This window comes from Dermacentor silvarum, chromosome 3 (genome assembly GCF_013339745.2).
Source record: "Dermacentor silvarum isolate Dsil-2018 chromosome 3, BIME_Dsil_1.4, whole genome shotgun sequence".
In the NCBI taxonomy this organism is placed as follows: Eukaryota; Metazoa; Arthropoda; class Arachnida; order Ixodida; family Ixodidae; genus Dermacentor; species Dermacentor silvarum.
Genome location: NC_051156.1, coordinates 160,561,577 through 160,633,665, shown reverse-complemented (window position 1 = coordinate 160,633,665; position 72,089 = coordinate 160,561,577). Strand labels below are relative to the sequence as shown.

Sequence of the window (72,089 nt, the reverse complement as noted above, 5' to 3'; positions counted from 1 at the left end):
ACCCACGCTGCTGCTTTCCCCTGCTTAGAGGATAGAGCAGTGTACTAGAATAGGGTTCTAGTACACTACACCCGCGCGCTGGCTCTCGCGACCTCCAGATTAGCGAGGCCGTCGCTCCACACTTAGCTCCGTTTGCAGCGTACCGCACGAAACGGATTTTCCGCGCCAGCCAATACATCGCGAAATAAAAACACATATACAGCTGCGCTCAAATGTCGCATTAGGGAGTATTCTAAACGTCGGTGAATTTTTTTTTAATAAAAGCACTACAACCTGTTTGCAAGAAGTCTAGTATATTTACTTGGGAAACCCCTGAGACCCTAACATTTCTGTATACGAAAAATCTGCGAAACTATGCGCTTCTGCAGCTTTCGAGAGGCCGAGAAGGCTAGGAATTTCATTTTATTTTATTTTTTGCAATTAAACGCAGCGTAACGACTTCGCATCCATCCTACGCCGGATGGCACATCCATCGACTTCGCATCCATCCTACGCATCCATGACCGGCCCAGCTCCATTTTTTCCTCTTAGTGTCAACTGGAATATCAGCTATCCCAGTTTGCTCAATGATCCACACCACTCTCTTCCTGTCTCTTAACGTTCCATCGCTCTTTGCGCGGTCCTTGTTCTCAAGCTTCTTTGTTACCTCCAAGTTTCTGCCCCATATGTTAGCACTGGTAGAATGCAATATTTGTACACTTTTCTTTTCAACGACAGTGGTAAGCTCCCAGTCAGGATTTGGCAATGCCTGTCGTATGCACTCCAACCCAATTTTATTATTCTGTACACTTCTTTCTCATGACACCTTATCACGTACTAAAAGCAAAAGCATTCTCCTAGGTGAACTTGTCTGTGGCGCGAAATGCATTTTGTGAAAAGGGGACAGAAGAGAAGAGACAGTGGAGCGCCAAAGAGCGCCAAAAGCGCCGAAGAGACAGTGTTGGCGCTTCACTGTCTCTTCTCTTCTGTCCCCTTTTCACAAAATGCATTTCGCGCCACAGACAAGTTCACCTAGGAAATATCAGCACCAACTTGCCCAAGAAGAAGTTCTTTTTCAAAAGCATTCTGTTGGGTCATCAGAACTTATCTTGGGTGGCACGAAGCATTTTAGTTCGTGATAATTTTGTGCCTGTATAAAAAGGCACTGCAATCCCTTAAGTTGGCGCTTCCCTGCGTTTAGCAGCTTGCAGGGTCCCCTGTGAGTCTCCTGTTACTTGCAGGGTCCCCTGTGAGTAATTGACCTAAATAAACGTACTCATTTGCTGTCTCTAGAGGCTGACTGGTGTTCCTGAATTCCTGTTCCCTTACCAGGCTATTGAACAATATGTTTGTCTTCTGCATATTAATCTTCAACCTCACTCTTACACTTTCTCGGGTAAGCTCCTCAATCATTTGACGCATTTCGTCCCCATTGTTGCTGAGTAGAACAATGTCAGCTGCAAACCGAAGGGTGCCGAGATATTCGCCGTCGATCCTCATTCCTAAGCCTTCCCAGTCTAAGAGCTTGAACACTTCTTCTTAACATGTAGTGAGTGGCATTGGAGAGATTGTGTCTCCTTGCCTGACCCCTTTCTTGATAGGTATGTTTCTACTCGTCTTGTAGAGAATCAAGGTTGCTGTCCAATCCTTGTAGATACTTACTTGCCAAGATATTCACGTATGCCTCCTGTACTCCTTGATTACGCAATGCCTCTATGACTGCTGTGCTGGTATCTCTACTGAATCAAATGCTTTTTCATAAACTATGAAAGCCATATAGGGAGGTTGATTGTACTCCGCAGATTTCACCATTACCTGATTGATGACATGGATTATGATCCATTGTAGAACATTAGAGTTACAGAATGAATACCAAGACAAGGAAAACGCAGTTGAGTACGGCAGAAAACTACGTGATGTGATGAAGTTAGGAAATTTGCAGGCGCAAGTTCGAATCAGCTAGCGCAAGACAGGGGTAATTGAAGATCACAGGGAGAGGCCTTCGTCCTGCAGTGGACATAAATATAGGCTGATGATGATGATGATGATAAATAACTTCGCAGCAAAATAACTACGAGGCGTGAACATCAAGCTTGAGAGTCCGCCAGATTGACTCTGGTGAACTCTCAGGCTTGACGTTCATGCTGGAAAATCTGCAGAATTATGCACTTTTGAAGCGTTCGAGACGCTGAGAAGCCAGGAAGTCCTTACCATGAAAGTGCGGCACTTTCTCGATACCCTGTCGCCGGGCTGCAATAATATGAAATCCGACATTAAACACTGCACAAGTGGAAGAGAAATTTCGCGCATGAAATATTTCACTCTAGATAATATTCCAGCCGGTTTCGCTGGCCAGGTAATAGTCTATCCTTAGGCGTAATTTAAATCTTACGGCAAGTTGCCTGTCATGGGTTATTGATCAGCGAGCCAGCAATCATTTCTTCTAGAATATATTCCTCGTCAGCAACACTGAACAAATCGAGTAACTGCGCCAAAAAGATAATGCACACGAATTAGGGCGAAAAACATTTACGGGCAGCAATAGAGGGTATCGTATGATTAGTAGTGTCATAAGTCCACAAGGTCCCCTCTGCAGTCATTAAGAGATGTCCCAGGACATACTTTTTTTCAGCCACATGGATCTTGTAAAGTTCCACTTTCACATATTAGATAAGGCATTTTTGCATAATCTCACCATTGAAATCAAGGTCTTAGTGCGCTGTGAACAAAATTATGCCTAAATATTCAGGCAATAGGTTCGGGTGCCCCACGCAAGAAATGAGGGGGTAACCGAGCACCATATCAAATGACCACTGAATGGCTTTTTGCATTGTGCATCTGCTGGTACGTGCCATTGGTCAATCGTGGCGTTCACTATACAAAGAAAAGCAAGCTTCAAGGGCACTAAGAACCCTTCATTAAGAAAAAGATCACAGCAGGCAGCATGAAATAAGCCGTAGTATCTTTAGCAGAAGACTTTCCTTCAACAGGTATAGTCTCATGCATCTCATCGAATATTGACAATTGTTATTGAAGGACGCCGAATAGATTTCTCCAGGCAGAGAACTGTTGAAACGAAATTAAATTCTGGGATGTTGCGTGCCGATACCACGATCTGATTATGAGGCACGCCGTATTGAGGGGACTCCGGATTAATTTGAACCACCTACGGTTCTTCAACGCACGCCTAATGCACGGTAAACGGGCGTTTTTTGCATCTCGCCCCCATCAAAATGCTGCCGCCGTGGCCGGGATTTGATACCCCGATGTCGTGACTAGGAGCGCAACACCACAGCGTCTATAGGCCACCGTGGACTAGGCCACCGTAGACCACCGTGGGCAGCGATCCCAGCAACTGTGCTGTGCTCGCTGCGGACGCAATCGTCGCACAAAGGTGACCATTGACGTCGGCAAGCTTACGCATTGTTCAAAAGCAGATGCTGCAAGATTTGCGTCAATATTTTCTGCATACAAAACAGACATACTTTATACAGTCAAAGGGAAAAAAGTGTATTGGACTGCAAGTTGTCTATAGAATATTATAGATTGTTGAAATTCTTTTTTGAAGAACCGTCAACCATTTATTCAGCCGTGGCTCTCGCTTCAAACGCCCAGCATGTGCCTCGTTTTTAGCCTCCAATTGCAGTGTAGTGTGAATGTCCCAAGAATAAGTTTATTTAAAAAGCTGTTTCCCCATACAACATAGCAGTCCGCTATTTACGCTATCATTATCAGGAGTTCATTGCTTATATAAAGTTGGTATTATGCAACATAAAATCCTTCTCTTCATTTTTTCCTTCATTCTGTGCAGGCATCACCATTAGAACCGCTCTCTCTCTCTGCAGCAGTCAATGAAATTTCATGCTTCATTACCGCCATTCGTATTTTGAAGCCTGCTAGTTTTCTCGTTTACGGTTGTCTTGCTATTTTCGGTCTTTGTATTTTGCATACATGTACACCCGTGAGCAAAAGTATACGGACCACGGGGTCGCCGAAAAAACTGAATTTCTTCGTAATTAACAGGCATAGACTGGAATTAATGGTAACACTGGAAAGTTCGCAATGCCAAGTTTGGTCTGCAGTCCTCAATTTCAAGTTGCATTCACAGGCAGAGGAAAGAATCGGCTTGATCGCGCATCCCCTGGTCCGTATACTTTTGCTCACGGGTGTACACTTCAACTCTACTTTTTTTATTGTAAAATATGTTACGGGCTGACACATCACACTCTGTAATGTTGCTATTCCGAGGCTACAAACGGATGTAGAAATACATAATACTTACAAATGTCCTAAAATAAATAAAGAAACAATTACACACGAAGATTATAATCACCAGCTATCTTTTATCCGGAAGACAGAACTATAAACTCTGCTTTTTCTACCATTACAAAGTCGGCACAATTTTGGGCAGCATACAAGGCGATCTTGGCAGTTCGTAACGTTCTTGTAAACAGCAATTTGTACTTATGTACAATATTGTTGGAGTTATTCTGATAATCTCTGTCGCGCCGATGCAATCAGGCGGATGGAAGTCATATTATGCATCATATAGTCAGCCAATATCTCTAATCCCGGTCTTGAAGTATCGTAGGATCGCTGATATCGAACTGACACGGACAATGAGCGTCCATGACGTCAATCTCGCCAACGGTAGCTGTTTTATTACGACAGGAATTATATGGACACTCCACGCGGATTTCTGCCGTTGTCGTCGCCGCCACCATGATGTTCTGTATAAAGTACAAACACGATCACATTGTCGATGAGCGCCGTACGCTGTATGTGCGAGTGAAAGCATGCAAGTGTCGGCTGACGATCACGGCTGAACCTCGGCTGCTGCTTACGGTGCGGCTGAGCGGGCGCCGCATCTTTACACAAATCTGCAACGTGCCCAAAGCGCGCGCCCATTGTGGACAAAGTACGCCCAGTGCCGGTAGCTTCGTATGCGCTGTGCATTGGACGTTTACTTCGCCTTGAAGTGAGACACAGCGCGAATGTCAATTCGCTAGCTGCATCTGCAGCGTATCCTGACTGCAGCGTTTCAACAGCGAGTTTCCGCGGTCATCGAGCAAGATGTGTTCATGTTTACCTGTGCGCGCATGACACCATGCTTGTCAATTTGTTTAGTAAGCGAATGCTTGCAAGTTTACACGGCCGATAAAATTACTATCCTTGCTTCGTATAGCTGTCTACTAATTTTCTATCGCTATCGATGCTTCGCCTTTCGGGCGAAACTGCGACTATTTTGTTGCAGTGGTCACGAATGGTCAGCAACATATCCATAGGACTTGCTGTTTGATTTGAAAGATTTGAAAAGAAATAATTAAGACTTCGCAAATACTAAAAGCCTGAACACCTACAAGGTTCACTGCATTGTCGTCAGCGGTTGCTGCCTTGGTTGTGTGTGTGTGTGTGCACGTGCGTGCGTGCGCAACGCGAAGTTTTTTCAATACATTTTCATTTCCGCTAAGTTTACAAGCAAGACTAGTTTCATTTCTACTCATACTACTGTTGTACATGTGCGAATAAGTTGCACTACTCAAGTTCATAGGAAACAGGACCAAAAAGCTGTCAGCCCTTCCACTGGGGTGGAAATGGAAGACCAGCGAAGCTGTACTTTGGTGGGAATTATGTATTTCCAATTATTACTATTAAGATGTGATGGTGTAATTGGTTATTTGAACTATTAAGGAATGAGAAATATATATGATCCAGTGGTTTTCATTTATTCAGTGACCACAGGGAGCCATGGCCTTATGGTCGCTACGGTACACCGCGATAGGGTGTATGGCAAAGGCTGGCACGTTGTTCATAAACACGTCACGAACGCCGTGCGCGTTCGGTGCGAACGCGGGCAAAACGCCGCCAGCGTCGCCTGCAGTTCTGTGCAATCAAGGGCCCGCTACATGTCCAGGTTTATACAGCTCCTCAGAATTTTGACAACGACAGCCCATTAACAAATGGCACGAAACGAAACACCGGCAGCGCATGCTTTATGTTAAATATTCTCAGAGTGAAATATTAAAAGTGCGAAACAAAAAATGCTCGAGCCAATGAGAGTTTTTTTCTACACGCGGACACGACCATCGGAGACTGAGCCCTTAACAGCTTCGCTGTAAGAAAGGACTGCAGAAAAACGCGAGACTATTTCACACATCGTCTTGTGTGTTGCACCAATCCCTTTTGTTTCTTATTCACGAGTAACTTGTATAGCGCAACTCACTCGCATGGATGAGAAAGTAGTCTCTTTACAAAGATTTATTAACTTGGACATGTGCACCCTCGAGCTTTAGAGAATACTTTTAGTTTTCACGTACTTTTGTAATAAGGCAGGCATAGATGCTCATTATCAATCGTTGGCGTGGTAAAGCGGCGCAAGCACAAATTTTGCCTCTCACCTTCTCGTGGTAGGACATCCGTTGTCGCTTTCGTGGCCGTGGGGGAAGAGCGCCCTGCATGGGTACGGGTTTCGTATTTGCAACGAAAAAAAAAACAAGTTCCTCTTGAGGCGCTAACAAACGTGAAATTCCGTGCGAGTACATTCTCTTTTGGATGCAAACGATTTATAGTCGCGATTGCCGAAAAGATCCGATATTTCGTCGTACACGTTCGTGGCATGAAACCAGAAGAACGCCCGGTAGGCTCATGGCGGGACTGAATTTGAGTGTTTGTGAAAATACTGGCTGCTCGAAAAAAAAATTATGGGAAAACGTAACGCGAATACTATATATTGTGACAACGGAGCTGTGGGTCTGAATAGAAGTGATCGCGTACGTTATATGCGTGTCTTCACGTTATCCTGTGAAGGCAATATCCTTCACGGAGTTCATATTTATAGAAAATGGAGGTCCGATTAGAGATTATGCGCAGGCAAATTTTGAGCTTTATAGGTCAATTAGCCGCTAATTGAAAATTGCTAGGGCCTCGTTCTTGGACGTTTAGAGGCGTTACATGAAACTCTAGTGAGGTTTCCCCGTTGCCCTTGGAGCATCAAAAAAGGCAATAATTTTATAGTTAATGATAATAGAGATCATGCAACGTGGTATGTGTATCGGAAGTGTTAACGAGCATTGGGACTACGAGCATTGACTACGAGCATTGAGATTATTACTGAGTTGTGTTTTCAAGTGAAAGGTGTTCAAAAATGGTCAGAGAATTAGCTTCTTAAGTCCGCATGTAACGAAAACATGTTATAGTATTATCTCTTATGTCTTTGGACCTGTCCTATATTTCACGCGCCTAAGTTTGGTATTGTTGCACTACGAATGATGCAATAGCATCTAAATTTTAACAACCACAGCAGTGCTGAAATCTTAGAGCGACCGCATCGTATGCGTGAGGTACGGGGTTTTGAATCAGGAAGCCGCCCAAAAACCCACGGTTTTGTTTTCTAACGGGTAGAGATGTACCACGGCCTGGCACTCGGTTGGTTATATGGGCTCTTATCTGGAAAGGGGGCGCTATTAAGATTTTCGAGGACAACTGAGCGCTGCTTCTCACCCCCAGAGCTTTGGTGAAATAGTCGCGCGTCCGCCGCTGTTGTGGGAGGCAGACGAGTGCTGCCACCGGGTACCTGCCGGTAAAATAGATGCAAGCGCGTCCCCCCCCCCCCCCCCCCTGGTGCTCGGCAATTGCGGGAGTTCCATACGCTTGGAAGGACACCCACCTATTGGGAAGTTGGCGGTATGGGACCGTCAGACTACTTTTCTGCGAGTTATTCGGTGTTCTTTTTGTCTGTGTTCTTGCAAGCACGCACAGCGGTCTGAACGAACCCTCCTAAGCAACGTACCCCTGGAAACCCGGACGCCTGTCTGGGGGGCTGCTTCTACCCATCTTAAAAACCGGTGAGCCTCCGGCGTTGGGGATCAAGCCGCGCACCTCTGGCAGCCGAGCCAGGCGTTCTGCCCATATACTGGGCCTCACCGTTCTCATAGACATAGCTCGGCAGCACATTTTAGATGCGAAGCAGCTTATGGTCGGGGTTATGTCACTCCCTCCCTCCGCCGTGTGGCGTCCACACCCCTACTGCGCATGCGCATCCCGCTCCGCCTCCTCTCCTCTCCTTGTCTCATCTCCTCTCCTCTCGGCATTCCTCCTCTCCTCTCTAACGCTCCTCTCCTCTCCGGATTGCGCAACGAATGGCAACACGTGCGGCTCCGCGCGCGATAATGCGAAGCAGCTTAGGTTAGAGGCGCGACGGTAGGCGCTGCATACTCCGCTGAGGGGCGCCACTGTAGCTCGCGGTATAATGACGCACGCGCGCGCTCCGCTCCTCTCATTCTCCTCCCGCAACGCACGGTAAATATAACGGTAGCTACGCACCTCAACCTAACGGAAACGACGAACTGAAAACTAATGGGAACTTGAGTCGACCCCATGGCTGCTTCGCATATTACTCAGGATTCCCCTACGGGAAGATGGTGTAATTTTTTTTTTCAATATAAACGGGAGTGGTCGCGTTTGAGAGAGCTCACTCCGTCATAATAGGCGTAATCCATAAAACTGAAGCCTGGTCCCATACGCATAAGGTCTACAAGTGTGCATTTTTTTCCAAAAATGTTCACGCTTGCACGGTTATGGCACCCCCACGTTCCACACGCCGAGTCTAGTAATGAAATGGAGTCTCGTAATCGAAGCTGAATTCACCCTCTGGCTCGGCGTTCAGAGAGGCGTAAATCGCCAATACGTTTGTACACCCAAGCACGAATGGCGGCGTTTGAGCGTACTACGCTATAGTAGGTATCATTTTCCGAACTCACACTGGCGCTCATGAGTACCTATAAGGCCTACAAGTGTGTGGTAGTTGTTGCTGAAATTGCATGCTTGCTCAGCTATGGCTTCACTGAGTTCGACACATAGAGTCCAGCAATCATGTCAAGATACTCAGGCAGCAGGATAGAGTGATGCACCACCCCTTTGACCACGGCAGAACTTGTCCGCCTGCATAGGGGGCGCAAGCACTGGAGCACCAACCATCGACTAGTGCGGCGGCCTCGAGCGGTGCAGGGCAGTACAGGGCGCTACTACTAGGCAGGTAATCTCTTTATCCTGAGGCCCAAACATCCTCTTCAAAGCAAACGGGCCCATAACGAATACGAAGCAAGCCCGATTGCAAAATTAGTAATGCCCCCACTATGGCTGTAACATAAGTTAGGCATTCAAACTTTATAATGCACAAAATTAAGACATTTTACGTACCCTACTGTAGCTGCGTCCATGATACAGCCTACACCCAATTTCTTCTTGTTGAGGTTCACGCGTATACAAGTTGCGTACTTGGTCTTCGCGGTCCTATTGGGGAACTAAACAACCCACGTTGTTTATATGTATGTGGTTGAAATAGGGAGCACGTTTTGGGTAATGTGCGACGAAAGTGTAAACTGTTTAGTCAAATTATAGCCATTGTAGAAAAAACTACTTATATAAGCGTTGAAAAGCCTTAGAAGCATATTTCATGAACCATGAGTTTTCGTAATGTTCTAAAACAACACTCAATGTACTGCAAAGTTCACACTTCGATGGTGTACGTGGCATGTCATGGGAAAGATGTAGGCGCAATTTCTCGAGATTCAGGCACTCATACGTTTTGCTAGAAATACCTTAAAAAAGTGCTCAAAAGTGTTGCACGAGCGTTACCAGCAATGTTCCTCAGTAACCGTACGCGACACCGAGTTATATTGGGTGCGAATTGGGGCCAGGCGATGTGTAGCGAAATATTAACGTTTGTAATTTATTTACGTTATGTGTAGCGGAATATTAAAGTTTCTAATTTATTTACGAGTTTTGCGAATAATTACTGAATACTCGTTATTTTTGGTTATTATTGAATTGAATTTGGTGGTGTTACGTGCCAAAATCAAGATTTTATTATGAGCGAGGCCGCAGTAGGGGACTACGGAATAATTTTGACCATCAGGGGACCGTTAACGTGCCCCAATGCACGGGACACTCCTTACTTTTTTGTGTCTATGCCATGTTGCACGTAGTCGAATTTCTCGTTGACTTCGGTGAACTATGCTAGGCGTCTTGTTTAAATGAAGTGAAAAAGGGAAGGTTGCTGGTGATGTGTAGACAAACTTCTAAGTGTGTGAGTTAATTATGGTATTTGTAGTAAATAACGTATTAAAGCTCTCGGAGCTTCACAATTGCTGTTTACAAACGGCACCAAATTTAGTCCGCTGTCCTCGGTGTAAACTTCCACCTAAATTGAATTTGGCGGAAAAAAGAACACCACGGTTTTTGTCTATGCTAAGAACTTTGTGCAGGTGAATTAAAGGCTTTGCGAAAGTTCCTTCATAAAGTAGTCGAAAACGTCGTATGGTGGTTATTCGTTATGCTTGCCACTGTCTCGAGGAAACACCGAGTTCATGCTTGGCGGAAATAGGAACTAGTACAGGATTGCAACGCACGACTCATGGACAATTAACGCGCTGCAGAGGTGGCAATACAGTGTGTTGGTACAGCGCTTTAGTGCTAATCGCTTTAACGCCTACAGCCGTCCAGAGATCAGTTCTGCAGATTTTTTTTAATGCGAAAGCATTATACTGTATACCCCATTACGCCAAAATCTGTTGGAGTCGGCTTCGTGACCGATCGATGGCACGGCGCAAAAAGTAAAAACATGTAAAAAAAACACCGCATATCCACGGGGTGAATGATGATGAGTGGGCGAAGCTCCGGAGGGAATCATCGGTAAACCGTGAATATTCCGTGTAATTCGCCCAGTTTCGCCGCACTAAATCGAACGATTGACTTCCACCAATGACACGCGCCATATGTGACGTCATTCCTATTTTATAACAGCGCCCTTCATTATAATTGCACCATCTCCCGCTTAAGGGGACGCTAGCACAAACGCGTTAGAAACGTGCAGTACTCTCTAGTAAGGGGGAGAGGCCACAACGTCTTACGCAGCCGTTTACACATGCCGGAACGTGCACCGCGTCTGCCGACGCCATCACATGACTGCTGAGAGAGTATAACCTCCATATTCATAAACGCTCCTCGACTTGAACTTGTGAATACGGGGATAAGGCGGAGAGGCCACAGCGTCTTACACCAGCTTCTTACACGGGCCGTAACGCGCTAGCACAAACGCGTTAGAAACGCGCAGTCTTTCGTTAATGTTGGGTATTTATTGTCATCGTGGTGCGTGTGTCCATGTGCGCTTCGTGGCGTAGTGGTTAGCGCCGCGCGTTCGGAAGCGAGGGGTCCCTGGTTCGATTCCGCGCTACGGACACCACTTTCAGCAATTTTTTTTTCATAAAAGTAGACGTGGCTACCTACTACGACGACGACTACTACAACTACTACTACATACTACGGAAGAGGGACAGACCCACACCCTAAGGAGCTTCGCCCCTAAAATCCTCTGATTGACGTCACATTTCTCAGAGGTTCCTGTAAACAAAGTAAGTTGATGGCTTGGAAAAAAATGTTCCCTTGGGCCTCGTTGGGAATCGAGCCCGCGCCTCCGAGGTGCGAGGCGAGCACACGTGCGCGACGCCACGGCGGCTCCACGGTTCTGTCTGACTAAAGGTGTGCCTAGTGCGTGCGTGATTGCACGCGTCACGTACGACCCATCTGGCTGACAAAAGGTGTGCCCTAGTGCGCCATTGGGCACGTGACGGCGCCGCCAATGGGGAGGAGGTGGCGCCACGTCATGAGTTTATATAAAAAGAGCACTGCATCCCGCGCGTCACTAGCTCGTCGGATTGTATCGTAGCCCAAAGAGCAGAAAGAACATTAATGCTTGTCTAAAACATTAATCGAAAACATTTCACCAAAGGGACTATAATGCTTTCGCGTGCTCACACGAAAGCAGTCTGAAATGTCTCTGCTGAATATTTCATTTAATGTTTTGCTTTAATTTGAACAAATTGAGCCCCAGTTTTAACTTTTTGATAACGGCGTAGAATTGAAGCAGCTGTATTGAAACAATTAAAACTGTATTGGAAGAACTAAAGCAGCCACCCTGATATCAAGGCTGGAGTTGACCGGGTGGACACGGCGTGTGGCTGATGTGCATGCGAACTCAGACGTGTGTTGGTGAACTCTGGTCTTCGGATAAAATTCAATGTTGTCAACAGCATCACAATGCGAGCAACAATTTAAATCGATGATTGAGCAGGTGAGTCATACGTGGGCAAGGTTTTCATATATATGTGACTTGATCAGAGGCAACCGAAATTCGTAATCCAACATACTGCATAGAAACCGCTTCGCTTGTTATTGGTCTGCAATTTGCAAGGTCACGCATGTTTACTGCTTATTTTTATTTTTGAGAAAACATAACGTGTTCACCAGTGTTTTACCTTGATCCCGTCTCCTTCCCGTTCTTTCTAGCTCTACTTTTCCTTTATCTCTAAATCAGCGACTCACGTGAGGCCTGATGGCGCCGTGGCACATTGGCATCGCCACTCGTATTTGGACTCGCGGTCGATGTCGTTGTTAGCGCTGTAGAAGACGTGGCTGTCGCCAGATGTGTTGCGTCCGCTGCGAGGTGTAGAAACGCCGACATATCATGTTAATGAAGTTTTTTCTTTTTCTCTTTTTTTTTTCTTTTTTTACGCACATGCACCAGTAGCGCACCGCAGTGTTACAATTGGAGCAGAAATAAGCACTTAGAAAGTGTTCTGTAGCTGTAATTGTTAAGCCGCCCGACATTTTCTGCGGCCCCACTCAGTCTATCACTACTTGTTGCTGGGCTACTCGGTTCCTACTGATTACGATGCAATTCGGGAAACAACGCGAAACAATGACATGTAAGAGCATGGCAGAAGAGAGCGCCGATTTCATTTCTGTCTTGATAACTTCTTCCTGCCGCGGTGTACACATTATTTCGCGTCCTATTACCCCGTAATAATCACAGAGGCTTGACTGAGTACTCACCAGAACGCTTGGATAGCCGTCCTGGGTAAACGTCTCCCGCTCAAAAGCTTCGTAATTAAGCAAAATGAACAGAATTGAGTGTCAGGCGTGCCTCAATTTTTGCTGTGTGCAAGTACAGCCGTGAACATTTGACTTCTTTAGGGGCCCTATTACGTTATTGCCACGGATGCACTGAAGATAGAAGTGAAGATAGACCTTCATTGTTTAGCTAGCAACTCAATAGTAGACAGTTTTAGTATAGCGTAAAGGCAGCAAACGCAAAGAGTTAGCGTTACCGTTAGCGTTGCGTGCACCACACTGCGCATGCTCTGTACGTAAAGGGTGCTGAAGCTCTTACGTACGTACGCTATTTTCGGGATTTAGCGGTGAATTCTAACGCACGCAAGGGGAGCCTTACGTTCGGCAACATGGCGGCTCCAGTCGAAGTGATAGCTGCCCGCTTCGGATCTATCCGGTCGTCGGCCTGCACTGTTCGGCTCATTCGTTCCCACTAATGCTCATGTTTGCTTTAGATTTGTATGGTAATGCCTCGACAGCAGCGTACAGGTGACAAATGGACGTTGTTTTGGATATACGTTCTCGATTAGCGGCGCAGTAGGCTAAACGAAAGGGTTTGCTCATGTTTGCTCATGTTTGCTGTATCCGCCAAGTGTATTTGCGTTAGCGTTAGCGTTTTGCCCCATTCCGCTATTCTAAAACACTATTGGTGTCACCAGCGCCCACATAGTTCCGGCAGTCACACGCTCCGAGTATCACGTTTCAATCGCTCAACGCTTACATCACCTAGCCCAGCTTAGAGTCCTGACGCGATATATAGTTACAACTGCGGTCTAAATTACTACAGAAGTACACAGTCGAAATTTAAGCTTGAAATGGAATGTCTTTTAACAAATACCCGAGGTTGTACATGGCGTTCAAACAGGCTCAAAAAGTTTCAGGATAATGAGACCAGACTATTCTCGAAGTCTTGACGTTCCCCTTCATCACATTCGCGTTATATTGATATCCGAATGTCTCACAGCTAACACAGCAGCACAGAGGCTGCCAAAATTCACAGCCGGACATGATTGACAATCTCTATAGCGTTAAAACAAGCATCCTATGGGTGTGCACGACTGCGGCTATTCCGGAAACTGACAAGAAGCACAGCATTCTTCATGCCATCAGACAATATTGAATAGCAAATTCTTCTTACGCAGAAGAATTTGCGAATGAAGCAGCAACATTACGTTACTTGCACTATCGTTCCCTTTAACTTTGAATTGATTTGTTTAAAGACTTTATTCTAGAGGAGTTACTTGCATTGATAACTTTCGCGAGCACTTTTTACGTAGTCCTAGACAAACTGCTTTGATTGATGTAGGGTGGAGTTGGAGTAGAAGCAAGCCGTAGCAAGTTCGCCTCCTTGATCTCAGCATCGCACAATAGGCAACTTGATTTGCATGGACAGTTTCGCATTCTTCTTTCTACTTTCTGTGGTTTAACGTGCCAAAACCAGGTTTGATTATGAGGCACGCCGTAGTGGAGCGCTCCAGATTAATTTTGACCACCTGGGGTTCCTTAACGTGCACTACAACGCAAGCACACGGGCGTTTTTTGCATTGCGCCTCCATTGAAATGCGGCCGCCGCGGCCGCGATTCCGTCCCGCGATCTCGCGCTCAGCAGCGCGCAACGCCTTAGCTGACTGAGCCACCGCAGTGGGTTTCGCAATCGGTGCAAGAAATGTGGTAGGACTAATCTAGAGACATGTCGCACAAAAAAACAGCACTCGCCCAGCGTCTTTTTATTCATAATTTTTGTCCCGTAACGTTACGTTCGAGATGTCGCTTCTCTTATATGTCTAATTGCGCACTGGTTCGTCAGATCTACCCAGTGCAATTTAACCGGGTTGTGAGACCTTTTGCAAATACCAGCACGACTTTGACCCCGGGTTGCCCATTGTGGGCCACTTACTCATCGTGGCGCGGTGAAGCCGATAGCTAGACCCACGGGGCTGCTGTAGAAGTCGGAGAAGGCCTTACGGTCACCTGCTCAGGAGCCGGAATTCGGTTGGAGAGATGGAGAGAGCCCGACGAGCTCACAACGAGGCTCGGTTCTTCTTCTTCTTTGCCTAAACATACTCGTGAAAACCTTCTCGTGCTCCGATGATGATGGTGATGATGATGATGATGATGATGATGATGATGATTATGGCTCGTACCCACTGAGGGGGATAGGCCAAGAAACGGGTGGCAGTAGGTAGCTAAAGAAAATTCTGTTTGAAAATGACAAACGCAAATTAAAAGCAAGAAAAAAAAACTAAAACAAAGAATATGTTGGAATAACTTGACTAGTGTGTCAGCCAGCAGTCAGAATAACTGAAGGGTGAATTTTAAGTGAAGTTACAATCAAGGTGAGAATAAATACAATGTTACTAAATAATTCGGAGAAGCCAATTTCAGTGAAATGAATACTGATTTAGTAGGTAGAATAAAGTTATAATATTTAGCAGGGTAATCGTCGTGTTTCAGTTAAATATTCAAACACTGCGCAACAAACCTCTCTGTGACAATACTAGTCGTGGCCCCAAATGATAATAATACTGGTGTACTTAATCTTAATCCAATTTTTCAGAGTGGATCTTCGAGTAATAGCTTTCCCTGGTTTGAATAACGTCGGCATGATAAAAAGTAGTGGTCTATTGTTTCAATTTTCTTACAATTTTGGCACAAAGGGGACATCGTCAGACCAGCTCTATGTAAATAGAAATTCAATTCTGGGAGGCGACAGCGTAATCTGGAGTATAATCCAGAGTTCGACGGAAACCTGTCTGGCGAGGAATGAGCACAGTGAAATAAAACGAACACTCGGTAATGGAAATACATGTATTTAAAAAGAAAACTTGACGTTTCGAGTCCCGTACAGGACCCTTGATCACAATGAAAGCAAACGCGATGGCTCTTGTTTAAGTATGGGATAGATGGCGTAGAGATTTCTGGCAGATTCCCAGGTGTCTTGTTTATCGCATGTTGCGTCGTCTGAATGTGCAGCGATTCAAGCATTAGTCTTGCAGGCAGTTGTCACGCATTCAATCGTTCTCTTTATTTTTCGCCTATAAAATACTTATCGCTGGTTGTTTTCAGGTGTCGTATGTTTTAATGTGAACCAGTTTAACGTTTTCTAGCGAACCGAAATCGCAGCGTTCATTGGAGCCCTTTTGGAAACGCTTGAAGCTTATTTCTCGTTAGTGTCTGTCTATTTCTGGGATAACAAGTCAGATGCGCGAATTTCCTTCTGTGTTGGAATAAATGCGCGTTCTCCAGAGTAACTCTGCATGCAAACTATTGAGTTCGTAAAGCGTAAGCAAATGTCAACATGTGTAAAGCTCGTAAACTTTTCCGGGAGCCGCTCACAACAAAATATATAAAGCCTTACATTCTGCAAAAAGGTTAAAGACAAAGAGCAATATAATAAAATAGAAACTTCTCCCACATTTTGTTCTTGTCACCTTTTGTATTTTCACCACACTGAGTGGTTGAAAGCTTTTCCTTACTAGACTGTAAAGTCAAAGGAATGGCAGCTCCGAAAGACAGGTAGCGCTACTGATGTTGGTGTTGAATGCTGAGTTCCCTACAGGTTTAAGTGCAGCGTTCAGTTATTGTTGAGGAAAAAATATGGCTGCGGGAAGTGAGAATGCGGCTCATATTGAGACACATCCTGAATGGCCCGGGTCGCACGCGCAAGAGTGCAAGCTCATTTTGTAAGCCTGTAACTGGTCTCCATTCCTCAAACATCTAAAAATTGCATCATTATTTTTCTTGGATTTTTCTTATTTTCCTTTTTAACGTCGCTTCTTTGCCGTTCGACATCAAACATAAGCCACACGTGATTGTGAAGCTCTGCATCTCGCACCAATTTTAGAAAACAGTGCAAATGTGGCCCATCAGTCCCGTTGAGTAAGGCTGGGGACAAATTGGGAAGCATGCACCGCCACAGGAAGTCTTAAGCAGGGTGACATTCACAAAACGTGGTGCAATGCTGTGCGCCTCACTGGGGCATGACTGAATAGGCAGTTCGATACACAGTCCTTCCAAATTCTAATGTGCGCTGATCATGGACGGCCTGGTAGACCAATTTAGCGAGTTTTTCTGACCGATTTTTCCTCTTGACCAGTGAGGCCACTCATGATGTCGGAACCATACAAATCTTGAAGAGCTCCCGTGTTGCGGTGGAGTGCGTCTTTGGGAATATGAATTTCTTCAGTAAAGGGAAACTCCAGCAAACGAATGAATATGGAAGCCTTTTTTTTAATTGTACGAATATTTTGTAGAAAGGCTATTAATTTTCTTGCAGATAATTTCATAGATGAGCGAGACATATTTGGCCTCTGAGAACGAGCTTTAGAAGAGTGAATAACAAAAATGTATAATCGACTACTTTAGAACCCTGTCTCACATGGCTGATTAGGAGGCAGTCACATTGTGATGCACCCCTATTCATAAATCCTGGCAATCGCACTTAGAGATATTCGGCATCCGATTGCTATGCTCAATCCAGCTAATATGAAGAACAAGCGCCCCGCTGCTACGCGAGACGGAAATGCCCCCTGACGAAGGGGGTAGCGAAGCTTCCGGGCATCGCGCAAGACACTACGATGGGCTTCCAAACGTGATTCACGCGGTTGAGGAGCTTCTAAGCTATGCCGTATTGCGTGATAGACCCAAATTGTCGCAAGCCGCCTAGCACGTTCCTGGGAAGTATCCTGGGCACGACAAGCCCGCGCCTTTTGCCCGACTTGTTCTGCTCGTTCCCGGCGCTTGGCGACGACTTCAGGGTCGGTCGACTGGCGCTCTGCTTGCCGCCGCTTGCGTCGCTGCTAGCTCCGTCCTTCTCGCTTGGTGCTCGGGCTCTCGATCACGAGACGAACCCGGTACGTGCATAGCGCACACAGAACCCGTACCTACTGCCAGAGGAGGTCAACCGAGCGCGCCTCCGCCTACCCTCCTCCTCCGCGACGCTTCGCCACCTTTCTCCTTCCCCGTTTCGTTCAACGCCACCTAGACTTTCCTCTAGGTGGCGCAGCATTGCCGCGCGCTCAGCGTGCTCCTCCGTACTTTCCCGGCGCGCGATTCTCTTCTCCACCTCCTGTCGCCTTCCGCCTCCGGCGCTCACTTCCCTCGTGGCGACACACACAACCTCGGCGATTTCACAGACGGGGCATGCACCCTTGCCCGTAAAAGGCCCATGTGCCATATATTGGGAGCACGGCAAGGAACCCCAGGTGGTCAAAATTAATTCGGTGTCTCCCGCTACGGCGTGCCTGATAATCATACTGTTTCAAAGAAAGTATGCCTTGCGTCTCCTTTTTCTTTTTTGTGACTGTTGGGTATTCCTCGATGCAGGGGAGCCAGGCAGAGAGCGGTGTCCGAGACATGGTACCACGAAAACGACTGGAGCCCTTCAGTGGGAGTGACCGCGACGGTGGCTCGGGCATGTGCTCGCACCCGGCCGTCGCAGTCGTAAGGTCTGACAGTCACTTTCTTTAAAACTGCGCGCCATCTAAGGTTCTCTTGATCGCGGTCCACCTTGTAGAGGCCGCTCGAGGCGTTTTACATGTATTCGCGGGCTGCTTTTACGCTCGCAAAAACACATTTATGTAGCACGTATTGAGCAACAGAAAGCTGTATCGGGAGTTTTTCATGTTGCTCTACAATGAGAACTTTTTTCGATAATTAGGACGGTACTTCTCGAGTTAGATAAATAATTACAATTAGCAAATTAAATCTCAGTAACAAAAAAAATACTGGCGGCTACTCCACTGTACTGAAAACCATACGCACTAGGTTTGCTTCGCGTAACGCCGTTCCTCTTTTTTTAAATCGTGCTGCGTGATAGCTGGGACACCCTGTATATATTGAACGAGAAGAAAGCGAACCGCGGGGCTGGATTTTTATTAATCATAACATTAGAAGCTAACAAACGAGGACACCAAGGATAACATAGGAGAAATTACTTGTATTTGCTAACTGAAGTAAAGAAATGATAGAATAATGCGAATGAAAGTGGATGAAAAAACAACTTGCCGCAGGTAGGGAACGATCCCACGTCTTCGCATTACGCGTGTGATGTTCTTACCATGAGCTACCGCGGCGCCGCTTTGCCATCCACTTTCTGGAGTATTTATGCTTTACTACAACTAACCCTATGAGAGTCAGCCAGCGCCACCCCTCACAAACCTTGGCGGCGGATGTGGAACATCCTTTCTGCCGTAGACGTCACCAGTACGTCATCTTTTTTTGGGTGCAGGCAACCGGTCAATGAACCCAGATATGCTACCTGAAGGCATCAATGTTGCCCGACTCGAGACCCTCGTTGTGTAATAAAGGAGAAGAAAGGGAACCGAGGGGCGATTTGACCGCAGCCGAATACGCGTTTTCATTTCGCGATACATCGAGGCAAATAATTTGTAGAAATGAACCGTCAGCGCCTTCGCAGAGAGAGGGGCAGTATGGGAAAGCTGGCATGATGACCGGCTCGGCCATCATCTCGTCGGCTTCCTTGTCTCACATTCTTGTCGCTGTCGAGTGTGATTTGTACGTTCAGTCACAAGATAGACATGCGCGAAGGATTTTAGAAAAAATAAGAATGATATATCACCAGAAGACTAGGCTATCGAACTACAGTGAAACCATATCAGGCGCTAACTTGTTACTGAAGAATGAAATTAGAAATCATCGTTCTGCTAGAAATCGCAGTGCGCGCCTTCTCTTTTCTTCTGATTACGAGGTCATCCTCATCATCATTATCATCATCAGCAGCTGCCGATTGAGCATATTTTTATGTCTACTGCAGGACGAAAGCCTCTTCCAGCGATCTCCAATTACCCCTCTCTTGCGCAAGCTGATTACAACTTGGGCGTGCAAATTTTCTAATTTCATCAACCCATCCAATTTCCTTCCGCCCACGATGGCGCTTTGCTTCCCTTTTTTATCTCCCCTACGCATTACATGGCCTACCCATCCTTACTTTTTTATGTTAATGTCAACTCGAATACGAAATATCTCCGCTTGCTTTCTGATTCACAACACTGTCTTCCGCTCTATTAACGATACGCCTAAAATATTTCGTTAGATTGCTTTTTGCGCGGTCCGCAACTTGTTCTCGCGCTTCTTTGTTAACCTCCAAGTTTCTGCCCCATATGTTAGCACAGGTAGCATGCAATGACTCTACACATTACTATTCGACGGCAGAAAAGTGCGCAATCGTTGCGGGCTAATTCTGTAGCAGGATTATGGGCTAAATTTGTTAATTGAAACATACATGGCAACTATTATAGTGATCTAATAGGGTAGCCTTACGCAACAAAGTTAGTTTGATTATTGGAAGATAGCAGATGTGTGAAATCTGCATGTAATAAATGGGTAAACCATTTACAGTGTAAAAGGATATATGAATTATAGGTCTGTCATAGAATGCGTGTTTCTGGATGTGACCACTTGATATCTATGTAATCGTGGCCGTCTGTATGACCAAAAAATAACTGAGAAGAGAAAAGCTTGATGTTCCCATGAGTGCCTGTATAATGGAGCAAAGGCTTCTTAATGTATAATGATTTGAAATTAGCGCTCGTGTTTTTTCGCTTAGTTATCAGTCGCATCATTCGGTGGTCTATTGCGCTTTACAATGCGACAGCAACCAGGTGCCAGTTCTGCAATTCTGAGGTATGGAAAATAGGCAGGCAACCCTAAAAGAAAAAAAAATACGTTTATTATTTATTGTCTTGGACCAAGCCATCTACCAAGCTCAGCTTATCACGAGGCACCTTCTTGTCTGGGACCAACCCATCGACCAAGCTCAGCTTATCACGAGGGTGCTTTTTGTCGGGGACCAAACCATCCACCAAGCTCAGCGTATCACGAGGCACGTTCTGGTCTGGGACCAACCTATCCACCAAGCTCAGCTTAACACGAGGCACCTTCTTGTCTGGGACCAACCCATCGACCAAGCTCAGCTTATCACGAGCAAGCTTTTTGTCGGGGACCAAACCATCCACCAAGCTCAGCGTATCACGAGGCACGTTCTGGTCTGGGACCAACCCATCCACCAAGCTCAGCTTATCACGAGGCACATTCTTGTCGGGGACCAACCCACCCACCAAGCTCATCTTATCACGAGGTACCTTGTTGTCTGGGACCAGCCCATCCACCAAGCTCAACTTATCACGAGGTGCCTTTTTGTCTGGGACCAACCCATCCACCAAGCTCAGCGTATCACGGGGTACGTTTTGATCTGGGACCAACCCATCCACCAAGCTCAGCTTATCACGAGGCGCCTTCTTGTCTCGGCTCAGCTCCGCAACTGCTGTCAGTTTTCCAGGATAGTCTTCATTGAAGGTTTTCTCCAGCATACAGCGAGAACGATTCCATGTGAACTTCTTGGTCTGTCCAGCCTTTGCAAGAGAACTTTGAATCCTTGCCATTATGTTCGCAGGTATCTTTGACGTTGGTTTCTTTAGGGCAATTATAAACCACGATCCAGTCCCTGTTGGAAGTAGTGAAGGAAAGAGTCATTTAATGGGACACTCCAACCACTTGAATGAATGTAGCAAATACGCTTATCAATTGTCTACCGCCAGCAAAAACAATAATGGTCTCAGTCCCAGTAGTTTTCCTGCTAGTCTCTTACTCACGGCCTTCCCAGCAGTTGTGAATGAGGGCCCAGGATGCATAGTCCGTGTCTAAAACTTGGTAAAATTTGTTATCTTGAAACAGGGAGAAGAAAGAAAGCCAAATGTGCCATTTTATTTTTGAAGGAATCTTACAGCTGTGAAATACTAATCACAATAGGGAAGAAATTGTGACGGCCGCTTCTTACGCTACTCACCGTGGTCATACATATACCGCTTCTCACCGTTCTTTCGCAGCGTGTAGAAGGTAGGGCTTGATAGAGGGCCACTCGGTCTGCACATTCACACAGAAAATAACGCGCTAACAAATTTCGTGTAAGTAGTTTACACATTACGATCTAATAAAGTAAATCCCTGAATGAACTCGGCGACTGTAAGCTCATAAATTAGCCTCCTTCGTACATGGGCAGCTAGTGTCAACCCCCGTTTGCTCGCGTGATTACAAATACACCTGCGCGCAGAGCTTTAAATGTGGAGATTAACTTAATGATTTTACCTGTCAAGAGAGCAAACACTGGAAAAATGGATTTTAAACCTAGTATATATAGTGAGAGTACAACAAGTAGTAGCACTTGAAGTGGCATATATCAACAGCCAGTATAACCTTGCATGGGCACAGAAAATCTAATCATGCTCCATGTTTTTCTTTAGGCTAAAGTCTCTTGCAAAAAGTATTCGCCGGTTAGCCGGATAATCTTTTAAATATCCGCTTCAGGCATGACCTAATGCTGGTCACGCCTCAAGTCTAGCGAAGACTAACGCTGTCTATTTTATCGATGTTTTCACACTATTGTAGCAAGACCTGTGGCACCCGGCTGCCTTCATTTTCTGCTTCTTGGTTGCCGTATATATAGACTACCTGTCTGGTGGTATAGGGACATGTTCGCCTTTATAGAAATTTTAATTATTTATTCAGCAAAAATTATTTAATAAAATGTTTATTACTTAAGTAGTATTTAAATGATTAGTTAGTCAAACTTTACGTTCTCGTTATAGAAGGGAACAGAGCAGCCGCATAAAAGCTGCTGCACTCAGCAGCATGGCGGGGTGGATGACCTCTAGTTTATAAGGAACGCCAGGAAATTATGGTTCGGAGTTTTAGTGGTTGCTTACGCATGGACATGACGTCATTACAATATATATATGACGTCAGTCTAAAGAAATTGTCTTGCCAGCGTATTAAAGCGGAGCGTACATAGCGCCTACATAAAATCAGGGAGAGCGTCGATGCATGTATAGCCAATCATTCAAGAAATGCAAAAAAAAGAAGGGAAACGCCAAAACCAAATACGGTGACTGCGCGCGAGCGTCGGCGGACGAATTACTAGAGTTGATGCTGGACACGTTGTCGGGGCTGACTGTGGCTTAGTGTGTCACCGTCGACATCACTGCTCTTGTGGTAACTCATGTCGTCGACAGAAGACATCGCAGCTGAAGGTGACGAAGGGACTGCTTCGGTTTTTAAAAGCAACGGGCTTGGACAAGCGGCTGTGACAGTGATGTCAGGTACCACGCAAGAGTGACGGACTGTGACTGACGATGTGTGTGCTGTGCTGTGTGCTCTCTCTCTCTCTCCTCCCCATCTTTCATTCCCCCTCATCCCGCTCCCATGTGTAGCGTAGCAAACCGGTTGTGCTGAACTGGTTAACCTCCCTGCCTTTCCTTCTACACTCTTTCCTTCCTTTATAAATGTGCGCATCCTTACGTTTGCGCGCACTGTGGTGGTGCCACCTTAAGCATTCCTAAAACGTTAAACTGCTAACAAACCTTAGCACTGCTAACAGTCGTGGTTCTCTTAATGCTCGAGAAAGGGCCAGTATTTCTATATGCAACATCAACCGGAGGAAAATTTGCAGTATGAAATTCCAGTAGCTGATTGTCATGCGTTTGCTTATTTGTGCCGTACTGGGCAATAAAAACTGTATAAGGACGGGATATGGACTAGACATTTTTTTATTACTGCGATAGAAATTATAGGGACACTCGAGACAAATTTCTCCCGGCGCCATGAGGTTCCGTATAAAGTCCAAGGGCGATAACATCCTCTTGCGCTGTACGCACCCGCCGTGGTTGCTCAGTGGCTATGGTGTTGGGCTGCTGAGCACGAGGTCGCGGGATCGAATTCCGGCCACGGCGGCCGCATTTCGATGGGGGCGAAATGCGAAAACACCCGTGTACTTAGATTTAGGTGCACGTTAAAGAAGCCCAGGTGGTCCGAATTTCCCGAGTCCCCCACTACGACGTGCCTCATAATCAGAACTGGTTTTGGCACGTAAAACCCTATAATTTAATTTTTAATTTTGCGCTGTACGCACGGCAGGTGTGAGAGAAATCGTGCGAGGTTGAGTTTAGAAGGATGGCGGCTTAATGCAGGCCGTGTTCCCGCACGAGGCCTTCGTTCTCACGTTTGCTCGACCATTGTGTGCATGAGGGAGTTGCGCCAGGGACATCTAGACACCTTTGCTTCTCGAAATTTGTCTTTCCTTAGATATACTACAGTACGACAGAGGAGAACACGCTTTCCTTCGTTTTACCCTAGCCGAGCTGCACTACGCCACAGCTGACAAATACTCCGGAATAAGCCTGGTCTTCATTCGCCTTCCGACGCAATATTGTTAGGGAATGTTCCTCGAAGGATTGTGGAGAAAGGCTTTATTTTTATTCAGCACACCGTTCAATATTTGGTAGCACCCCTTGAGGATTATATGCCAATCTACATATTTTCCCTAATTGGGCTATATCGCGTATGGAAGACACGCCTGTTAGACAGAAAGGCTGATCCTATTGTTTCTCCAAAATTTCAGTTTGCTCAAGTGAGCAAATTGCATCGCTCTCCGTAGTGGGCAGGAAAAGGCAGATTTGGACGCACGATTGTCTAGCAAGGAGTCCCGACAAATCTCTATGGGGACTGGTTGGGTCGGGAAAACGGGAGAAGGAAGCTCTCATGTCTGCCCGCTTGCCAAGTGTTGAGAGTGCAACAGTAGGGAGGGGCAGCTAGCATGCGGTAACGTGACCGAGCATGCGCTAAGTGTTCGGTGAGTGGGGCAGGTGAGCATGCATCATGCTCTTCTAGCCAGGCCGTGGCTGCGCATGGCACAGCTCAGCTTAGCCCCGGGCACGGTATTTTGGAGGTAATCTGCAGCTTGTGCAAATCCTGGCGAGCCGAGATGGCTAGAGGCTCCGTGTGGGCTGTGTTGTCGCCTGCTTGGTGTTGGAGATCGTCTAATCTGAAGCTGCGGCTACGCGATCAAGCGAGATGCCACACGAAGCGTTGGCTTGCCTCTGCTGCAGCTCTTCATCACGCCATCGTTGTCACTGCGAGTGTACGTCTTCATCGAATGAGATCAAATTCATGTTTGCCTGTTCGCGCATGAGACCACACTTATACTCATTTAAATAATATTTAAATAATAAGCGAGTGTTTACTTTGATTTATACGGCTGATAAAACAAACGACCATTCCTTCTTTTAGTTGCCAAATAATTGGCAACTATCACCTATAATCAACTATTTAAAATCTATATACACCTCTATCTCTATCTATAATCTATAATGAACTATCCAAGCTGCACCCTGCTTGGACCTGTGCAAGGTCTGCATTATTGTATAAATAAATAAAACATTTGATATCCTCGGAATGCTTCGCATTTCGGGTGCAATTGCTAATTGTTTTGTCTGTTTAGTTAGTGATTTACAATGCCTAAAGGACCCTGTAGCGTTAGTTTTGCATGGTGAATGTGGTAGAGCGCAAGTCGTCGTAAAAAAGTGATTCAATAGCAGCTTAGGTGTGAGCCGCCTAAAGGATGGCGATTGTGGGCAGATCGTTTCGGTCGAGTTCGTGCGGGGCGTGTATGGGGAGCGTGAACATCTTTTACACGGTTGTTGCGTTGAGAAGTGTGATGAACGGATTAATGGCAAGAAAACGGCTATCTGAGGCTCTAAAAATCGTGAAACAACGAAAACTTTGCGATTTGTTGCGGTCTAGACAGAGGTGTAGTTTCGTTTAGGTCGGTTACCTTGGTATAGTACAAAAGCACTAAAGAATAGTCTAACGGCACAGAAACATGAACGCATATTATTATGAAAGAACTGACGCTTATTGTTGAGGTTTTGCCCGCAAACCAATCAGCTGTTGCCCTTGGCTGATCTGGAAATGTGATTTTGTTATTAGTATAATTTCATCCTACATTTACACGACATTGGAGAGCATGTTACTGTACGTACTTCGCTCACTGAGAACCGAAGGCTTTCATGGTCTAAGTTAGCGCGCAGGGCTTAGAGATATGTCCCCGCACAGCACTCAGTAATTCAGCACGCACTTTTTTTCGAAGCATTAAAGCTAATTTATGTGTTTACAGGAAGCTTTAGCTCGGGTCCAACTCCAATGCCGCCAATTCAAACGCATCTAAAACGCAGAATTGCTTTTCTGAGGTAATCCCTGGACCGATTTTATTGAAGCGTGTCGGATTTGAGAGACAACGGTAAATTAAACTGCCTCTTGGAAGCGAGATATTGATTTATAGCTTAAACTATTCAAGAAATGCGAACAAGATATGTTAGAAAAATGGAATCATGAAGTTTACAAATCCGTGACTGCCCCAGGAACAGATATAGCAGTTTTGTAAGGTGGAAAATTTTGACATATCAATTTATATTTGACGTGAATTCCTTAGAGCTTTTTCAAAGCTCTAAGGAATTCACATTCAAAGCTTTTTCAAAAGTCCTACTCCCATATTATTGGTGTATTTTAGAGCGATTTGTAAGGCATCAATTTATTTTGCTTTGGATGCGCGATTAGGTGCAACTGAAAGACTTATGTCACAGTTTTTAATTGTTGAGTTACAAAGTCGTAATATTAAGAGCTTTCTTTTATGAAAGATTTGTGATTCTCAACAATTTATGATGAAAATTCACAACCTAACTCCAGAACCCGCTTTCTACAGTCACTAAATTTAAGCTTTTTATTTTAATTGCAGCAAACATAACCAAATTTGAAGAAGTGGTTGCCGAGAACAGTGATTTCTCTTTTCCGAGATGTTTAGATAGGAGCCCTTGAGCTAAATTGCGAGGACAGTTTATGTGGTATGCTGCAGAAGTTACAGCTGAATGGACTGTAGTCACTGCTATTAGTGAAAAGCACGCGAACTGCAATTTACGCTGTCACCAGCGGAGAGTGCCTCGACGGCCCCTATATAGATTGGCGTCTTCACTGAATATAAGGCCTCTCATGCATGCAGGATCATTTCGGCTCTGCAAGTATGCTAAGATTTTTTGCAGTTTGTGTAGGGAAGCGAACTCGCAGCTCTAGCACCAGGAGTGAGAGAGTTATTTATCTCAATGAAATTGGAATCGTTTGCAACTACTGTGTATCTAGCTTCCTCGTAAACAATACATTGTTTATTGATCAAAGAATGATACCATGAGATGATATGATTAAAACTGTCCGACAAACAAAGCACATTCTGTCCCCATGCTTTAGCATCTAGTAGAAGAAGATTGTCAGCTTAAGGTTTGTGATATCTCTTCCACAGCTGGCTAATTTATTGAGGCTGTACCGACCAAAAACAAAAGCCGTCAACCCGAACCTCCACTTTAATGTGTTTTAAATGTCTGAACTATATATAACATAGGAATGAGTGATACACTCTCGAATTTTATAGGCTATACTACGCCTCATCAAAACTGCAGTATTGCGCTCCTTATAACACACCTCTTGAAGTGTATGTAAAGTTACAAGACACATCGAAGACGATACTTGCGCACTAGCATTGTTCAGAAGATTAGATATAGCAAATTATGTTCTTATTTACACCACACTTAATTGCTGCTAGAACCTCGAGAACGGAACAATGCTTACATCTTGACAGAAAAAAAAAGTCACAGGCCTGCACAGCACACGCAGCACAGTCCCAGCATAAGCTGGTGGAGCAGCTCAATAGAAGCTCCAATTTCGGTACCACGCACCTCGCGGCCAATGATCTTCGCCTCGCTTTGACGAGGACGATATGAACTGTCCGCCCGGCGTCGACGGCGAGCTGCGGCTTGTAATGCTCTCTGCACAGCAGTCTGCTGAGCCTGATCAAGCCTGGTTGTAGCTGCGCACGTAGCTCTATGATTCGCTTCTTTAGCAGCGATTCGTATCTTGCGAGGAGACGGCATACCGTCTACCGAAGAGGTATCCAGAATACGTGGCGCACATCTCACATCCCTTGACCCGTGCCAGGGTACGTTGTTGTTGATGATGATGATGATCATGATTGTTTATTGGAATCTTCAAAACGGGCTGGTGACAAATAGCCACCTAGCCTGCTTCAGAGAACCAGGTGCAGTTACGTGCAGCATGCAATTCCTATATGCAACTTATATGTATATAGGGCACGCTGCGTTTGCAGGCACCTTAACTAGATGGCGCCACCATAGTGGCGGCGGCGCGGGCAGCTCGGGATCGCGTTGATAGCGAGCCTTGTCTGAATCGCATCTCGTCGTCTGCGCCTGCGCGCCTGTCTTGGGCGCGTTTATAGGGCATTTTTTCGCTTCCTGATAGTAAGCGCTTGCGTGTCTCAGTGGTAAAGTATCCGACTTCCTCGCAGCGGGTCTGGGTTCGATCCCGGCCTGGGACCGGGTACATTTTTCAAATTTCCGTCGATAGCAGTTACTGTCACCAGAGGCGGAGGCGCCGGCGGACACCTTCGCGAACTGAAACGGCTATTTCAATGAGCCCATAACAGCTTACGCTGTAAAAAATGCATCATATCGTGGTCAGGTGAGCCTGAGCGAAGCGTTAAAGTGTGTACGGAATAACGAAGGTGCCAGGGTACGCAAAATGAGGTGCGCAAATGTATTTACGTCAGTGGGCAAGGTTTCAGCCAACGTCCTACAGAGGTAGTGGATTCGATGTAAATGTGTTTATTTCTGCGGGCAGGATTTCAGTCATCGTACTTTAGCGCCTTCGTTATTTAGGGCATATTATACCGCTGTGTGTTTGTGTGTGGGGGTTAAATGGGCCTCACCTCACGAGCTACCGCTGACTTTAGGACTAGGACACAGCAACATCAAGGTTACTATAGGAAAACTACCACCGTTAAAGCTAGCTCTAACGAAGCCCGATTTTACGAAGTTCCTGTTCTAACGAAGAAATTTCCATTCGCTGGCAGGTACCCATAGGGTTCAATGTTGTCATCAACCCCAATTAACGAAACTAATCGCCACGAAACCCGACTTAACGTAGTTTTTCCTGAAATAAATGACTCATGAAAGTGGTGATTTCCTTCTAATTCTGACAGAGATGGGTTTTTCTTCGAATGACTAACTCAGCAGTGTCGCGCTCACACAATCACTGCATTAGTTCTGCGCGTATTTACATATCGGCAGCCTGTCATAGCTTCACGTGTCCGTCTACCTGGCCTGCATCGCACATCGCACGAGCAATTCGCGCCACCCTCGCGGACTTTTCACACGCGAAGGCATGGGTTAGCGGAAAATACAATGCCACGGTAGCTTTTGGGCATCGCTACGTCAGAATTTTACATTTCGAAGGAGCAATGAATTTCTTTCTTGATTTTACGAACTTCCTGATTTAACGAAATAATTCGTGCGTGGTCATCTCTTCGTTAAATTGTGTTTCTACTGTATTTCTGTTTGAGGTGTTAATTTGAGAGCCACGTCACATCTGTGACGCCTGTGTCCAAACTCGTACCATGCGTAGCTTCCACAAATTCATAAACGATTTCGACCAGTTGTTTTAGACAGATATTTCGGAATAGCATCTACAAACCTTTCAAAGATATAGTCTTTAGCATGCGACTGCTGAACACCCTTAAGAATACGTAAGACTGCCCAGAGCAAGTACTGAGAACTCAGCTAAATTTTACAGTTTTGCTACAGGCGTATCTGCACCGTATACGTTGTCGTATATTATCGACTGCAAGCTAGATCAATGAAAATATCTAGCCATTTTGCATATGGTACATTTTATTGGCTCCTACAGCACTTCAACATGATTTGCAAAGATGCACAGCCCTCGATTGGAGCCAGTGAAATCCTTCCCCCGCCAGACGTCCTGCTTGCCTTATAGCGCAATCGAAGTAGCCACGTGGTCTGGTGCCTGTCGGATCTCGGTCGCACTGGTGAGAGCGCCACTGTTCATCCTGCGTTGGAGCACGGTGCTCTGAATGGCCCAGGCGAGTTTGTTCCGAGCAGACGATTTTGACTAGCCGAATGTAAACAGCTCAGCCAGAGCGCCCTAGAGCGCTCGAAAGCGATCAGTCAAATGTGTCAGAACTTGTCTTCGATGTGACGTGAGAGAGAATTAGATCGAGGAAGTGGGAGGGCCCAAATTTTCTTAGTAACTACCACACCTAGCAAACAGGCAATGACGTGGCTCTTGAGAAGAATTACAAATAAGTAATTAAGATCGGAGAACGCAGTAAAGTATATGAGCTGGCGGGCCTCGGAGTGTCGGTGCGGGGCGACAAGGTGTTTATTCAGCGGCTAAGAAGAAAGCGGCGCCCAGGTGTTCGAGCGACGGCTCAACGCTGTGATGTAATCTATAATAATTGCTGCCTAGAAAAAAAAGTACAGCGCAGGTCGGATATATGACGCTGTCATAGACTTGTCGCCCTTGTCACGCTACTATAAAACAGACTGCCACGCCATAACCAAAATAATGAGAACCAGGAAGTTACACACATGCGCAACAGAAATACACACATGCGCAACACTAAAAGTAAATTCTGAGATTTCACGCACCCAAATCATGATGTGATAATGATTCACGCCGTAGTGGGGAGCTGCGGAATTATTTTGACCACCCGAGGTACTTTAACGTGCACCCTATGCAAAGTACACGGGTGTTGTCTGGCCTTTGATTAGCAACCTTGCATTTGCATTACTTGATGTGTTGCATGCCAAAGCTGTCTGCTGGATGGAAGCCCATCTAACAGTTGGCTAAGGCCTTCATTTCCGCGCATACGCGTATACGTGTTTTCGCTCTTGCTTTAAATTTACACGCTACCATCGGCATCATTTTCCTAAAAAACTGTGGTGGAACTTTGCAAACGTTCGTGTCGTTTCCAGTGATATTCTTCACACTCTTCTGCTTATCTGTCCTGTAATTCCTACAGGACTGATCATCAATAATGCATACTGCAACACTAGCAGAGAAAAAAAATACTGCCCCCCCCCCCCTCTTTTCTTTTGTCTGGTGTCCCTTCGCTTTGTACACTAACAGGCAGCAAGCTCGCGAAGAATGAAAACCTTGACACAATTGAAATTACAAACAGCCACGAATACATTAGAAAAACAAGATCTGACAAATGCGCCTCTGTAAACTATAGTAAAATTAAAGAGTGCAATTTACCCCGGTCTAGTCCGGAGCACCATGACTTCAATCGATGGAAAAAACCGCATGACGTAGCAGATTTCTTCCTTATTAGGGTAGTGCAGCAATTCAAACCACCGTGCTCCTTCAAGCTGAAAAGTAGAAACAAATTATTTTACACCATCAGGCATGCCGGCCTTCCATGTGGCACTATGTGTCATCAGCGCACGTCACTGCTACCGATACTTATCCGCTGCATCGCATGCTGCAAGAACTACTCAATATGCTTTTAAACAGTATATAAAACATGGGGAAGACAGCTATACCCGCTCACTAGCTTTGAGCGGTTTTGGTTTCTTGTAGGAATTACTCACGATGCTATCTTTTACATTGAAACCACGCATTTCTTTTCGTAATTTTTCAAGGAGTGTTAATGCTACCTTATAAGAACGGCTTGTCGAAGACGAAGGAGCTGTAGCAGTAATCCGCCATTTGCATCGTAGGCACTTATTCGGGCGAAGCGCAATAGGATATCTATGGCAAACAACCAGCGCAAAAGTGACAACTCAAAAAAGTCGAAGGCACTTCTGCGTCTTCTTACAATGTGGCTTACATATAATTCTGGCACAATTCATTAATATAGTGTCCTGCGTGGCAAAACAGCGAAATGTGGCTATATTTACAGTGCGCATAATTGAATTGTCCAAGGGTAGAAGCAACCCGAGTTCCTGCATCTACTCATGTTAAACAGACTGTTAGTGTTCGATAAACGTTGCGTTTATTTGTTATTTGTTATAACTTTTTTCCGCCAATAATATTTTTCCTATATAAAAATACTGCTCCTTGTAGCCGGAAAAAGATCGTTTGCTCAAGGCTCGGTCACGTATAGTGCAATTGGAAGCTGAATTTTAGGGCGACATTATAGACCCTTTCCTGGTAGTCTCGTAGGCACCGCTATGTTTGATCAAGTGGTCACGCGTCCATTGCTTGCCTCAGCTGCCTCCGTGTTCACGGTGGATGTGCATGACGCCAGTTCGGCTCAGCAAACATCTACTTCTGCGAATATCGTTAACGATCACTGTGGATGACAGGAAGCTTTGGCCACACCTTCAGAGAAAATGCAAATTCTTTCGGAGCTCATTAGGCTCACAGGGTGCGGGTAACCTATACGGTACTTCTACTAGAAGCGGTGCTAGAAATGTAGTACTCCAAACCGTCCACTTTTGAATTCGGGTCAGTGTCTTTTGCCCTTCTTTTCTACTTTCCAATCATATTGAAGCAATGGCTTGTCATATTCCGGACTCGGTAACGTTCGTCGGTGCGGTCCCTATCTGACTGTTAATTTTCTGCCTATCGCTCGTGGGTGTGCTCAGTTGCGGTAGATTTGTTCTTACCACACAAAAAGGCTTGGAACGTAGTTGCTCTGTACTTTGTAATACTTTGTAGCGAATGCGTATTATCGCTAGAAACTCGCCTACTCTGAGGACCGTCGCGCTGTCGGTGTAGTCCGTCACCCAGGCTTCGGTGCATACGATAAAGAGTGAGCCGATGTACGTAGTCTTGATTCCTGGGAGATAGAGTGGGCGTATGTTTAAGTGTGAGTTGGGTGGATGTATGTAAATGACGTGCGAGAAACTAACTACACCAGGAACCGGCGCTACTTCCTTTGTCACTGTGTAACGAGATGTACTCGCTCTTGCCGACGCTCCTGGGTTGAAGTTCTTTCTTTGCAGGTTAGCGGTTAGAAGTAGCATGAGAGGTTCGGAGGTTAGCAGGCAGATGAGTGAATTTTTTTTTACAGTGGTGCTGCTAGCGTTTAGTTGGTCAGGAGTTTTCGCGGCACGCTCACCCAAAAACAAGCAGCGGGAAAATGGGTTTGTGTTTTAGTTTCCATGTAACAGATGTATGTTTTCGCGCATATTTAAATTCCAATTCGATGCTATCATGTCTGCAGCTTGTGTATAAGTCGTAATTTACTAATTTTCGGCTAACTTTGATTTCGGCGGCTTTCAATGTTCTCCCAGGACAGTGGAATAAAGTCTGCATTGTTCATGAAGCACTCTCATAAGGCCCCGGATCGCTTGAATACGTAATTTCATGCTCTGGCCTTGATTACTCCAGACACTTTGCACATCGACTGCAGATGACCGATAGCCTAGGGTGAGTTTCAAATAAATATAAATAAGCTACATTGTTTACTTCTTCGAGGGCACCAAAACACGTTCGGTGAACCTCGTATCACGAATGAAATACCAAGAAACTGAAGTTCCTTATCATTTGCAACACTCACAATTAGCCAAGAAACGTTAAATTTTGCAACACATTACACTTAAGATGCCACCATTACCACAAAATATGAACTTGGTGAAATGCAAAGTTCTCTCGAGACATTGGTAAATATGGCCGATAACGGCCATATGGTGGACATTTTCGAACTCTTGATTAGGAATGGCGTTGCAAGAACTGTATTAACGCGATAGCCTTCAGGGCCCCGTGTCGCAGAAAATCCAGCGTCGGCGTCGGCAATGCCGCCCGCGGCCGAGAAAGTCATCCCCATCCACGCATGCCCTCCAAGTATATTTTACCACTAACGTTGCTCACACTTTGTCTTGCATCCTTTACAAAGTTATTCCTCGGAATTTTGAGAGTGACAGCCCACAAACAATTGTCATGAAAGAAAACATCGACAGCGCATACCTTTTATACTAAATCTTCTCAGGCTGAAATATTAAAGGTGCAAACAATAAAAGAAGCCCGACCCACGAAAGGGGCCGCTTTTCTACCAGAAAGCGCGCCTTCGTGCATAGCCAGCGTTTCACCGCCAGCGTTTCCCGTTAAACATTACGGTTACATAAGCTGCCGTTGCCGGGAAGTTTGAGAAACAGTCAAGGATCTTTGAATTTTATCGCGTTCTATTCCTGAAGGCGAAGCTTAAGCGTCCTCCATATATTTTACCATGTGATGTGACTTCGCACACTGGTTTTCTAAAGTAGTCCCCATATCCTAAGATTGATTTCGGTGGCATTTGTATTTACGCCAGGGCAGCCGGATAAATTGTGTACCATTCCTACAATTCTCTTATAACGTTCCAGAGCACAGGAATTCGTAATTTATTGCAAAGCCGCTGTTAACCCAAGACTGCTTAAAGGGACACTAAAGAGAAACAGGAAGTTCAGCTGGAATAAAAGCGGGGCCTTCAGGAATGCATGCAGTTTTTGTTGGGTGCAAAAATATGAGTTATTAGCGGAGAAATTCGTAAACAAAGACCAAATATGTCTTCCTCAATTTCTCTCACCCCAGATTTGGCGCTGAAGCAGTGTCGTCACAGATTTCATTGCTCTCAGCGAATCAGAATGCGCCATGATACGTCACCGCTTGCGTAAACGGCCGAGACGCTGGATGCATCATGGCTGCATGCATGGTCGCTGCGTTTGCGTTCGCCCACAATGGATACCGTTGCTGCCGCTGAACCTTGCAACGAAGAGCTCGCCAGGAAAGCAGGACTGCATTTCAGCGATAATCAGTGAAAGCGAGCGCGAAATGATCCTCCGTGCTCGAGCGGTAGGTGTTTCCGCGTGCGATGGCGGTGAGCCGCCGGCCGCGCCGGCGAAAGCAGAGCTTCGTTTTCGTCGACGGAAGGCGAAGCGTTCGGTCCGCCAGGCGACGACGTTCCCGACTAAACAAGCGTAGAAAGTTGCGCACGTACTCGGTATGGTTATTTCGTGGCTTTATTTAATGACATTCAGCACTCACCGAGCCGCCAGTTTGCTGCTGCAGGGGCACCGGTAGGGGGTTTGATGAAGGCCGCATTGGGGGAACATCTGCTAGAGAAAGGACTGGCCTCTGGGGCACGCCAAGATACTTTCCGAGGGCAAGATTATACACATAATCCGAGGGCGAGAAATGCAGAGAGCACACCATTGGTTTCTCTGGCTCTTTTGCCGTTTTAGTCATCGGCAGAGCACTGAGACATAGCGAACGCCGGGGAGCCGGGGCTCTCCGCGCGACACCACATGAAAGGACACAATCGAGTCAACACTGCCGCTGCCCCTGAGCAAGTGCCTTGGGCCATTTATACGGCCCTCAACACTACACACACGAGGCATTTTCTGGCTGTTCCCCGCGAAGTCAACGTTTTTCGAGCCACGCAACACGTAACCAAACACCGTAGAGCGGAACAGGCGCGCGCTAACAATGCATTGACCAAAAACGAAACAACGAAACTACCACGGCCGCATGTATCTCCATGCCATTTTTTCTTATTTATTTAATTTTGTGCTAAACTTGTACTTCCTCGCTTTAAACGGTTTAAATAGTTGGCAAATGCTGTTTATGTGCGTTTAAGGTGTATTTCATTTTGCGTTTTATTAACAGCGATAAATCGCTCTCGACCAATCGCGACCGGCCTGCATTTGTAATCTCCGACGTCACGAACGTGTAGTGCGGGAATTTCGAAGGGGCGTCAGCACCTATCCTTCAGTTTTTCGCTATTTTCTCGCTTATTAAACATCTGTTTGCAGTAAGAATGGTATGGCTGTGATCGTGAAATGATAATCTACCATTTAAGCTCCACTTCCGGTTTCTCTTTAGTGTCCCTTTAAGTTTGCGTTCACATAATCCATAACGTCTGTATTGTTTTCTCCAAATGTATACTTCATGTCCTCTACAGTGTTATCGGGACATTATTAAACATAGCGCGATATGGCCACATAACGCTGTTGCGCATTTACTAAAATAATTTTTTACAATGATTGTTTAGTTCACTGAAGCCGAAAAATACGAGGAACACTGAGCACTTTTTATGAGTTGTGAATGCGAAACCATTATTTTACAATTGAATGCCACTGGGCGGTCCTTCATGTATTACGCTGCGAGTAATGTACCACAGCGACACGTGCTGCCTGTGCCAGCCAGCAGCTGCAGCCTGTGGTGTCGCATGCCACTGACGTCCTGCTCGACGAGAGAGCGAGGAATCAGCAGTGGCCACCAAGGCCGGCAGGCGCGCCCAGCAGCTAAGCCCAGTGGGGTGATGTAGAGAGAAAAAGACCGCGTGCTAGCGTCCGAGAGCGAGACGGCGGCAACCGCACGAGCGCATTACGGGACTGCCTCGCCGAGAACAACAGGTCTCGCCCCGCGGCGTCGCGTCACCGTATCTGCTCCGTCGAGGCGCGCTGGTGACGTGGCGTCGCGGCCAATGGGAATTGTGGTGCCGTTGCGCAGCTACAGACGCCGTTTTTTCTCTCCATTTGATGCTTTCGCATCAAGCAATCAACTACTCACCTCGTATAACGCAAGCAAGAAAAAAAAACGTGTTGTGTCATTAAATGGAATAAGGGCGGAAAGAAACGATGAAGACAGGACACAGTGTGTGTGTGTCTGTCTGTTCCCCATCGCTTCTTTGCCCCCTTACTCCGCTCAAGGACACAACATGATGCACCAACTGGCCCAGCAGTCAACGATTATGAAGAAAAATACGAGGGTTCAGTAATGACGCGAAATGCTCATAATTAACCACGAAACGAGAAAGTTTCGGGACACATTACATTTAACATACCATCCATTTTAACAAAATATAAACTTGGTGTCTCTTACATATGTTTTATAGCTCTGGGCAACATTGCGGATAACATCAGTATGACACTCGCGAACATTTCAAAAATCGTTTACGAAGTATGTAATTATTCTATACGGCGGTAATAAGTGCTGGCTACCTGAATGAAATATAAACTGTGCCCCGCATACTTTACCGAGGAGACCGTGATCAAAACCAACAACACGCCTCGTATTACACATGAAATTTGAGAGAAGAGAATTCAGTAGTTATTTTAATAGCACGAGACTAGCCTACACAATTCAAACTTTCGGTAGACTTCTCCTGTAGAGTGTCCCCTTGTTTTCTGTAAACATGAAACCTGTGCCGTTTGGGGTCCTTCCAGGTAAGTGCTAGTTTTGTAAAGATTTCAACTAACGCCTCTAAACATACCGAAAACAAGGGTTTGGCCAATTTAGTTCAACACTTATTTAGCCCACAGACCTGGAACATTACCTGCACATCACGGCCAACATTTTCCATGTTTTTTCAAAATGTAATCTTCGTTATTAATCCAGTTTTTTTTTCAGATAACTATAAAAACATGCATATAACGTTTTTGAGCGCAAGTCGCACGAAAAACTTCGCTGTAAATAACGATGCGTCACTTCGCCTTCTTATACTTATTTTATTCCGATCCGTGGAGCAATATTATTCACACAGCTCACGAAGCTAACCCTGAAGGAAAGATAAACACTCTGCCCACTTAACGCATGTGACCTGGCGACATACTAAACGCAGTAGGCTAACCAGTCACTTGCCTAAAGACGCTCGCTTAAGTGATGAGATGGCACCTCCTCGGCACTTTGATGAGCGAGCAGTTCTTTGCTGCCACAAATTTCATGCACGAAATTTACTTTGATATCACGCTGGTTCCGTTTGAAAATTTGTGCGCACGTTCCAAGTTATAACAAGGTGAGATAAGGCTTTGCTGTTACTTACCCTTTTCCAGTCGATGTCAATCACTGCCTTTAGAACAGCGCACGTCCGACCGGCTGTAAGCGCAGGCTCCATCATGGGAATTAAGAAAATTTGCACTAATAGAATTATTCTGAAGCACCTCATGTGCCCTTCATACGGCATGTTTAAAATGCAGATCCTTCGTATCGGAGTATGTCCTGCAAAGAGTGAGTGAATCATGTTAGAGGTTACTTCAGAAGTGAATTGTAAGAAACATTTCTTTTATTTCCAGGTTGACGTGAAAGTATACTTCCTTGTGTTTCCTGCATTCTCCTTTGCCACAATTAGTAGCTGGGCACTTTTTATGTAAAAGAATACGCGAACAGTTTCGTTCCTCGTAAAACACAAAAGAGAAAGGCAAACACCTAGCCATGCAAACTTGACTCCAGAAATTACTCCAGGGCCAAAATTTCCAGGGCTGCACATCGCATTCTGAATGGAGCGCACCAGCTTCCACCATACATACAAATCGTGTGGACTCTGGAGAATGAGTCCTTACGCGGCAATCAGCAGGCACACGTCTACGCCCGAGGGCATGCACACCGGGAGCCGCGAGATGACCGCGCCGAACAGTTCCAACCAGAGCCCATACCATTAACCTACACTCACATCCTACAACACTATCGCCTTTCACGAAGAACACTACCCCCACCTCATAATGCTCTGACGCGAGAGGAAGCCGTAATATGGCGAAAACTCCAAACAAACACATATCCACATTTGAGTCTTTACCACGCCATACACCCTGCGCTGTATTCCTATAAATGTCCACACTGTGATCAATGTGCAACACTTTACCACATGGTATGGGCTTGCGCAAACACACCCCAGCTAACACCCATAACACTCCCCACCACACGGCAATGGGAGGCAGCGCTGTCCAGCTCCGACACGACGGACCAGTTCAACCTGGTCAATCGAGTGAGAAGGGCAGCTAAGGCCGCTGGACTCCTGGACATAGGGACCACCCACTGCAGAGCGGAGGAGCTACCTACGCTCGCGGGCTGTTTTTGTTAAAGTTTATTCTCTCTCTATCTCTCTTGACTCAGCGCAATGATGTCAGCACTTTGATGCCAATCTGTTAGAAGAAAGTTTCTCAACTGCCTTTCTCGGAAAGTAAATAAAAAACGATGACTTCTGTTTGAGTTTAATTCAACCGAAATCACAAATCGACAGTAAGACCTTAGCACACGCGAAGACATCGAATAATTCGATAATAGTAAGTGCTCGGTTAAATCATTGGGAAGTGATTTCAGGCGGAAAGTAGGTAGTGTCGTGAGGCCCACTGAATAAATTGCATGTGCACTAGAATATCGCCAGCGTAACAGCATACACTATAGGCTGAGAAGCTTTGAACCATTTTATATTACTACAGAAACAAAAAGCATAACCAATAATGGACTTTCTGAATGACCATCCTCAAAGGTAGCTTCTGTCTGGCACCTAATTTATAAAATATCGTTAAGTTAGCCATTGTTGATATATTATACAAGGTGCTTATTCTTAAGTGTTACGTAATTTTTAGAAATCACCTGTGGCCGGTAACATAATTCTTATCATTGAGCTGGATTATTGAATGAGGTGGACATTAGTAGCACGAGAAATTGAAACACATATTCTACTAATAAAAAATTCGCTAATTAACTTCTTAGTTAATTACTTTACGACACATATTGCAATTTACGAATTGCAGCCGGTGAGCTTTTCCGGCGTGCAATGGCCAACCAAGACAGCGACACTGCGTGAACAAAGAGAGCAACACTGTGCGCAAGCTCGGCTATAAATATGTTTCCTTGTTATTTATAAACGAATCTTCTTGTGGCCACCACCGTGTGCATTACACTCGATACATGGTGTCAGAAGTGTAGCTCGCTCACGGGACCATGACCTACCTACGCCCGCCTGAGCCACTGCAAGTGGGCGACAACGCAGCGGCGTCCTGGCAGACATTCAAGCAATGCATCGAGCTGTTCCTGATAGCAATGGAACCCACGAAGCCACGCAGTAAGGAGCAGAAAGCTGCAATTTTTTTGCACGTTGCGGGCCAAGAAGCAATTGACGTGTTTAATACCCTGAACTTATCGCCGGAAGAAGCTAAAGACTATGACGTTTTTGTTAAAGCGTTTGAGAACTACTGCTTGCCTAAGTGTAATGAGACTTACGAGCGCTATCTGTCCCGCTCGCGTCGTCAGGCACATGGAGAGCCATTCGAACAGTTCTTTCTGGATCTGCAGCTTAAAGCAAGAACATGCTACTTCGGAGATTTACGAAATTTCATGCTGCGGAACCAAATCGTCTATGGCATTTTCAGGCACTTCCTTGCGACGTCATCTCCAGCCTGCAGTCGTCAATACCTGCAGAAGGTGAGCTAAAGTCCTTCGCACACGAAACTTTCTGTAATCAATGGAGTACTTCTCAAGGGAACCAAAGAAATCGTACCTGCAAGCATGCGAACAGAGATGCTGCGACGAGTGCACCAAGGGCATCTCGGCTTAAGAAAATGCAAATCGAGGGCTCGCAAGTTGATGTATTGGCCAGGAATGTCAACAGATATTGCCCATTTCATCGACAGGTGTGACGTTTGCAAGAAGTTTTCTTATCGACAGCCTGACGAGCTCCTGTGCCAGCTCACCGTTCCAGACATGCCATGGGCCAGAGTTGGCACAGATCTTTTTCAATACGCCGGAAAAAAATTAATTATGGGGTTTTAAGTGCCAAAACCACGATCTGATTATGAGGCACGCCGTAGTGGGGGACTCCGAAAATTTGGACCACCTGGGGTTCTTTAACGTGCACCTAAATCCAAGTACATGGGTGTTTTCGCATTTCGCGCCCATCGAAATGCGACCGCCGTGGTCGGGCTTCAATCCCGCGACCTCGTGCTCAGCAGCCCAACACCATAGCCACTGAGCAACCACGGCGGGTTAACACGCCGGAAAGCATTTTTTGGTTGTCTATGACCCCCACTCTAATTTTCCAGAAGTCGAGCACCTGAAAGAGACCTCTGCAACAACTGTGATTCATAAACTACGTTAGACCTTTGCAAGGCATGGATTACCAGTAGAAGTTTGCAGTGTATGGCCCGCAGTTTTCATCAAATAATTTTAAAGATTTTGCTGCTCGTTATGACTTTGTGCATACGATTTCAAGTCCCCGTTTTCCCAAGGTTCAATGTACTCACCGAGAAGGGCGTACAAGTGGTCAAGCGGCTTCTGGGCAAGACTGAGAGCAAAAAAGAGGACTTCTATTTGTGCCTTTTCAACTACAGGGTGTGTCCTGTGGAGGATGGCCGCTCACCATCGGAACTGCTAAAGGCACGAAGTCTCAGAACGCTAGTTCCAGATTTTTCAGCATAATTCTCAGCTCCCGTCCAAAAACGTGTTCAAGCAAGGACCGCAGGAAGACCACTAGCTCCACTACAGAAGGGAGACGTCGTCCACATCCTCGGAAATGGTAGATGAGAAATCAAGGCGCCAGTCCAATACCTCGTCTTCCCAAGGTCGTACATCGTTCTGATAGAGGTGGCCGGGTATTCCATCGAAATAGACAGCACCTTCGCAGAACACCAGAAACGTTCTATCGAACCTTTCATTACCAGGAGGACGACTGCGACGGCGCCCCCGAATCATCTCCGAGCACAATCTCACAGCAGAACCACCGCAGGCCACACAGGACCGACCACCAGCAGGCACACCAGGCCCGCCCAACATTCTAGATTCACTGCGACGACCTACCAGACCGCGAAGACACCCAGATTGCCTGGCCTACACGCACGGATTCCACCAGATTGAAACAGCCTAGGAGTGTCGACTGCTACTCATCGATGTTGAGTACTTTCCGCGTGTTTTCCGTGTTTTTCTTTTTCAAAGAAAGGAGGATACAACGGGCAACCAAGACAGCCACACTGTGCGAACCAAGCGAGCAACGCTATGTGCAAGCGCGGCTATAAATACGTTCCCTTGTTATCAATAAACGAATCTTCTTGTGGCCACCACCGTGTGCATTACGCTCGATTCAAGGCGTATCCACTTAGAACGAATTTCCAGAATTACACCAATTTGGAGACATGCACCATCAAACTCACCGGGAAAATGCACAGTTGTTCCACTTACCTTTTTACCGAAATGTTGTTTTATACATCGATGCTAAGTGAATTCCCAGAAACAACGTGGAATCATTATTTGATCGGCGTCCTCTAAAGCAGCGGCTACCTCACCCCCCCCCCCCCCTTCCGCATTTCTGGCTTGGTCACTTTACTGCCCCCGCCTCTTGAACCCTGCGTCTCAAGCTAGGCATGTGAAAAGACCATCTACGGCAGAAGTGAAAGGTGGAAGTTATACCGGGTGTTCAAAATTAAGCTTCACGAAATATTTAGAAATCGCCTGTGGCAGGTAGCATACTTCTTATCATTGAGCTGGGGTGATTCGATGAGACGGACGTTAGTAGCACGCTAAATCGAAGCACATACACAATCAATTAACAATAATTCACTGAATAACTTCTTAGTTAATTACTTTACGACACATATTTCAATTTATGAATTGTAGCCGGTGAGCTTGTCAGCCGTATCCACTTGGAATGAACTTCCCGGATGACACAAGTTTGGAGATATGCGCCGTCAAACTAGCCGCAAAAATGCACTGTTTCTCCACTTACTCCTTTACCAAATTCTGTTGTACACATTGAAGCACGAAATTTACTGGAACGCCCACGTATTTCGGACCACACTTTGGGAAATAATATCTCGAAAATGGCGTCATTCTGGAAAATCATTTCAAGTGGATGCGTCTTACAAAATCACCCGCTATAATTCGTAAATTGCAATATGTGTCGTAAAGTAATTAACGAAGAAGTTCATTAGGCAACATTTGTTAATTAGTTGAATATGTGGTCTGATTTTTCGTGCTACTAATGGCCGCCTCTTGGAATAGCCCAGCTCAACAATAAGGATTATGCTACCTCCCACAGACGATCTTTTTTTAATTCCGTAAAGCTTAGTTCTGAACACATGGTATACCTTCATATTTTCTTTGTGACCACCTCGAAGAAAGGTCACTGCGAATCTACTATAGTAGTGACACAAATGGTACTGGCATTGAGCTGTATCTGTTAAGGTCTGTATTTGTGTAGCAGCGCAGAACGGGATATAGGCTTGACTGAAAACATTAGGTAATATATGGTTTCTCTTAAAACCGCTTAATTGTCAATCTCCCAAAACAACCCTATTTTTCTACATTCTGCGCTTTGAGCTACTTAAAGCTTCTCTCCCAGCGCGAAGACAGTTCTTCGCGAGTGGCTTTGGCGAGAAAAAGTAAGAGCCAGGGAGCTACATTTGAATATGCTTGCGAATAAGGTGTATGCTAACGAACTAATTTAAGCCCCAACTACTTGGCAGTCCCATCTTTGAAATATTTTTACAGCGTAAGCTGCTATGGGCTCATTCCAATAGCCGCTCCGGTAGGCCATGCTGCTGCTGCAGCTGCCACTTTATTAACGCGATAGCGTTAAGGCGCCCGTGTCGCAAAAAATCCGGCGTCGGCGTGGGCGTGGATATCGGCGTCCGTGGCGCAAAATATCACTCTCCTTAACGTCCCATGTCAAGGCAATATGTGCACGGCACAGAGAGGAGGCGAAGCACACACCGCTCCGCGAGATGGTTGCTAGGCAACGTGTGGTGACGTCCTCGTTCAGCGCGGTTTTTTTACACGCGTTACGGACTCATCGTCGGCTTAAACAGCTCCGCTGTTAAAATTTATTCCCTACAACGTTACAAAAAATTAAATTTGTTGTGGGTTCCTGGACACCGCGGTTTATACTTAAGCGAAATAGTAGATTTATTAGCCAGAACGTCTTTAGGTGGATCTTTGATTCCTATTTTACAGGATAAAGCTTACATCCAGATACAGAAAGTTTAGCCTACATAAAGATTTAAGCAAATTATGGAATAAACAGTGATGTCCTTCTCGGCAGTTGGGAGTCACATACACCAGATTACGCTCTCGCATCCTGCACTTGAATATCTATTTACATAGAGCTGGTCTGACGGTGTATCCTCAATGTCACAACTGTAAGGAAATTGAATCATTAGACCACCACGTTGTATAATGCCGACGATATTAAAACCAGAAAAAGAAATTACTCGAAGCTCCACTCTTTAAAAATTGTATGAGGATTAAGTAAACCTGTAATAATTACCGTTTGGGTCTTCGATCCTAGGCTATAGTCACAGAGATGTTTGTTGCGCAGTGTTTTTTTTTAACTGAAACAAAACGATTACCCTGATAATTATTGTATTTTTATTCTACCTATCAGAGCAACATTCATTTCACGGAAATTGGTTTCTCCAAATTCTTAATTAACATTGTATTTATTCTCTCCTTGATTGTAATCTCTTTTAACATTCGCCCTTCGGTTAGTCTGACTGCTCGCTGGCACACTAGTCTAGGTATTCCAAGTTTTCTTTGGCTTTTTTAAAATTTAATTTGCGTTTATCATTTTCAAATCAGAACTTTCTTTGGATACCTACTGCTGCCTGATTCATTGGCTATCGCCTTTAGTGGGTATGAGCCATGGTAGCGGTTCATCAACATCATCATCATAAACAGCGTAAAGTAACAGTACAAGTACAGTGTCTAAGTGTCACGAAGGCCCCGCCGGTCGCGTGGGCGTTTCAGATGCAGCCGCAAGGCAGCGCTCACGCTTGCATTCACGTCGGGAGCCACAAACAATGGAGACGTACGGAAACAGAGTTCCCAGTAATGGTTCAAAAAGGTTGATGCATGAAATTCTTTGTATTTGTGTGTTTCTCAAAAATAATGGTAGGACTACAGTGCCTAGAATATAGTCAGACATTAGGCAAAATAATAACAAGAGCTTGGTGGCTCAACCCACCACCCCGTTTCAAAGAGACGCTCATAGCATCCATCCATCCATCCACGTCTCCCGACCAGGCCCGACGATCGACTAGCCGGATAAGCGCCCCGATTCGCGATGCGAATTTCCTTTTCTTTACCTCGAATGGTACATCTTGCTCAGCCGCTCGTGTTCGCGAAGATTGCAGCACCATTATAGCGACATATGCGCCATATAAATTCGCGTATAACACGTCATTTGGTTGCGAGATCTTGGCATGTTTACCTCGGAGGCCGCGCAGGCACGCCTCGAGTTTTGCTTCACTGCGGTCTTATTTTAGGCGCAAATTACTGTCTCTAAACGCACGCTTGAACGAAAGCAACTGCTTTTGCTTGCAAAGAGGAATTCAGTCCCTGCGTTGTTCGTTAAAGAAAGAATCAATTGGATTTCATTTAAATATATGTAACGGCCCTTAATTGGCATGCACCGATGATTATGTTACATAGAAAGTTGCCTTGGCTCGCTCAATATTTTCATATTTGCGCAATTTCTTGTAAACTGGGATGTTATAAGCGAAATATGGTGTAATTATTGATAATTTTTGCAGCTTCAAAGCACTGCATGATTGCTGCCTTCCGTTTGGGTGGGAGCTTGTCGATCTTCTCCTTCAGTGCACTTTCTTCAATCGCGTTCTTTCTTCGTCGCTGCGTGAGAGCCTCTCCAAGCTTTTCGCTTTGGCTCTTAGGCGGCACACCGTAGCTTGGGTCCTTGCCTTTAGCTTCCTGGCGTAATGTTCCTTACGCTTTAGCTGCCTAGCTCGACACCTTTGGTTGAGCAGTAGCCTTCTGAGGTACTTGCATGTGATGCAGCACTTCTCAGGGCCTCTTACAATCCCCTTGCACTTCGTGTGGTAGAGGCTCTCATTCCATTTTGTCATGTTGGAGCTGCGCGCAAGAGGGTACTCCACCGAGCGCGTTGCGCCAGAACAGAGCTGCATGCTGTCAACAGCCTTTGGCAGGGACGCAACATGCAGTGCTCAATAAGTGAGAGCTCGACACCACGTACAAACACTTGGGTGTTCGATCATGCTGTCCCCGCCACGAAACCGCACAAGCTTTTGGGCATGAAGTAAGCTCATGTTTGGCCCCGGTTAGGCAGACACTACATGTGACAAAAAGGGAACTTTCAGAAGAAAACATGCTTCCCCCACTGATTGGACGGCACGATCACATTTTGGCAATCCACAGAGTTGGCGGCAAGCGTGGGTGCTTCATCCGATGTGTCAGGTGAGTTGGCGATTCGCGAAACTGTGGGTCCACCCTTTCTTTCGGATTCCTTTTCTTGGGCACTGGCTTGAAGAGGTAGTTGGGAACGTTTGGAAAGATCGTCGGTATCGCATCCGGCTGTAGCAATGACCTGCTCCTTTCCAGGCGCACCAGCTCACCATTGATGATGTGTTCAAAGTGACGCGACACAAACTGCGGATCGTAATGCAGTTCGCGCACAGTGGCATTTCGTTCGAGTGGCTTGTCGGCTCGAGGTATGTTGCGCTGCCACTTTCGGTACGTCTCCTCGTCTTACGGTACCCCGAAGAGCGACTTCTTTTTACACGATTACAGGCACAAAACTGTGACTTTGACGGCGGCTCATCCCTGAGCACTTGCCAGCACCGCACGAAATATTACTTCGCACAAGAATTTCCAACAAAAAGCGGGAGAACCTCGCGGACCAATGCGTATCGCGTGCTCAGCTCTACGTATAAATAGGGATCCTACATGCAACGCCGTTGCATGTAGGTTCCCTACGTATAAACGAGTGCGAGCGCCCCCCGGCGGATGCATCACAAGGCAGCGACAACGATTGTCATAGGAGCCACCGGGTGGTAATCACACTTCCGCTATTCTAGCCACTGTATTACAGGTAGAGCTGTGGTATCTTCCGATGGTATTTTGATGACGCAGAGAATAGATTACTAACTTTTAGCCTCAATAAATTTCTTTTTTCTGAAGCGATACAAATGTTACGCATTTCTTATTTCTTGGAAACTTGATTCCAGAAGAAGAATCCAGGATCGGTGTCATGTTCTTGAGAGCTAAATACCTGGCGCCGAGTGACACAGCCTAAACGACTGTGTCACAAATAGTCGATGATGATTTTATATAAAAGAATATTTAATGCAAAATGCACGCGCTGTCGACGTTATGTTTCGTGACATATGTTTGCGGGCTGCCATTTAATTTAAAACCTGGCATGATCAACTTTAGTGATAAAATATTATGGCAATATAATTAACCCGCATATAAAGCATGTCTATAACATGCCATGGCATATAGCATGCATGTACCTAAATATACGCGGAGCTGCACGGCAACGCCGACTGAGACGCTGACGGGGAAAAAGGTGCTGGATATATAATTTCTACCACAATAAAATGATCATTGGTCATGTTGGTTGCTTCGAAGGGGTCCGGAACCGCCCCTCGGGCTTGGTGAAAAAAAATATGGTTGATCCCTCTTTGAAAGGAATCGGTAGAACACTAACGTGAAACGTGCCTTCACAGAAGCTGTCGCATGTTTGCTTCGTGAACTCACAGTCCGCTGCAGCGAAATGCGCATGATTTGCGGGCCGGCGACCATGTTGCAGGTTTATTTGGCGAGCGGAGTCCAGCTGCCGAGTCAATTCGGCGACGGTGCAAGCATTTCGGTCTGACTCCGGAATGTCTTGGGCAGCCAGTTTGACTTGTGACGCGCTCAGCTTCAGAAGAATGAGTGGCAGAGTTCGTAGCGTGTGCCGCAAATGAGCGAAGGCGTTCTACTTCACGCTGGCCTATCTCTCGCCTGACCAAAGCGAGATGAGCCCGTCAAAGCCGTTGCCTTAATGCGCCACTTAAAGGAGCAGTTTCAAGGCAACAGCGTCAAGGGCCCCATGTCGCAGGAAATCTGGCGCCGGCATCGGTATCGGCGTCCGCGGTGGAGAGAATCGTACCAAACCATCCCAACCGCGCAGGCGCTCCGCAAGTTGCAATATTTTGGTGAACAAATAAAGAATTTCTGACAGTGAAATCTGCCAGAAAAACAGTAAAGAACGACTTAACCACAACCTACAGACACGGCGACGTCGGATTCTAATGTGAATGTGTGAGAAAACACACATTCAGAATTCTGTTACGAGGAAACTCAAACACAAACGTCTTTTCCAGCATTTCTATCAGACCTGCAGCGACGCGCTCGGGTAGTTTACTTGCGAAAATGATATCCAGATGGCGCTCGCATCCTCGGCATGTTAGGGTGCCTACATGCAACGCCGTTTTAAAACGGCGTTGCATGTAGGCACCCTACGACATGTCAAATTGGGACTTCGCCTGCCTAATGACACGCGCGCGTGTCGGGGAAATAGCAAACAATAATTAAAATAATAAAAAAGGACGTGCTAGGGCCTTGACATTTTATTACAAGACGATTTGTATGGCTCCTGGGAAAACGGCTTCCCACCAATTCATTTCTGTTTAAAAGTGAAGCCGACTTTAAGGGGATCGGCGTAAGCTTGGTCTTTATAACCTGGCTTTCCCACGTTCTTTGTTGCAGTGGGAAAGCCAGCTTACAACGGGGCCCGATAACGCTATCACGTGCCACTCTTAAAGACGAACCCTAAGCGTCTTCCCATTTTCTTAGTTGGGGTCATCGCAAGCTAAGCAGTAGAGGGCGTGTAAGCACCGCTGATGCATGCTGAAGCTGCACTCCGTAGGCGACAAGGCGCCACAGGCTAAACCCATGGGAACGACAAACCCTGTGCGGAAAGTGCCAACACCAGGATTTACAGCGTTGCTTTACAGCGTTGGCGCCTCCGCTGGGCTGAGAGAAACGAAGCGCTCCCTGTCGGCGCTCATTAGTGTCACGATGCAGTACTTCCCTTCACCGATGATGATGATGGTTTATTGGCATCCCCTTTGAAACGGATCGGCGACAAATAGTCACCTAACCTGCTTGATTTAATCAGGTACACTATACATGTGCTTTATCTAGCATTTTTGTATACCTCTCATTATTCTTTTTTAGAAACTCGTGATTATGATGGTGATGACTTATTGACATCCCCTTTGAAACGGGGCTGCGACAAATAGTCACCTAGCCTGCTTGATTTATTGAGGTATACTATACATGTTCTTTATCTAGCATTTTTGTATACCTCTCATTGTTCTTTTCCTTTTCAAGATTTACCTTGTACTGCTACCTATAATTTTAAGAGATCCTAGATGACAGCGCCATGCCCGTCAGCAAAACATATTTTACCCGTTGCCGCCGCACGTTACATCCGTAACGTAAGTTCATGGTGGACCCTGGCATAAAACAGTTTCGTGTTAAAATACAGTCCGCGGATAGCATACGCTGCTGTGAACGCCTCAGCCAAATTTTGCAGTCTTGGGCAACGCAGTGGGTCTAGCAAGCGGAGCGCGAAGTCACCTTTCTTTCAAACGCTCTCGTTTCAACATCAGTAGGGTCTCTCTTTACTTCGTGTTCGCGTGTAATTTTTTTGCTGGTTTTCTCAAGTACCAGTATCAACCAACTGGCCCTGCATGCAGCACTTCTACATTTCAACAGAAGCCTGCTCCTCACTCTTTTTTGGACGCTTTATTTCGTAATACAGTGGATTTCCATACACGGCTTCTATTGCCCAATAGCTGACATCAATCAAGGTAGGTGTTTGGGTCAGAACGCTTCTTCCTACTGTTACTGTGTATATTTATTGACGCAGTGTATTAACCGGGCCGATGTAAGCGAAAATGCGCATTCGAATTTAGATAATAATTACGTACTTCCGCAAGAAGCTGACTATCGTCTGTATATATATATATATATATATATATATATATATATATACAGACGCAAGAAGCCGACTATATATATAGATGCCGCGGCCACCGCGGGGTGCCGCGACAAGTCCACTGGCTGAGCGCACTGCAGCTTGCTGAGGAAAACCGTGTTTGTCACGTTTGACTCGTCATGGACGCCGACATCGGAAACTGGTGTCTGCGTGAACATCCAAAATCAAATTTGAACTGCACGTCACGGTGACGTTCATAGGCGCAACGTAGTGGGTACACCCCGCTCCGCCGTTGCCTTCGCCTGTGCAAATAATTGATGAAGTTGCGGAGCACCACGAACGCTGTGTTTGATTGCCAGTAACTCGGCTTCTGTCGAACGCATTGAATAACATTTTGCGACAAAGTATTTCTGAGTCTACTTTAACTGCAAATGCATTTCTCGATTTCAATAACAAGTGGTCCAGGGCCCCTTTAAGCCCTTCGTACCCGCCTTCAGAGCCCCGCCGTAGCATGCTCCGGTGCGGCACTCGATTGCCGGCGGGGTAGTGTCGCATTGAAGAAGCTGACTAGCTAACTGCAACGGGGAGGACGATGTTCAGTCTCAGCACCTAGCTGCTGCCAGTGCGACGCTTTAAAGAGTTCAACCTTCCCTATTAGTCGGGCTGCTTCCGCATATGTAAAAGATGTGCAGCTGCTTTCATCTCGCAACAATAGCTGAGATGGATGGGGCGAGTGCTTACGAACCCTTAAAGAAAGATCCAATACAACGGACATACAGAGGGCACAAATAGCATTCTAGCCATCACTGGAAAACCTCCCGCGTAGGCTAATAAGCGTCGCATCGGGAAGAATATGCGAAATTTTAAATGCCTAATGTCAGTAAAAGTGAAGCTGAACAACTATCATCAAGATTACGTCGACATTGTGCTTTAGGTGAACAATATGCGCAATGATATGAATTTGTGTGGAAAGCTTACAAATATAATATATGAGTTCTACAACACATATTAATAAAAATGAGAATGATAAGGGTCAACTGACAAAACTTGTGCTTGCACGTAGATCAATCGCTTTAGTCTTTTCTGTTACCGTTCAGGATAAACTCGCAGCCACTATGCATTTGTCTGAAGAGCAAAAGATCGCCAATTCAACACTGACCTTGAGCAGATGAACAATGTCGTCAATGCTGCGACTGCAAGAGTAATATGAGAACGAGCGTTGATTGCTTCCTAATAGGAGCCACTACACAGAGCTCGGCTTAGCTTTTCTTTCTTATTCACATGTACAGCTTTTCTTTCTTATTGTGCTGCTTCCGTTCTGGAAGAACAATTCAAGCAAACAAGTGAAGCTGCATCTAGTCATAACCGGGGACCTGTACTCATAACATAAAGGCCAACTTTTCCTACAGATTCCCTCTGCGGAACTTTGTTCAACAGATTTGCTGGCCGTGATAGAAGTCTCTGGGTCAATAAAGCTACGGCACTGCAGTTCCAGTTTCTATTGCAGGTGGCTAAGACAATAATACGGTTGCAGGTAGGTAGGTTACGATGCGGCTGGCGGGGTGTGCCATTCAACGAAAAACGTGGTGGGCTCATTTTACGTCTAACGTTTGATCATATTCAGCGATTGTTTCAAATACGTGACAAAGAACTATTGTGCGGGAACAATAAATTCACGAGCGTATACGGTCGAATGCTGATTGGGAGCAATGATATACTTCGCGTCACCGAAGGAAAGCCAAGCTACAAAATCTTGTGACAACCACTGCCATCTGTACCTACTGTTCGTTGAAACCATGCCTCACGTTAAGGTCAATTTCGCATGCTGCAAGCATAGGCTGCGTTCCGCCACTACATAGCACGTTGCGACATTCGTCGGAATTCACCTTCGCAGCTGCATATGTGCCCCACTCAACGTAATCTCGTGTTCTTCGTGTGGGAACGAATCCTGCTCCTGACCCGCAGCGCTTGCAAATTACCGAGACTTATTGGGAAGCATTACGCAGAAACGTCCGGAAATTCGACGAATCTACGCGACGTTCATAGTGCCGAGAAATGGAAACCGCTCGCAAAGAAACCAAAACCTGGAAGTCATCCAATGCGGCAACACAGAAGCAACAATATTCATAGGGCTGCTTCGTAATTTTTGCCGGCTAATTCGCAACCTCGACCGTGAGTGCCAGTGGCTCTGCCACTGGTGCGCATCCTCGCAGCTGATGCCTCGATCAAGGTTTCGAGGCCCAAAGGTTTTTTTCTTGATGGCAAGCCCCATTTGCCGAATGTGCGTCAGGAGGTCGACTGGGGCGGGCGTCTTCCGTTTATTGGTGCGGCTTGTCGACCAGTGAAACTGCAAGTAACATGTTTCAGGATAGACAGCCTTCAGCCTGCTGTAAGTCTACGCAGCTGCCTTTTTTGAATAAGAACATTGCATCGCGAGCACCCCCCTGTCTGACCAGCGAGTTGCAGCCGACACTGCAGACCTCAAGCCAGCAGCCGTCTTTTGCCGTTACCTCAGCCTCACGGTGTCAACCACGGTACGAACTCCGAAATTACAAGGGCATCGGGGCGAGACGAAGCAAATGCCTACCAGTACGCTACATTGGTGAGAATGCTTTGACGAATGGTTCTGTGTACTATTTAAAGGCAAGGAAGGTCATTGAAGAATGGACTCCTTGTGAGTCACACATTTCTACGCTTATAATTTATGACTCGGAATATATTCATCGTAAGATTGAATCCACACAACTGAACAAATCTGTGTTTCAGGGCTGGACAGCACACCACGTGACTACACGTCATATGGTCGGATGGTGCACATGGAGGAAAATTATGCCGATCTATTTCTGTAATCCGGACCCAGGCGGTTGAACAACAGGAATTTAACCTAGAATGTTTTAGCGTCCGTCAACAAGCGTTATCCTTTTACCAACAAGGCCTTTTCTGGGAAAAATGTACTCGTCATCGTTACCCCTGAAAAATGGAGCCATGGCGACCAACGACAACTTTCATCAGCGCAATATCTAGGTTGTGGCGTCATCTATAGATAATAAGAACAAGCAAACATGCGTAATTGATGGCCTCGGAGATCTGGCAGCGCCAGTGTCTTGCCGGAGCAGTAAAACATTACACTGCCACATGAATCTTATGCAGAATGTAATGGATGCTAATTGGTCGTGGTGTCTCATGCACAGTAGGCTTACGCTGCCTGAGTGGACGTCTTCAGCACTCAGTGGCAGCAGTCACATTCTCGTGTGGGGCATACCATACACGCTCGTGTAGCGATATTTTTCACTGCACGGTCAAGAAGCCTACGTGGGAAAATTAGTCCGGACATTCCAGTATGACACATCTCAATCCCCTAGTTTGCTCAGCATGTTAACTCTACTAATCGATAAAATTTGATTTCATTCTCCACCGCTACGCTATTTCTCACCTGGTGAACCTTTGAGTTTGCTCTCGTTGATGCTGCGTTGCCGCCAATCGAAAACCGCCATTTGTTGACCCGCCCTGAAGTCCAAATTAATTTGTGTCGCGCTTTCTCGTCGAGAACTCACGAACAGAAAACACCTCTACCAGTATATATGCTTAACATAGCACGCACTAAAATCAAGAAGCAACAGTTTGGTGTCTCGGGAACTATATAAATCCCATGTTGACATTAGACTGGCCCTTAAAAGACGCATTTATAAAGACTACAGATACACACAAAGGCGTTTTATGAAGATGTTGGTAGCTTACACGGACATGTAAAAATTTTCTTACGAATTCCGAGCGACTGCCTCCCCTAAAGCATAACAGTCTATATTGGATTTTGAAGATCGCTTCTGGGAGAGTACAAAATGTGTCGGGCTGGCACATTCCTGAAATACTCTAATGTCTTTCCATTCAAATGCGTGTGTTAGACTGCACCTCATACATAAGATGTCATTATTTCCAGCAGAAAATTCAGCGAGCGACGCGATGCCGGATTCCAGAGCAGAGACGGATACCAGAGCAGAGGCTTGGCATCAGCGGCTTGGCACAGAACTCTGGACAGATGTCCAAGCAGTGGCGCGTGGATATTGAGTGATGTATGCAATTCATCAGAGTAGTTGAAAAAAATAATACAGCCCCATTGCACTAAATTGAATTCTGCGGTTTACGTGCCAAAACCATAATTTGATTATCAGGGATGCCTTAGAGGGGGACTCCGGATTAATTTTGGCCACCATGGCATCTTTAAAGTGTCACCAATGTACGGGACACCGGCTTTTTTGCATTTAAACCACATCGAAATGTGGCCGCCGTGACTGGGATTTGATCCCACGACCTCGTGCTTAGCAGCGCAACACCATAGCCGCTAAGGCACTGCGGCGAGTAGTACAGCCCCCATGGCAGAAAAGAATGGCATGTAGTCAGAAGCTTGTGGCGCTGAGAACATGGCATGGAAGCTAGTGGCCAACGCGGTGCAAGAATGCCCGCTGGAAAACTAGGAAACTGCAGAACAGGTAGAAAACCTTTGCCCGTGAAAGGGTCAAAATATACGTGTTCTCTTCCCCACAATTATTTCACAGGGTAACATTGCTTGCAAGGTATTTACAACCATATCAAGAAAAATTACGGCATGTACTGGTGCCGTGCAAGCACCTAGAAAGAATCTAATTTCCGCGATGCATTGTTTACGTTCTTCATACGGTTGCAAAAACAAACTATCGAGCTTCCTGAATCTCTTTATCTTCTCTAATAATTGCACAGCAAGGGCAGGACGTTGGTAGTCTTTATATGCTAAGTCGCACCTCTGGTCACACCTCTGCTAAGTCACAGCTCCCGCTATATAGAGCTGGTTTCTGCGGCAGATGAATTGGTTAAGTACCAGACGCGCAATGGGAAAGATGAAAGTTCGGCTCCACTGTGCTGTTGTCTTTGTGTCCACTTTCGTTTCCGTTTTTGTTTTGATATGTGTCTCTACATTTTAATTATGCGTATATATGTTATCTTATGCCTTTGTCGGTTTCATTTTCTGTTTTCTTTGGTTGTCAATAACATATTGCAGCCACTGTGATCCCCTGTTCTTTTGATTTCCTTAATCTAACAAATGTCAATTGCCCGTCCAGACGTAAACAAAACAAGTTCAAGACATCTAGAAATGTTTGTCATAAAATACAGCGAACAGACAGGACAGCGAAATAGACAAGACAACACCACTAACTTGAAACTACAGAATGCATTTCGACGTCGCTGTTGTTGAAAAAGTAACCCATGCGTACATCAATTTTTTTCTTCTGGTTGTCTGGATTATTGTTAACTGAAACATATATGTTCACCTCTGCAGCGCTGTAGGACGATGTTTTTCGCTAACACGTATAGAACGACAGGCGCACGAAGCACGGACCTGGAAACTGGAAATAAATTGGAAAGAAAATTTACAATGCATAACAAAATGTATTTTGTGTAACCGTCGTTGTGTGCGTGTTACAGGAAGTAACGGCTCTATATCTCTGTAAAAGTGGCTATTTGAGCGACAGCAAAGAAAAGAACAGAACTAGAGGAAACGGCTTAATGTACTCATGCCTGATTGTTTGACAGAGTGACTGTTTTCTAGTCTGTATATATTTGCAATTAGATTTCATGTTGTTTCGTCTAGTTCTCTGCACTCTTATTCAGTGGCAATTTATCCTTGGGGATGTCAGAGCAACCAGCCTCATCTTCTACGATTACGACTACAAAGAAATAGGCAGACAACACGCAAAAGATTGCACCTGGTGTGCCGAAAAGTACTTCAGTTTTATTGTTCTAAGCAGTTCTTGGCATTTATTTTTCATTTTTGCTATTACCTAAAACTTTATCCACTCAGTTTTGTTTACCACCCGGAACCACCCCATCCACCAAGCTCAGCTTATCACGAGGTGCTTTCTTCTCTGGGGCCAAGCCGTCCACCAAGCTGAGCTTATCCCCAGGCGCCTTGTTCTGTGGGGCCAAGCCGTCCACCAAGCTGAGCTTATCCCCAGGCGCCTTGTTCTGTGAGGCCAAGCCATCCACCAAGCTCAGCTTATCACGAGGTGTCTTGTTCTGTGAGGCCAAGCCATCCACCAAGCTCAGCTTATCACGAGGTGCATTCTTGTCTCCGACCAACCCCGATTCTAATGACAGTCTTCCAGAAGGCTCTCTCTTGATTCTTTTCTCCGGCATGCAACCAGAACGATTCCAGGTGAACTTCTTCGTCTGCCCAGCCTTTGCAAGTGAACTTTGTATCCTTTCCATTGTGATCGCAGATACCTCAGACATTGGTTCCTTCAGCGCTATTATAAACCGTGATCCAGTCGCTGTTGGAGACAGACATGGTAAAAGAAATTTAGTGAGCACTCTAACAACTTGAATGAGCGAAATCAGTTACTTGACCGATTTTTTATCAGTGGTATCAATCGCAGTACATAATCGGGCAACTTGTCTCTCACTTACCACCTTCCCAGCAGTGGTGAATTAGGGCCCAGGACGTATAGTCCGTATCCAAAACCTGGTAAATTTTTTTATCTTGAAGAAAGAGAGAAAAAAAGCCAGGCAGATGCGGAAATCATTCGTAAAAAACACTTACAGCAGTGACAAGCTGCTGAGGCTGCTCAATAAATTTTGATTGTAACTTCTGATGCTACTTACCCTGCGCATAAGTATACCGCTTATCACCGTTCTTCTGTAGCTTGAACACGGAGGGACTTGATAGAGTGCCATTGAGTCTGCATATTTAAATATAACGCTGATGAATTTCGTTCGAACAGGTTACATATACAGATGTATTAACACATGTTACTGAATTAGCTTAGCCTCTGCGAGTTGATCCATGAGCCTTCTTCGTACGCGAGCATCTCCTGCTAGTGAGCCATCTTGAAATTATAGCACGTGAAAATATCCATCAGATCTAGTACTTTGAATTTGTTGAAGTGCTGTTATTCGCCATGATCGAGTTCCTGTTGGCGACAGCCGTGGCATAAACAATTTATGGGGCACTAACAACTTAAATGAGAGAAACCAATCCGTGTACCATTTTTTCTAATCACCCCTACAAGAATGGTTGTATCAGTTGCAGTACTTTGTATTATGGCCTGCAATGAAAGCAAATACCCAATAATGTATTTTGAAGCCTATCATGATGATAGTAAAACGAGTTCTCATACTTGAATAGACGAATGCCTATCAACGAACCTGAGCTATTACGCAGCGTAGCTCTACGCAGCGCGTCTGGCTATTCGTGCCACAGTGGCTTATATTATGTAAGTGTGCGATATTATAAACATAAGGACAGTTTATTATCCAAATATGGTCGCCTTTCTTTAAAGCTTTGTCTGCTCAAAACACAGCACTTGTATGGTCAAAGCAATCGTGCAGTGCTTGGTTTGCTACGTCTGGACTTAGCCCGCAACAAATCGAGCATCGAGCAAATCGCAACAAACGCAACAATCGAGCAAATTGAACAGAGCTACTGATGTTTTCTCATTAAAGGTTTTGCAGGAAATGTCGCAGAAGGATGTACAGTCGAACATGCTGCAATCACTGCGGTGAGAAGGAAACAGCACAAACGTCATATTTGTGTGCTATGAGCGGAGTATGCTTGTTTTGCACCAACATCAATTAGGTACTTCACTGGATAATGGGCGTTTCATGTGGCATGATCTTCGCTCTCTAAGCACATAATTATCTTTGCAGTTTCTTTCAAATAACTTGAATCTAAGGATGGGTGTCAGTACAGCGAATGCGTGGTTTCTAAGCAAAAGTACGCAACAATCGAGCAAATTGAACAGAGCTACTGATGTTTTCTCATTAAAGGTTTTGCAGGAAATGTCGCAGAAGGATGTACAGTCGAACATGCTGCAATCACTGCGGTGAGAAGGAAACAGCACAAACGTCATATTTGTGTGCTATGAGCGGAGTATGCTTGTTTTGCACCAACATCAATTAGGTACTTCACTGGATAATGGGCGTTTCATGTGGCATGATCTTCGCTCTCTAAGCACATAATTATCTTTGCAGTTTCTTTCAAATAACTTGAATCTAAGGATGGGTGTCAGTACAGCGAATGCGTGGTTTCTAAGCAAAAGTCGTTTTATCAGAGCTGCAGCTTCTCTTTGTCATCAAACTTGTCGTAGGGGTTGTGCAGGCTACCAAAATGGCAACGTGCAAGAATGTTCTTGCCCACTAACATTTATTGAGATCAGCTTATAAGCTATATTTACCCAAGTAAATCACGAACAAAGCAATACTACACAGCACTGAAAATGTATGCATTATCCTGCTGTCAGATGAGTCTGAGAGAAGCGTCAAAATGTGTCTGAAGTTATGAAGCTATCATGGGAAAGCAAAAAAAAAAAGGCGTACGCAAGTATATGTAGGTCCACCAGCAAGGTTTCATAGCAATGGCTCTACTACTCCAGGTACAAACCAAGAAAACGCGTGGTTCCGTAAATCTGACCTTCAAGCTCAGCCAAGGTCAAACAGTGACTTAGCCTGCCACTACCGGCGGCTGCTGCGTAAACCGTGTGGGCGCCCATGTCTTGAAAGGGTCTGAAAGCGAGCTCGTTCGTATGCATTCATGGTGTAAAAAACAGCGTTCATCCTGTGTTCTTCCTCCTGTCTGTGTTTTATTGCGATAGCAATTATATGGACACTCAAAAGCAGATTTCTGCCGTCGGCGTCGCCGTCGCCGTCGCCGTGAGGTTCCGTATGACGTCAATGGAGATGAAATCGTCGCCGCGCGCCGAACGCTGTATGTGCAAGTGAAAGGGCGCGAGGGACGCGCGCTTTCACGGGGAGTGAACGCACGGCGGAGAACAAACGCGCGTTCTGCTCTGTGCTCCCTTAAGGGCTGCAGAAGTAGGCGTCTCTTTCCTCCTCTACAATCACCATATATGTAGAGCAAACGTGCCTTCTTCCGACGCACGAAAGGCCGTAAGGGGGAGGGGGAGGGAAGGGAGGCGACGTTTAGCTGCGGCACCAAGTGCCTATTTATATCAGAGGCTCCGGCAACACTCACCAACGCCGCACGCATTTTGAGCGAACGCGGGCAAAACGCCGACGGCGTCGACAGCAGTTCTGCGTGTGGCCGGTGCTGCTGCATGTACAAGTTTATACAGCTGATAAAGCTAATATCATTACTCCGTATAGCTCTCTTCAAATTTGCTATCGCAATTGATGCTTCACCTTTCAGGTGAAACTGCGACAACTTTTTTAGCGCTGTTTTTACACAATTAGCCGATATCTTGAAAGTTATCTGCGATGTGGACAAAGTGGGCGGTCCGACGGGCCTCGTCTTCAAAGCGATCTGGGATGGGTACAAAGTGCGCCGAGTGCTGGTAGCTTCGCATGAGCTGTGCTTTCTACGCTTAGTTCGCGTTTAAGCGAGACGCAGCATGAAGGTCAATTCGCTCGCTACTGCTGCCGCACCGAGCAGCGTCAGTGTGTTGTTTTGTGGTGCAATTGTAAATGCGGTAGACGCTGACGGCGCCGAGCAGCGTCTGTATCCTTTCCCAAAGCAAGCAAAACCGTGCAATTGCTCTACAAACTTGATTTAACCCCATTCAACCACGGCAAATTTTTTAGTCTAGGTCATCTTGTGCAGTTAAATTCTATACTAATGGCTTTAAGACAAGGGCACGGCACCATCAAGCTTCGCAAATAATTGTCTCTGTTTGAGCAATTCATTTCAGCTGGCCACGTCCATGGCTGGCCCTCACGTAGCTTCCAGAAGTTCTTAAATAATTTGGAACAGATGCTTTAGAAAGAAAATTTAAGGTTGTGCGCTCAAACTTTCCAAAGATTAAGCCTGCGGCATGCGATGATTGCTGGTGCTTTCAGAAATACGTATGGCTAATTATAGCAGGAACCGAAGCTAGCTAAATTTGACATAATTTTCCAGCTACACGATCTTGATATTACGTATATAGCGGTGACTGCAAGCAGATGAATAACAATGTCTATAGCCGAATGATGTGTAAACCTAGTATAACCTCTCATTAATGGGACAGAAGCGAGAATAATGAAAACTGGGTGGTCGAATGTTCTTAGTAACAACGACATGAAGCAAACCGGCAATGACGTGGTTCTCTGGAACTGTCCAGCAGAATAACAAATAACTAATTGGGAGCCGAGAACATTGTAAGTCACGCGCTGGCGGGCCTTGGAACAGTTGCGTGAAGGAAAGAGGGTGACGTCAGCGGCTAAGAACAAAGTGGCGACCAGGTGTTCGAGTGGTGGCTCACCGCTGGGATATGAGCTACGATCATAGCGGACTAGAAAAGTGTGCAGTACAGCGCAGGTGATTGATGGTGCCGTCAAAACATGTCTTTGGACGCAGCAATGAAACAGGCTGCCAAGGCGGCGCCAATGTGGTCACGACAAATAGGAATACGCGGAATATTTGCACCGCAATGAACAACAGTTCGTTTAAAGTGAGCGTTTGTGCTTCGAGATGTTGCTGTCGATCCAGAATTAGGAGTGTATTGCCTCAAAGCGCAGGTATGAATATTATCAATTTCCTTTAAATGCCCCTTAGTTTATGCAGCGAACTCGTTCGTCAAATATTGAGACGAACACACTTCCTCCCACGCCTGGGCAAACTCGAGTGTTTGCTTGTGAGAGCTGCCTGGTGGATGGAAGCACATTTATCAATGTGGTAATGAGTTTACCACCAGTACGTGTACTCCCGGTTGCGTTGAACTTACATTTGCCGGCACTAGTTGCATTTCCCCAGAACTGCGCCGCAACTTTCCAAGCTTTTATGTCGTTTCTAGTAATTTTCTATGGAACGTCGTCCTTTTAATAGATAAATCAAACATTACCCACAAAGTATATTACAAGGTTACCACAGTAGCTACCATTTTACTAATTTTGATTTTTGGAGTCGCTTCGCATTTGTATACTATCAATTGCAGTGAGTAGGCTCGCTGAGGCTCCGATTCTTGTTTATATTCAAGTGAGGAATACAGGCCTAACGAAAATAGCATCAACGAAGAAGGAAGCGTTCATGAAACTATGAATTTGCATAAAAAAACACATTAACAAATAACAGCATTAGGCAGCCTATCTTACCCTGGTTTGGTCTGAACTGTCATGGTTTCATTTGATGGAAAAAACCGCATTACGATGCAGACTTCCTCCTTATTAGGGTGGTACAGTGATTCCAGCCACTGTGCTCCTTCAAGCTGAAAAGTTGCAATAAATGGTTTCCCACGATCACTCAGGCCTTTCCTGTGGCATTTTGTGTAATCCGCGCACGCCAAGGCTACTGGCACTTATCTGCTGCTACATTAGCTGCGCCTTCAAATAAAATCGTAAAACCTACGGATGGCACCAATGCTCGCTGACGGGTTTGGGGCGACTACGACTTTTCGTGGCAGTTATCCGCGACGACATGGTTTCAGCTTAAACCGAGCATCCTTTACGTAATTTTGTAAACATTCAAGCGTTATTGTATAAATAGCTTGTTGTAGGCGAAGAATGTGCGCTAAACCTGTCGTTCGCAAAAATGGTGTTGAGTTCTGGCGAAATAACATAAAGAATCTGTGGCAGAAACTAGCATAAAAATGACACAAACACAAATAAGTGCAAGCAGAAGGCAATATCTGCGTTTCATTTGAACGTGATTAAACTTTTTGTTTAAACTTCTGTATATTTGTAGTTCTTGAAGGCATGGAAAATTGTCAATTGTATTTAGTTGTATTTTTCTGTGAAATAAATTATTTATCCTAAGGATGCTACACGTTGTAGACCGAGCAAGGGAGCATGCCGAAGGCTTAGTCATGCATAGACAACAATATTGAAAGAGAAACATTAAGCAGATCATTTACTTTTATTTATGTACATTTGTATAAAGATACCGGAACTGCAAGTCAACAGGAAGTATTCCACTACAGCACATCGTCTATACCAGATTGCAATTTCGGGACACTAAAAGTGTTCCGCGGCGTGCCCTAAGCCTTTGGTTGCAGTGCGCAGAGTGTCACCATGCGGCGATATTAATCATAATAATCTCTACCGCAATAAAAGCGCGAAACGCGAATTCCTATTTCTACTTGCGTGGACATTAAAAGTTCAGCTTAATACCGCTTGCCGCAAACATCAGCAAGCGCAGCTGATATTGTGATCATATTCAAAGTGCAATTGAGATATCTAACTGAAATCCAGGAATAATTAACATTCGTTATTCAGATCTACATTACCGCAACTGAATGTCCTTCTAAATTACCTTTAGGTTGGTTGCTCTTTCTTTGCATTAATACAGTGCTAAAATCGCGGCTGGATTTCATCTGCGAAGAGTAGAACTACAGGCCATGGGAAGCTTTTATTCAGTGTTGAGAGGAATTAGTACTCGTGGTTGTAACTAGGCTTAGTTTGTTTTTAATTCCTTGTTCCACTTATTTGCAAGCATGGCTACTATACAAGGCAATATTCCTTACCATGTCTGCTATGCTTTGTTGCTATTGAATCGAAATAGCAACGTCATAGGCACAATGAAGTTGACAAGAATTTCCTACTGCTAGATGTCTGAGACGTAACAATTAGAGGTCACAAAAGACAAAATAATGCTAGTATAAACAAAATATGACAATTCCCATATAAACCTTAGTGAATACAATTTGGCTAATAAAAAAACAACGCGGCTGGCTTTCAGACCTTTTTTTTTCTTAGCTCCCAAGCCAAGAAGCATTACTCATACACCCTTGAAATTTACAGCAAAAAGTAAATACTCTGATCAAAAGTGCATGTGACATGGGGACAAGGAAACAAGGTAGGCTAGCAAGTTACTTGCCTAAAGACGTTCGCTTAGTTCGCAAGATGACAACTAAGCTGCATTTTGATGAGTAAGCAGCCGTGTTCTACAAAACATCGCGCGTACGAAAATCTCTATGATATCTCAGTTGTTCCATATGGAAATCAACGAACGTATTCGAAGTCATTATAGGACATAATTTTACTGCACAAATTTACATGGGGAAAAGCGATATACACCGGACAAAGCCGAATTTCATTTCGTCTATACTGCACAAATATCCATAAGCATCACTCACAGCGCTGCGGTTACAAAAACATTGCCACTGAGCACACTATCATCAAACACGTTCATAGCCTTCGCGTATAAAAATGATGCATAATTTTGCTAACCTAAAGGTCTTATTTTTTTGTCAGGACAACTGACGCAGAGCTGACGCAGAACCCGGCTTCTTTCTTGAGGCAATATACCACGAACGCTTCCATTCTGTGTCTAAAGGGAATACGAGTTTAGTGAATACCGGAGAGCCCAGACACCTCATACATTAATCAGCTAGATGCCCCTCCCCCCCCCCCCCCCCTGCTACACATACACATGCAAGGTTCCCATGCAAGGTTATCCCTCATAGGTCTGTGGCACAACCACCAGTTTGGCCAATGTAGACATTGCCACTGGAAAGCAGAATGCGGCATACCTATCTGGTCTTGCAGTGCACAAACCACGTGTCTTGTTAACTTTTTTTCTGCACATTGGCAGAGTGTGTGCAGAGTGTGTGCGGACAGCTTGGCGCCCTCGTTCAGAATTCTCTGGGGCAGAAAAAAGGATGTAAACAGACGCAGTTCCCCGACACTTCTTTTCACGTGGTTCGAGAAGTTGTGCACATATGGCTCACTCACAGGCTCTGTGGGCGTTCTTTGTTGGCTGCCCTGTTCCGCCCACCAGATTTATTGTTACTGATGAAGCTTTCAACACCGAAAGCTGCAATTTCCTTGTAGAAACCTGCCTTCTTGAGCCTCTGAATTTGTTTATTCACCCCCATCGCCATTCGGTGTTCACATGACCGTTCGAGAGCGGCTCCGACTCAGTTCATAGGGATGCCTTTCCTTCCAAACTTTACGTGTGCCGAATCATAATTTGAGATGCCTTATTTTTTTACGCGGCTTATGTCTCCAGTAAATATCAGCACCTCTTGTAGGTAACAGCATGTCCAAAATTGTAGTTCACCGTTTTGTAGCAGTTAATTCGTTAACTTCACCGCTCCGCGGAGAAACACAGATGGTGAGAAGTCATAAGGGAAAAGCAGGGAGGTTAACCAGGCTGAGCCCGGTAGGCTACCATGCACCGAGGAAAGGTGATTGAAAGAGCAGAAGAAAGAGAGAACTTCACACCCTGCACCGTTACACAGTCAAACATCCATCGCTGAGTTTCCTCACAGGTGGTCAAACGGGCCAGTGTACCAGTGGAAGGGCATCATTCAGATGCCCTCCCACTTTCCAGACACCTGCCACCTCACTAAGTTATCTGCGTACCTAAGGACTTTACCCGCAAAAGCCTTGTCAATTCACGCTTGAATGTTTTTGTCACACTTTGCGAGTTACAAATCACTTAGCAATGCTACAATCGTGATCCGTAGCAGAACCCTTCTTTTTGAATGAAAGGTGTTTCTTTGAAGTTGTCCAATGTGGAGGAATAGTAAAATGGTAATAGTTCTAAAAAACTGTCAATGGCTACACCAGTGTAATTCTTTATTGCCAGAAATTCGACGTCTACAATAAAGTGATCCTACAGCACGACACAATTTCATTTGAAGTATGGTATAAAGTATGCCCTCGACATCAATTGAAAAAGGCGAACACAGGAAACGTCAATGCTGTGTTTCGGTTGACGAAAAATTGCGTGACGTTTTTCAATTTGCCAAAACAGAAGTGTGAACTGATGTGCAAATGCGTGATGATATTGGGCCACGTCGCAATGAATTGAAACCCCCGTGCAACGATTACTGGTTATAACTTATATATCGTAGTGCAGTAAGGAGCAGTGAAATTCAGGGTTGGTCCTGTGTATCTCGCACTGTCTCGTCTCATTTTTCGCCACAAAATGATTCCAATAATACTTGCAACTAAATAGCACATCGCATTTGCTTAATCACATTCGAAGGCAAAACAAGGTCTCACTGATTCTTACCTTTTTCCAGTCAACATCCATCGCTGCTTCTAGAACAGGGCATTTCAGACCCGCAGTGAGCACTGGCTGGATCATGGGGTCCAAGAAAATTTGCGCTAACGCAATAAGTTTCAAGCATCTCATGTGCTTTTCATACGACATTTTGAACTGCAGATCCTTTGTATGCAAGGAAGACCTGCAAAGAGTGATTGAAACTCGTTAGATTCTAATGATAAAGGGAATCCTAAAAAATTATGCTTTCAGGAATAACGTACAAGTATCATTCCGCCAATTTTCTATATATGTATTGGGCACCACCACAAGCTTCAAACATTTACTACGTAAACGTAAAGAATAAGACTTATAAAACTTATCAGATACGGCATATCAGAAGAGATCAGGCCACGCAAAATAGGCTCAGCGATATGATGTCACTCTGGTCAAAGAACGTTTCACAACTTTCTTTCTCGAAAATAGGGTGCAAGGTAGGGGATGGCGTACCGAGCCCTTGATTCAACCAAAATCAAAGTGATAGTAAGAAGCACGAAGACATCGAACACCATCAAAATAGCAAATACGTAGCGGAAATTATTTAGCGATGTCAGCCTGACTTCATAAAGAAGGTGCAAAAGGTCTTAACATATTTACAGTATTGTAGAAAAGAAGTCGCAACAATAACACATTATTTGAATGACCCAGCTAAAGCCAACAAATCAACCATGTATGGCATCCAATTCCTAAATTCTAAGTGTGATATACAGGACAGATCTTTGGTTCAACTTTCTCGTTGCGAACGCCTCACGGCAGGTTCATGGCGAATCATTTAGTAGTGAGTCACATGATGTTAGCCTTTACCTTCATCTCTTATGGTGTGTGTATTTGTTGCGGCGAATACTGGGCGTATAGGGCTGAGCGAAAACATTATCATATGTAGAGGTTCTATCAGATAACTTATAAAAGCGGCTGGCAGCTGCCAATTAACCGTGCAGCAGACTCCCCGCCATCCTGGAAGTGCCTTCTCTTCTCAGGACTGCATGGTTCGAGTGGGGTGCGGCAAGAAAAAAAAATATATATATGCCATTTTTTGTGCTCGAATTTGGACATTTAGAGATGAATTTAGGACGCAAGCTCATTTCCCAAGTGTACAACGCATGAAGGAAGCCGAACAACAGCCCAGGTAAGTACACTTGTGCCCATTTGAACCCGTGGGTGTCCGGCGGTGGTGGGAATCAAACCCACAACCTGCCTCAGCCGAACGGAACAATGTGGCCATACATTGAACATTCCTCGTGGCAAATATAAATTACTTTCCTTGCGACCCTCTTCTGCCATTCCTCGGCTAACGCCAAAAAATTGGTGAACATTGAATGAAGAGCCCGGGGCCAGAATGACGAGCCCGAGCAGCCCAACGATCGACCATCGCGTGAGCTTTATTCTGTAGCGCTACATCTGCCGGCATAAGCTATATAAGCGCAAAACAATCGTTATTTTATCTGTGACTTGGCTCCTTCAATCCTCGTTTAAAGGCACCAACCTAACTATCAATATAAATAAAAACAACTTAGTTGTCCTACATTGTGCTTTGTGAGCTAGTCTGAGCTTATCTTGCAGTGCGAATGCGGTTGGTTCTCTCAGAGTAGCTTTTAGAGGGAAAAGTGTGCGAAAGAGAGGCAACCAAATTTGCTTGCGAACAAGTTGCGAGCCAGAGAACTAATTTCGGTGCAAACTACATGACAGCCAAATCTACGCAGGCTTATTTTTTTTACATTTTTACATATTTTACAAAGACTAACGCCAACTAGACGAAGACAAAAAAAAAAGAAAAGGCGAATCCCAGCACAGCGCTTCTGTTGTATCCTCTTTTGTTTGTCCTCGTCTAGCAAGCGCTGCTGTTTGTCGAGCGCGAAATTCCACCAACTCGCCCATGTTTCCATGCTATTGCGAATTCGGGTATGTGTGAAACGCACCGATAGTCTGTCTTTAGATAGCTATGCAGTCATTTGTGCGAAAATTTCTACGTTCTAAGGAAACAGGAAAGCTCTATTGCCAATTGCTGGATTTTTGGTTTAAGAAGCATGACAAAAATAAAGCACGATATAGTTATCTGTGCAGCCTTAACAGAAATCTACATTTAACAAGCCCAACTCCAGAGAGTTAAAGGCGGGTGCACTTACGCTGCATGAAAAACAATCGCTTCAAGGGTTTACATATTCAAATATCATATTTGCAATTTACTACCACTTCGAATCGCTGTACGCAGCCCTTCATATTTATGTATAGCCCAAATTTTAGTTACATGCCAAACGGCCATGTCTGTGTTTGTTGACGAGTGGCCGTGTTATAGATATAATCCTGCATTTAAGAAGAAACTGATAGTTTTCTGTCAGGCTCGTCCGACTGGTCAATGAGGAAACTATTGGTGTTTTGTGGAATCACTGCTTGTACCATATTTCTTTCTTTGCTTAGTGTACTTTTTGTATAACGTATCTCTGCCGCTTGATTCTTGGATTCGTTTATGCGCGTACGTGCCACACCTATAAATCATCATCATAAGGGCAGGATCGGCACTGAATGCACATGGTGGGATTAGTCATCAGCCTTCACGTTCATCTCCATTCGTTTTTCCTTCAACCAAACATATTACGACATTGGCTTTGCGATTGAATGTGACTCGACCAGCCAGTGTGACCAGGGCTACCATCCCGGCAGGTCATAGTCAGCACTTGTAAGAATCCCGAATGGGACGTTAAAGTACCCCAGGTGGTCAAAATTAATCTGGAGCCCTCCACTACGGCGTGCCTCATAATCATAATTGGTTTTGGCACCTAAAACCCCAGAGAGAAGGATCTTCTTACCGGCCTCCATGAAGGCGTACAACATGGGTACCAATATCGAATGCGACTCGACCAGCCATCGTAACTAGGGCTATGTCGTTCCTGGTAATCGGACTCCCTCCAGCTCCTCACGGCTTGTACCAAAGCCCGGCCCCAGGGACTTGTTTCCTGTCCTCTGTGAAGGCGCAGAATGATAAGGGTGCATGTCCGCAACAAGTACGAAATAGGTGCGGGATCCACGGGATTGCTCCGAGCACAGCGCTCTTGAAAAAGCAGAAGGGCAAGCCTGCCGAGGAGGAAGCGGAGCTGCCCAAGACAAGATGGGGCATGCAACAGCCGGCTGCTGGTGACGGCGGAACATGGGCCTACGCAAGAGGAGCCCACTACCACGCGGGCACATGCCTGAGCTGCTAGGTGCCTGTCTACATGCTAGGTGCCTGTCTACATCTACAAGGTTGGTGAAGCTGGCAACGGCCAAGCTCTCTACTCTCATTGCTTCTGCAAGGACGAGAAAAATTCCCAGACGATCCGCTACCAACCCACGATGTGAACGCCCCGTTTACCAGGAAAGGATTCGCACAAGGCTCCATGGGCAATTACGAAGAAGCCACCACGGAATTCAACTTCGTTTTTTTTGCACTTGGTTACTGCCAGCCCTTCGAAGCATTATCGTCGCTCATAGAGTCACTATTTTGACAGAATCTGTACACATAGGAAGACGAGAAGGAGCCCCCAAAACCGTGGCATTCGTCCCACAGTAGCAGTGGTGGAGGCAAGCGTTCAGGCAGCAGCCATAGAGGCTCGGACATCGCTGAGAAAAGCAGCCGACGAGGAAAGAACGTCTCAAGCAAGAGGCGCCGCCGTTTGTCCAGGAGCATTAATTACGTAACTGGCGCTGGCACCAAGCGTGGCGTTCCGGACAGGCCATTATTCGCGCGTTGTCGCGCCACAGAGGAAGTCGCGTCAAGGGGGAAAGTTCCAAGTACTTCGTTGTTCACGATAGACCAAGCTAGTGGACGAGGACCAGCAAGGTTGACAAAAATTGCTTAAGAGTTGGACGATGTGAAGCTGAGCACAGCGGCAACAGCGTGAAGTCAAAGAGCGGAGTGGAGTTCTTATTATGAGGTTATTTTGACGGTTCACCTCATAGAAGAAAGAGTTCTGCTGATCAGAAAGAAAAGAACGTGGTTTTGTTGAAACGAGGCAAATTTTACGCAATGACATAACTTGGCACTTTAAATAAAACAATAAAAAATCGCTCTCCGTTTCTTAAAGCACAAAATGGGTTGCGCCAAGTCACAAGTCCTGAAAACATGTGGCCTATATCATTGGAGACAAAAAATCAAAGCCCCTTTCTTAAAGAAACATGGTGGAACGCGAAGCTTTCTCCCATGCAAACTGAATCAAAGTCCAAAGCCAACGGCCACGCAATGAGCCCAATAAATGCTATGCGACCCGATGCGATGCATATGTGATTTGATTGCTTGTTTAGGATTGTATTTTTTGAACGTTGAAGTTGGATGAAGACACACTTCGTTAAGTTGCATAGCCTTTATTTTAGATCATGTAGCCGTTGTTTACACGCACACACTCACACTTTCACGGACGGCTCTACACTTGTATTGCCTTGTGATTGCTGTGGTAGATGGTCAGAGGCTCTGCCGTTGCCGATACACGGGATCGGAAATGCGGGCACAATCACGCTCGCACTTACGGTCGCGTACGGCAGGCTCTTCTGCCGTGCGCTGCACCCGCGACCTACCCATGGTGACGGCCGGTAGTGCATTGCGTGACGCGCGTAATTCAATGCAGAAATAAACAGTTCATCTGGGCAGTGTGGCGTTGCAGTTCCCATTGGTCTTATCGGTACAACTGCGAATGTAAACTGTAGTGTTCTACGATACATATGTCTTGCGCCGTTCTTCTATTGTGAGCGCAGAGGCGCAGATAGTTCCATTGTGTAAGTTGGCTTTCCTGCAGTGCATTTTCGGCGCTCACGGACGAATCAGTGAAACATAGAAAGCTTCGCTTTAATAAGGTATAGTTTTTTTATGCGACCCTGCTGTCCATCTCCCTGCCATTTTGGATTCACGAGAAACTTTATGTGCGCCTTTGTATAGACACGAGTCTTCCTGTCTGGAATTATGTGCAGCAATATTCAATAAATCTTGATTTGGTAGGCGCATTGTGAGCATAGCCGTGATAACACGGTGAGTTCATATCACACTACACGCACGTGACTCCGGGCGACTCGCACCACGTGCATGCAGATGAGGCACCGGTCTTAATCTCGGTGAGGTTACGCCGCACTTGCTGCTTCCGCCCGTGCCATCTAATCAGGCGCCCCTCCATCTTCAATTCGTGCCTGGGTTTAGTTCCCAACTCTTGTGCGTTCTTCCTTTTTACACTATTTATCGCTTCCCTTACCCAATTTGGCGGGAGTATTATCCATAATAAAGCGTTAACCCTATCTCTCTCTTCTTTGCCTCTGCAGTTTTTAAAGCGAAGCTTTCTTTGCCTTTTCCGGGAGCTGCTATAGACATGCTCGCAGGCGCAATTGGGTTTCTTGCAACACCCCCAGATGACGCTCACCTCCGCGCATCCCTTTAAGCATCCCAGCTGGCACCGCTGCGGCGGCGTTTCACTGTTTGCGCGTATGGCACGTGCTGTGCGTGCGTTCCTATGAGACAAAAATGCAGGTGCTGGGCTATGCACATCGCGTGCTGGGCTGTGATAGTGCAAACATAACAATCGTGCATAGCCTGAAGAGAGCGCGTGGAGCCGGCGTCTCTGTCGCCAGCCGTGCTGGTGAAGCACGCTGCGCTGCCGGGTCCGTATGTCAAACGTCCGAACACTCCTCTCCAGCAGCCGAACGCGCAAGAGCAGCCCCCTTGCTGACTAGCCGTTGTTGAGGAAATGTTCTTCTGTACACCTCTGCCACGATGCGATGTGCCATGTCAGGAAATGATAAGGATCAACCCCCACAGAGATTATGAACGATGATACCAAACAATGCCTCAATCAAGCACACCTCCCTGTGTGTTCCGTGGACTGCGCAGACAAACTGCACTGGTGCACACAAGGCAACGTTTACCATCAACTCACCACTCTGGTATTGTACTAAGCGCTGAACAAATTACATATTCGCCGCCAACATCACCGCTAATTATCGGCAGTCAAAGCAAACAGAATACAAAGCTTCGCTTACATTGATTCCCACAGTGCTTGAGATCCGCCTAGTTTTACGCTCTCCCGTTAATTTATGAGAGTGGCGTGCATCTAACCATTAAAACTGAACATACTAACGAGACAAACTATCGTTTCGATAATTACGAGGTCTCCATTTCCTGTGGCGAACATGAGCGCCTAAAAAATAATATTTGAGCTATCAGGACTTCTGAAATTTTGAATTTAGTGAACGCTAATACTTCAATCTGGTGTCGTCAGAGTGATGCCCAAGGAGAACATGCTATCGTTTGAATTTTAGTTGCGAGAAAAACAGTCTAAAGCTATTTGTACCGCGGAGAGGGTTAGCTTGAACGTCGTTATAGGTGCATAAACAACACATTTCATAATGCTAAATGAAAAGCTGTATACTTATACTAGAAGTTCCAAATCCGCGTATTCTAGTGGATAAGGCAAGAAGATTTAACCATTTCGAATAATTTCGTATGATGGCTGCTAGAAATGCAAATGTTAGAAGGGCGGTCGATAGCGAAATTGATACAGTAAGAGCCTCGTATTCGCAGAAATCGTAATACAGTCCAAATCATTCATATTTGTCTCAGGTTTGACCATCAAAAATAGTTCAGTTAGATGTTGACAGTGCTCAGGAAGAGGCGAGTTATCATCCAAAAAAGTCGCAGTGCCCCAAAGGCGAAGCATCGATTGCGACAGCAAATTAGTACACAGCTATACAAAGTAAGGAAAGTAGTCTTATAGGCCGTATAAAGTTGTAAATAATCGCTTACTAAGTAAATAAACAAGCAAGGTGCCACGCGCGCACTGGTAAACATGAACACATTTCGCTCGATGACCGCGGAAACTGGTCAAAACGCTGGAGTGAGAAAGGGTGCCAGCAGCAACGGGCAAATTGACCTTCGCGCTGTCTGTCGTCTCGCTTCAACGCTAACTAAACGTCGAAAGCACAGCGCATAAGAAGCTACCGGCACTCGGCACATGCACTTTGTACCCATCGCAGATCGCTTTGAACATGACGCCCACATGGGCGCACACTTCAGCCACATAACAGATCGCTTTCAAGATACGGTGCCCGCGCGGCAGCTCCGTCAGCAGCAGCCGCAAGAACAGAACGCACTCATCACCCCTACCGTCTCCGTCACCTCCGTCCCGTGCCCCGCGAGCTCCCGCACACCGCGATCTAACAAGACGCGAGGCCGTCCAATGGCGCAAACTACAAGCAGGCACCTTCCCACACCCCCTCTTAAAAAGTAAAATCTTTCCGCGGCAAATAACGCCTAGGTGGAAACACGGCTCAGTTCCGGCCACTCTCATACACATAGCGTGGATCTTGTACGCATTACAACACAAACAACACCCCAGAGTGGTGGGAATCCCTCATACGTACCTCCGAGCCAGCAGACCAACGCCGGCTCATCCAGCGTGTGGTGGAGGCCGCGGAATCCTAAGGGATCCCCGCCGACCTCCTCTAAGCCAGCGCAACCTTGGACTGGTCCCCTCTTTTTGTGCGAAATAAAGAATACACCAGCACCAACGAAGACCGCGCGCTTCCGGCTGCCTTCCTCTCTCGCGTGCGCGAGATGAAGCTGCCATTGCTCGCTCACCCTCGCACTCTTTCACTCACACACACAGCGTATACAGCGTGCGGCGACCATTTTATCGCCGTTGGACTTTATACGGAACCTCACGGCGACGACGACGGCGGCGACAGCGACGGCAGAAATGCGCTTGGATTGTCCATATAATTGCTATCGCAATAAAACTGGGGCGATAGTGAATACAGCTGACATTATAACCATGACTCAAAAGATACCACCGACGGTGCCTCACCGCATAATAAGCATCAGATTGGAAAGACAGCTGCAAAGCTTAAAAGCTTCAAGCCAGATAAAGCGAAGTCAGCTGAACAAACATCGGCAAGGCGATGTCGAGAGTAAGCTTGACGCCAAGCATACAAGTAAGAATTTTGCGAATTTGTGTGGTAAGCGAGAAATTTACATATAGATTTGACAAGATTTAATAATAGAAATGAGAAGATGCGCGTTCATTGTCTGCCGAACTTATTCGTTAGGGATGT

At 45.7% G+C, this 72,089-nt stretch overlaps 2 protein-coding genes across 2 annotated transcripts in view; both read right to left on the bottom strand.

The window, feature by feature from the left end:
- Positions 1–21,018: 21,018 nt before the first annotated feature.
- On the bottom strand, positions 21,019–50,464 carry LOC125944394 (uncharacterized). The gene is made up of 7 exons (XM_049664820.1): positions 50,238–50,464; positions 37,388–37,563; positions 30,895–31,007; positions 21,734–21,810; positions 21,540–21,611; positions 21,100–21,391; positions 21,019–21,037 (listed from the first exon to the last, which is right to left on the bottom strand). The coding sequence occupies exons 2-7, from the start codon at positions 37,526–37,528 to the stop codon at positions 21,019–21,021; spliced, it is 714 nt and encodes a 237-aa protein (XP_049520777.1). The 5' UTR covers positions 37,529–37,563; positions 50,238–50,464.
- Positions 50,465–54,823: 4,359 nt separating this feature from the next.
- Positions 54,824–72,089, bottom strand: part of LOC119444087 (uncharacterized) — a 17,667-nt gene continuing 401 nt past the window's right edge. The window contains exons 3-7 of the mRNA XM_037708583.2: positions 63,999–64,173; positions 60,134–60,246; positions 55,712–55,788; positions 55,517–55,588; positions 54,824–55,380 (exon numbers count right to left, since the gene is read on the bottom strand). Coding sequence (XP_037564511.1) covers positions 54,908–55,380; positions 55,517–55,588; positions 55,712–55,788; positions 60,134–60,246; positions 63,999–64,139 — 876 coding nt within the window. The 5' untranslated portion in view covers positions 64,140–64,173 and the 3' untranslated portion in view covers positions 54,824–54,907. The remainder of the gene's footprint in view (positions 55,381–55,516; positions 55,589–55,711; positions 55,789–60,133; positions 60,247–63,998; positions 64,174–72,089) is intronic.

What these genes read in the sequence shown, in the direction of transcription:
- LOC125944394 (XM_049664820.1), bottom strand. Translation starts at nt 37,528, where the DNA reads ATGCCGTATGAAGGGCACATGAGGTGCTTCAGAATAATTCTATTAGTG. An exon ending in TTGACATCGACTGGAAAAGG is followed by an intron (nt 31,008 to 37,387) that starts GTAAGTAACAGC and finishes TCTACTTTTCAG; the next exon opens with CTTGAAGGAGCACGGTGGTT. An exon ending in GCGGTATATGTATGACCACG is followed by an intron (nt 21,612 to 21,733) that starts GTGAGTAGCGTA and finishes CCCTGTTTCAAG; the next exon opens with ATAACAAATTTTACCAAGTT.